Raw genomic sequence first — 72,089 nt, 5'->3', positions numbered from 1 at the left:
TTTGTCTGCAACCTCTGCCAAAATATCTTGGTTGTACAGCAGTGGATAGAGTGGGCAGCTGTGGGGGCAAGTGGACTGCAGGATTTCCAGAAAGGAAGGTCTATACTGTGATCCCAAAGACCTAGATGACAAGACAAAGAACACGGAGGTGTGGAGAGTTGGGCTGGTAGGTCTTCTCTTCCTTGGGTGTTCCCTATTTGGGGCTTGGCAGCAGGTGGACAGTGAGTCATCTCTCAGGACCACCTGTTTCAAGGACCCACAGAGGAGAAACAGGAGCAGGCAAGCAGCAACAAACAAACAAACAAAAACAAAACAGGGCACCAAATATAGAGAAGGGGAGTCCCTGTGAAGAGTCTGAGGGATCTGAAGACCCAGAGTAACAGCTATGTCAGTGTCCATGGTGGACTTGATCTGGACCCTGAGATTTCTGTGGGTCAGCAGCAGATCTTGTTCAGGCTTTCTTGGTGTGACGAGATGTTGACATTACTCAGTGGGATGGAGAATGCAGGGCCAAGGGACAGCTGTAGGTTCCTGTGACCACACTGTGCCTGGTCCTGCTGTGAGCATTATGCATGTGTGCTTGGATAGCCCCAGATCTGCCCAGCCAGACATACTCCCAAGGCCTGTGGTGAAATCTTATTTATTCTCATTCTTGGTATTGGAAGTATGTTTAATTTGGAAAACGACCACACTGAAATCTGACTTCATATTGTCCTCTCAAAGCAGCGGGTGAAGCAAAATGATTTCCTTCCTTTTGTCCGTCATTGACATATCTACACTAGAGTTCATAATGTCATTCCAAAGGCATTTGCTGAGAATCTTGGAGGTAAAGGATCTTTCTGAACCCTCATAGAAATAAATATTTTTTTTTTTAATTTTTTTTTAAAAATGTTTTTTATTTATTTTTGGGACAGAGAGAGAGACAGAGCATGAACGGGGGAGGGGCAGAGAGAGAGGGAGACACAGAATCTGAAACAGGCTCCAGGCTCTGAGCTGTCAGCCCAGAGCCTGACGCGGGGCTCGAACTCACGGACCGCGAGATCGTGACCTGGCTGAAGTCGGACGCTTAACCGACTGCGCCACCCAGGCGCCCCGAAATAAATATTTTTAAAGAGTAGATACATATTGGGGCGCCTGTGTGGCTTAGTCGGTTTAGTGTCCGATTCTGCTCAGGTCATGATCTCGTGGTTCTTGAGTTTGAGCCCTGCATCGGGCTCTATGCTAATAGCTTAGAGCCTGGAGCCTGCTTCAGGTTCTGTCTCCCTCTCTCTCTCCCTCCCCCATTCATGCCCTCTCTCTCTCTCAGCAATAAATAAACATTAAAAAAAAAAAAGTAGGTACATCTTAACGTTTTCTGTTCTTGAAAGTTCATAATCTATGGGCCAGATGGAGATTTTTCTATATCCAGAATACGTGATCTTTTCAGAACATCTAAATTTTATTATATGAGTACATACAAGAGTGCATAAATATATTTCATCCATGTAAGAGAATAAGCTCTTTTTATGCACTTTATAAGCATTTTTTTAAAAACAAGATTATTTTGCTAATGAAACATATTATAGGAAGTATTAAAAGAATGTAACACTTGGAATTAATTGGAGTACTGTATGATCATCTAACATGATATTTCTATAAACGTAGAGATGTTGAAACCTGCAATCTAATTAATTTCTGAATCCTTGACATATCTCACTTCATCCAAATAATTTACTTTATTTTTTAATGTTCATTTATTTTTGAGGGAGGGAGAGAGAGAGAGAGGGAGTGGGAACGGAGGAAGGGCAGAGAGAGAGGAAGACACAGAATCTGAAGCAGGTTCCAGGTTCTGAGCTGCCAGCACAGAGCCCGATGCGAGGCTTGAAGCCACGAACCATCACCCGAACTGGATGCTTAACTGACTGAGCCACCCAGGTTCCCCATCTAAATGTTTTAAGAGAGTTTTGTTTTTCTTTTTCCCTTTTTAGAACCCTACATTATTGGTACTCTATACAGGATACATCCTTGCTAAAATTTTGTTGGATATGTTTCTTTAAAAGAAAGTAGGCTGAACCATTTATTTGAATATCCCTGGAATTACCCTAACAGAATTGGGAGGCTTATTTAAAACAGACCCAAGACGACCGAAGGGAGCACAGATTTTTAATTTGTGGTTTTAAGTATTCACAGTTCCTGGGTGCCTATTGCTTCCTCTCTCTGGACTGTTCCACATTCAGTACAGTGCAGTTCATTGCTTTGATCTGTTTTCTTTTACACTCCACTAAACGTGCAGCTATGTGAGCTGAGGTATTAAAAGCCCCCCGCAGGTGGCCAGCTCTCTGGTGGTGGGTCTGAAGAGAAGGAGATACTATTACTGGCCTAAGACTCCCTAGAGGTGGGAACAGCCCCGCTCCAGCTTTCTGAACCTTTTTATTTTCCCCTTCGGTGCTCAGAATCTGTCGGAGATTCTGTCTCAGCTGTAGGCAGCACAGACTCCAGCCGATTTTACCCCATTTATTAAAATGACATTGGGTGGCTGGGAGGGTTCCTGGCGGAGTTGGAGAACTAGCTAGGCATGGAGCTGCAGTAGCAGAGCGCAATACCTGCCATCACGCCACACAGTGCGCTGGGCGGGGAGGGGTGGGGGTGGGGGGAGGGGATGCCATCGCCCCTGCCCCTGCCAGGTGCTGAACTCTGTCGCAGACGCGATAGCACTTCTGCTCCAGGTGCATGCGACCACTGCTGCCATGGAAACACCATCTTACCGCCGCTGGGCCACCTCCAGAGAGGGTCTCGGGGTGGCTGCTTCTCTGTATCACTAGCACCTGATTCACACTCTGGAGTGGGTGCTTCTGATTGGTGGATGCTGATCCTGCGCCCCTAACTACCTGCAAGGGATGCTGGAAGAGATGCCTGGAAAGGCAGTATCCGGCGTGTCCGTTTTTATAGTAGCAAGCGGGCTCTGCCTCCCCTGAAAAACTCCTAAGAAAGTCCTCAAATACAGAGGGGACATTCAAATGGTAGGCAGCCAGAAGAAGTGACAACTGTCCGTGATAGGAACTAAATTAAAATACACTACCCCCCCCCCCCGCCCCATCCCCCGCCCCAGGGAAGATAAAAACCTTGCTATACACAGATTCTTAAAAAACAATCCAAGACAAAACCTGCCAAAAGTGACCATGATAGCAAGGAGAGAGTGGTTTGTCCTTACCTTTGAAAATCTTCACTACAGTGAAAATTATTTCAAATGTAATTGTTTAAAGTTCACTGGGAACTTTCAGTTTCATCTAAATATTTTCTTTAAGGGAGTTTTGTTTTTCTCTTTTTAGAACTCTACATTTTTGGTATGCTATGATATTGGATTGGAGTGGGTTACAAATATTTTCCATTCATGGAGACCTCTGATTTGTATGTAGGAGTTATGTTTCTAGAAACTTCCAAACCAGAGAGCTTCAGTCCTTAAAACCCCTGTGGGAATAATTGGGTTCTCTGTAACTCAATTTAGCCAACATCTCCTCGGATTTTGTAACAAATCAGAATTAGAGCCAAATGGGCCACTTCTACTTAGAAAACAAAACAAAACAAAAGCTGTCATATCTCATTTGATTTGTACTGTGTCACTTTGGCGCTGAAGGTTTCCAGTTCATTTACAGTCACTCTTACATAGAGGTACAGTCTCAGAGTACAGGGCATGTGGCATAATGGTGAGAAAAGGAGAGAGTGATGTGGTGGGAAGAGTGAGAAGCCAGGCAATGGAGTTTCCTGAATCGTGTTGGACAAGCCATTTTATTTTCCAGAGAGCACCCTCTCCGCCCAGACCCTGCTGACCTTGGTCCAATTATTTCAGACAGTTCAAAATAGTCAACATTGCTACAACAAATGAATCGGGAATTGTTCTAATATGATTTCCACCTTCCCATTGGCAATAGCAAGTCTTGATCAAGGGCAAATAGAGAGTAGGTCAATGAGGTAAAAGAAAATTATGCATGTACTTAACTTACATCATTGTTTAATTAGCCAATTAGTTAATTCACTCTGTAACCATTTACTAAGACCTTATTACATACTAAGTGCTGTACTAACTGATTTACATTTATTACTTCATTTAATAGTCCCTGTGACAACCCTGTTTTATAAAGTAGATCTAATTCCTTCCCCTATTTGAGAGATAAGAAAATTGAGGCTCAAAGAGCTTAAAAGGCTTTTGAATTTGGTCAGAATTTTATAGAATAAGGCAGAACCGCACATCTTCCAGTCATGCATTCTTTTGAACTTTTGAACTTTTTAGGTCATCATCACTGCATTCCTAGAATGAGATCTTCTTTCATGGTGAGTGTATCTCTGTCTCATACACTGCACAAACTGGGAGGCGAGGGAAAGTTCTCATGGGCAGATTGAGAAAAGTGGTCTCATTCACGTAAGGAATTTGTGTCCCATGTCAGGCATAGCTAAACACTGCCCTGGGAAAGCATGACATCGCCACACAAATTGGAAGCAGGGTAGGGGCACCTTGGTGGCTCAGTGGGCTAAGCATCGACTCTGGACTCAGGTCATGATCCCAGGGCTGGGGGGTTGAGCCCTGCATTGGGCTCTGTGCTGAGCATGGAGCCTGCTTAAGAGTCTCTCTCTCTCTCTAATAAAAAAATAAATGAGTAAATAAATAAAATTGGAGGCAGGGGAAGATATTGCTTGGAAGGACCCCTTGGTGGTGGGAGCATTAGTGGCGGGGGAGAGGGTTGTACAAACAAAGCACACAACTGCCTCCACTCCCACTTCCTTCAGTGCTGTAACTAGAGGCAGGCCTTTGGTCAGAACATCGATAGGTTAAAGCCTGTGTGTGGGCCTGCATATGTGGCTCAAACCCTAGAGTCAATTGTTGATGGTCTATAATCTTTTTCTATTGCTGCCATAACAAATTAACACATATTTAGCAACTTAATACTCATCTATTATTTTACAATCCTATGGGTCAGGGGTCCAGGCACACATGGCTCAGCTGGTTGTGTTCTAGATTTCATGAGGCCAAAATCAAGGTGTGGGCAGGCTGGTATTTCTTTCTGGAGGCTCTGGGGATGAATCTGCTTATAAGCTCATTTAGGTTGTTGACAAAATTCATTCCATGTGACTATAGGAATGAAGTTTTATTTGCTTGCTGGCTGTTGGCCAGGTATCATTCTTTGCCTCTAGAGGCTACCCACATTCCTTGGCTCATGGCCTCCTTTCATCCATTTTCAAAGCTGATTGCATCAGGTTGAGTCCTTCTCATGCTTTTAATCTCTCTGATTTTCACCTTCTGCCTCATTCTCTTCTACTTTCAGATGGAGAAAGTTCTCTGCCTTTAAGGGCTTATGTGGCTAGATAGTACAGGCTAATCTCCCTATTTAAGGTCTGTACTTTAATTCTATCTGCAAAGTCCCTTCTGCCATGTAACACAACAAATTCAGAGGATCCAAGGACTGGAGTGTGAATATCTCTGCAGGCCATCATTCTGCCTTACCACAAGGATTGCTGGTAGTCCTAAAACACTGAGCTCATCCTGTATCTGATATGAGTGAGCTTCACCCCAAATCAGCATCTTAGCACCATTCTGGGGGGCCCAGTGTTGCATGAACCCATGAAAGAAATACTCCACCAGCAGGAACAATCCATTTGTCAGGCTACCCTCTTGGAATGAGGCCTGGCCATGGGGCCAAGAGCTCTTTGTGTCATGTGGTCCACTTCCCACATGGGTAGGGGGATTGGGATAGAGAGTTAGTATGTTGGCGAACATCCCCAAAGGGGATGCAACAGAAACGAGGGCCAACAAAGTTCCCTGTTTGGGCTCCTGCCTGGATGGTACTTGATTCTGGTTGTTCCCAGACATTGGAAGGGAACTCAAAGGAGGCATTGGAAGGGAACTCAAAGGAGGAACTCAAAGAAGGCATCCCAAAATATAGGGATCCTTTGAGACGGGTCAGGTTCGAAGGGCAAGGCAGCACTGCTTCCAGCAACTAACCTGACCAAAGCTTAGCTTTGGTCTTAGCCTTCATGTAATATCTCAGTAGAGTGTAGTTCAATGCCCTGTCGGGGTTTTCCCTGATTAGGCAGTGGCGTGTGACAACACAGAGGTTTTCATTTCAGCCAGCCTTGGTTCAAATTCCAGATATACTCCATATTGGCTGGATGACCTTGGACAAGATACTTAATCCCATGAGTCATAGTCTTTTCACCTGTATAGTAACATGAAGGCAATTATAGTGAACATTGGCACACAAAGGAATGATAGATATCATAGCTGCTTTACACTCCTATCTGCTTATTTCCACCACTAACATTGTGATGATCAAGGGAGATGGCATTTGTAAAAACACTTGGAATACAATAAGCATTCCATAACTTTCAACAAATATTAACTGAGCCTAGTGGTAGGCTGACAAATGTTTAACAACTGGCTCTCTGGGGGAGGAGAGGAGGAGGACTTGAAACATTTGTCAATTTCCATGGTGCACATACTCCCACGATGGCTAATTTTGCACTACCAACATGGTGTCACTCATCAGGGAGTTGTGAAGTGATGCTAATAGTTGAGTCGCCTGGGAACGTGGGAGCCAGCTCTAGCACCCACCGGTTGGGCTCTTATTGTGTGCCAGGCACAGTGTTCATGCTGGAGACAGTCAGTGATGGAAATGATGGAGCTCATAGTTTTCTTCTTTGTTCTCTTCCCCTTTCCCAACCAAAAGTACAGTCCTCCAAAATACTTTGTAAATAAGTAGTTCTAGGTAGAGAAGCATGAACCCAGTAACCTCTCAAGGTGTCTCTCAGTTCTTGGCTGAACCAGTAGAGGAAGTGTTATTTCTGGCTTCTTTGCAAGCCATCAGTCTTGTTTCCATAGAGCTGAGTGGGGTATGATTAAGGCCAGAAATGCTGCTCCTCTCATTGGTTTGGGGTTTGGGGTTTGGTGGAGACGTTTCATTTCCTGGAGGCCCACTCAGCAACACTAGGAGGGGAAGGTGCTGGCTCATCCATTCATTGTTGTGGGGACTGAATGCCCCTGTGAGAACTGGAGTCATTTCCCAGTTGTATGGTGTCATACCCGCTAGCCATGCCCATGCTTCATTCTCCTGGGGCACTTCAAGGATGCCAGGAATTCCATTATGATTAGCATCTGGTAGTCTTAATAGGAAAGCAATGTAACTGTTTCAAAGTGGGAAAGATATTTTCTGAAGGTTGTAGAAGGAAGCAGTTTGAAAAATGTCTATGTGGAGTACTTGGAAATGTGTAAACTGGTAAAACGAGAGACCAAGGAGAAGTAGGTTGTCTCTACCTCACCATCTTGAGTCACTGAACTCATATACTGTAAGTTGCATTATACAATTTCTCAGAAGCCAATCTCTTTTCTCAGGTTAAGTTTCCATGTAAGGTGATGATATTAGGGGGGGCAAAAGCACAATGCAAGCACTGTCGTTACTAGTGTTTTAAAAGGGGCCATTAAAAATAAGGTTAACATCTGCCCTGCTTAATACTACAACCAACTGAAAGGTAATATAAAAGCTGAGATCATGATGGTTTTCTTTGGTGTGTGTATCAACTTACAACAAAGTGTACTTGGGATATTTGAGATTTTATTTATTCATTGTTTTTAGCAGGCCTGGAAAATTAAAATATGTATTCATGCCAAATACCCAAGTTTTAGAGTAAAGAACAAACCGTCAGAATTTCAGAATGGCTCTACAATATAAATAAAAAGAACAAAGTAAGACTCAAATATGGTACAAAGGAGAAAAACAACTGCAGTTTATTTTTGGAGCAGCATGGGTATGGGTGGGGATGCTTTCATTTCACTAACGCATAGGTGCCAGGTGGTTCATTTTTAAGTTTTTCCATTCTAGACAACTCTAATTCATTACTCACGTGTCGAGGAATTAGCATTGTTAGTTTGCAGAAGAACTTTTACATTTATTATAGAATAAAATATCTTCTTCCAGGTTGCAGCGTTTGGGTTCAATATAGCAAATGTGTGATAAGAACTGGATCAATATTTTGCTCTATTTAAAAATATTTCACCCACTTTCTTTTTTTGAAGTATTATACAATATGAGGGCAAACATTTATTGAGTGCTTTCTGTATAGATATTATTACTTTTTGTTTCTGTTATGAAACTTTAAGGATAACAAGGCATTCTAGAAGTTGGCCTGTGCTGACAAGATCTGGGAACAGGAAAACATGGAGTTATGAGGTCAATGAATAGTGTAAATTCAACTGAGAAACATTAAGTTAAAATGCCAAAATGTGATTTTATGAGGATATGGTTATAGCCTTGAATGCTAGAGTAGGGTGCTTGTATTTTAAAATCATCAGTGAATTTATTTTGCCTGAAAAATTAAAGGTAATGATGGTGTGATATGATCAGAAGTATATTTTGTAGATATATATGGAAATATATAAAGGGGGTATTGGGACAAAGGGAGGATAAAAACATGATTTAGAACTGGGATCATCAGAAAAAGTACAGGAAGCCCAGTTAAATTTAAATTTCAGAGGAGCAATGAATATTTTTTAAGTATAGGTATGTCCCGGGCAATGTTTGGGAAATACTAAAAAAGTATATGTACTTTACCTGAACTTCATACTTAATTGGGTACCCTATATTTTTTGTTTGCTAAATCTGGCAACCCTATTTAGGAGGCTATTATAATAGTCCAAGTAAGAAGTAACAAACGCTAATTTGGGCAGTGCAAAAAGAAGCTGATAGAAGGGTATGGATGTGAAAGAACTGGAAAGGAAAGATTGATGTGGCTTGCAATACTATAATGTGGTAAGATGAGCCAGGATCCAAAAGACTAATTTTCTTATAGAATATTCAGATATTTTAAGGAAAGAGAATTGGCCAACTTGACATAAAATAGTGATTCTGCAAATTGATAGCCTTTATTAGTACAGTGACACAAACATTAAAAGACATTATTGCAACTTTAAATTAAGTTGAATTAAAAATTTAATAAAAGTTATAGTCTTTGAAGAATAATTAACATTTTCGTAGATGTGTCACACAGTTTAAATATTTTATTAATAGCATTGGGGATATAAGTCTGCTTTTTCATAACCCAGATAAATGAAAGCTCATGGATCTTATTCTCCCAAGGCATTTAAAGTTGTACCCTAAATCAAACAACAGCTGTGTTTCATTTCTGCTGAGCCTTTGAAATGAATCTGTTATCAAGCTGGGCAAAATAACTTGTGTCTCATATCCACCAGTAGGATTAAAGGGTGTTTTACAAAACCCTACATCAAAACTATTAAACAATATTCTCATGTTATTTTAGCACAGTAAACTGGGCCATTATATATTTTAAGCCTTCAATTTCTAGATATACCTATTATTAAACATAAATAGGCATATATCCTATTTCAAGATGGTAGAATAAATCAGAAATTATAAAGATGTCCCTTGAGACCCTTTACACTCTTGTAAAGTCCATTGACATTTTTAAATAAATATTTATTGGGTACCTTTTGTGGACTTAGTTTCTACCAATTATGAGGAAGATAGATCCTCTTTGTCTTAAAGAAAAAATAAATTATGGAGTAACTAACTTGGAACAGAAGATTCAGAAAAAAAGCCTTGTTTCTCTTTTTTCTGTTACCCCTACCCCTGTCTGCTGTGGTGCTGCAGTAGCCACCTGTATCTGCCAGGGTCCAGTTAGGGGACAGAAACCACACTATTTTTTTTTTTAATATATGAAATTTATTGTCAAATTGGTTTCCATACAACACCCAGTGCTCATCCCAAAAGATGCCCTCTTCATTACCCATCACCCACCCTCCCCTCCCTCCCACCCCCCATCAGCCCTCAGTTTGTTCTGTTTTTAAGAGTCTCTTATGGGGCACCTGGGTGGCGCAGTCGGTTAAGCGTCCGACTTCAGCCAGGTCACGATCTCGCGGTCCGTGAGTTCGAGCCCCACGTCAGGCTCTGGGCTGATGGCTCGGAGCCTGGAGCCTGTTTCCGATTCTGTGTCTCCCTCTCTCTCTGCCCCTCCCCCGTTCATGCTCTGTCTCTCTCTGTCCCAAAAATAAATTTAAAAAAAAAAAAAAAAAAAAGAGTCTCTTATGCTTTGGCTCTCTCCCACTCGAACCTCTCTCTCTCTCTCTCTCTCTCTCTCTCTCTCTCTCTCTTTTTTTTCTTCCTTCCCCTCCCCCATGGGTTCCTGTTAAGTTTCTCAGGATCCATATAAGAGTGAAAACATATGGTATCTGTGTTTCTCTGTAGGGCTTATTTCACTTAGCATAACACTCTCCAGTTCCATCCATGTTGTTACAAAGGGCCATATTTCATTCTTTCTTATTGCCACGTAGTACTCCATTGTGTATATAAACCACAGTTTCTTTATCCATTCATCAGTGGATGGACATTTAGGCTCTTTCCATCATTTGGCTATTGTTGAGAGTGCTGTTATAAACATTGGGGGTACAAGTGCCCCTATGCATCAGTACTCCTGTATCCCTTGGGTCAATTACTAGCAGTGCTATTGCTGGGCCATAGGGTAGATCTATTTTTAATTTTCTGAGGAATCTCCACACTGCTTTCCAGAGCGGCTGCACCAGTTTGCATTCCCACCAACAGTGCAAGAGGGTTCCCGTTTCTCCACATCCTCTCCAGCATCTATAGTCTCCTGATTTGTTCATTTTGGCCACTCTGAAAAAACCACCCTATTTGAGCAGAGAGAGGAGTTTACCAGGCCTAGTGATGTGAACTAGGTAAATGAGAAGCAAAAAGAGAACTCCAATGTGCCAAGGAGATAGCAACTGCAACTACCACCCAGGGCAGGGTGAACAAGATGAAGAGGTTAGAATCACTAAAGCTTAGGTACTTACAGAAGGACCCTTATTTGTCTGGGACCCAGACCTCTGAGGAGGGGTCTCCAGTTGGTTAGTGCTGGTATCTCTGAGGAGTAGGGGTGAGAGCAGTGGATCTGGCTCTGCAAGTGTTGGAAAAAAGTTCAAAGTGGATCCAGCTGATGCTAAGGGAAGAAACTGCAGCTGCAAAAGCAAAGTGAATCTTGGGTGATGTTCACACAAACATGGAGCAGACAGGAAAAACCAAGTCCCTTCTTCCTGCTTCAGCCTTGCAATCTCCTTTAACACCTTCTATTGACAGAGCCTAGCACAGATCCCATTGTTGAATGTAGAAATGTTTGCAGACTCGCAGCCTCAGCATCACGTTGGGTAGTATAGAAGAGTCGATGTGAGATGAGAGACCATAACTTAATGGCCAGAACGCCTCTTAAATGCTTCTCTCGAATCACCTCTTGCTTTTTCCAATGGGAGCTCTGTCCTGCACTGGAGTGTGATCTTTCCAAAGCTCTTCAAACTTTCTTACCATCTCAAAATAAAGGCAAAGATTTCTACTATGACCCGTAAACTCTGCATCAGTTGACTCCTAGACCTCTTTGTTGCCTTGTTGGTCTCCCTTCCAGTCCTAGAATGTGCCATGTTCTTTCCCCCTCCTGGGCTTTTGTCCATACTACTCCCTGCACCTGGAATGTTCCTCCCTTCCTCTTTGTGGAGTTTAGTCCTGTTCAATGTTGAGATCTCAGCTCAGGAATAATTACTCTCTTTAGGAGAGACTCCTTTGCTCCCTAAACTAGATGATGCTTCTCTGTTAAATGCTTCCAGGGCTTCCTTGCTTTTTCATGATTTTAAATGGCATTGTTGTATTTAACTAATGTTTGTTTCCTTACTATATTGTGAGCAACACAAGTTAGGGATAATGTCTGTTTTGCTGACCACTATTTTCTCAGTGTCTACAAGGTGTCTGGCATATAGTAGGTATTCGACAAATATTTATCGCATGACTGAGTGGCTGAATGAAATTCTTTTGTGAAGATGAAGGATTTATGTTCACACTTGAGGATGCCATTGTCATAGTTACTGTCATTTTATTATAAAGAAAAACTGTTGGTAAGGAGCACTCTGAAAACATGTTGGTTTTTCAGGGTCCAGGTTCAAGGCAGTGAGTCCCAAATAGTGGAAGACTTTTCTTTTGCAGCTCATTCCAAGGTCCAGTTTCCCAGGGCTTTTTTATTTCCTAGATTGGCCTATTTCTAAATGAGGTCACCTTTATCCACGGGATTGATTACAGACAACAGAACATAATAGGACAGTATTGTTATAGATAATGCACAGTGGTATATGTATGTGGGTAAGTGTGTGTTTGTGTATTTATTATTCCTTTCTGAATCCCAAAATTAAAGGGCAGATTGCTTGCTTGCTTGTTTACTTAGTTAATTTAAATCTTTCTCAGAGTTTAGGTCACTCAGGCTTTAGAAACACACAAGTTGGATTGTAATCTTAGAGTTCTGATTGCATGCCACCAGGCCCAGGGTAGTTTACTTTAACATGAAATGAAACTGGGTCTGTATACCCTTCATTTTCAAGGTCCCAGCAACAGATTTTCTGCATGCCTCTCTTCATACAAAACACTGCTCCATGAGAATAAGGGCAAGTGTGCAGACCCAGCATCATCCAAGTTCATTCTTAGAAAAGAAACATTTCTTCAAAGGAAACATGGTCTGCTTACCCTACAGACAACCTTTCACATTCTCAGAAGAGCAGTGTGTGACATTATCTGGTGTGACATTATCTCAGATATGTGTATTTATGATTAGGGTCTTTGCTCTATAAATGAAAAGCCTACTTGAACAATTTTATGGTCTGTATCAAAGATTTGAGTCTCCACCTCGCAAGACAGAAAAGTGCTTACAACCCTGAAATGGTGGTTCCAGTTTGTTTACCCTTCCCATCAATGCCTCAAAGATGTGAAGACTAAGTTACGGTCAGGGCTTAGGTTTAAAGAATCATGAGTAACACATCCCCCCACAGTCTCTGCAGAAAGAAAGTTTCTTACAAGCACATTTATCCATTCAGTCATCCACTCATTCAACACCCATTTACTGAGTGTTTACTATGTATGAGGCATTGTTTTGGGCACAGAAACTATTGAGTTGATAAGGAGAGAAGATCATAAATAAATAAGATAATGTCAGGTAATGATGAGAACCATGCTGAAAATAGAGTGATTTGTGGCCCTTCATTAAGATAGGTACCGTTGATATTATTAATGACACCAATACTTAAGAGGAAATCTGAATGATAAGAAGGAACCAATCTTACCAAGATATGGGGGAAGAGTCCTTCAGGCAGAGGGGACAGAATGTGCTAAAACCCTCATGTGGGAATGAATATGGCTCAGCATGCATACAGCGTAGGGAGTGGGAGTCCTGGGAAGAAGAACCCAACCCAGAGATTATGGCAGAAAGGTGACTTCCCTCTTCTACACTCTGTATCACTTTGCCTTTACCCTGTGCTGGAGTTATTGCATTTTCTGTTATGTCCAGTCATGATTTCTGCCTAGGTTCAGCTGGATCATCCAGTTGTTTTACTACTATACACTGTCAGTTAAACTTCAAATATATTTTCAGAAAATGATAATACAGTTCTAAGCTCAATCTTGAAATATTTTGTAAGGTAGCTACTACATTATACACTTGGGATATTGGAAAATAAGATTAAAACTAGCTATGGGACCACGTATTCTGCTCAATACCCACCCCCCCTTGCCCAACTTTAATAGAATTACTTCATTTATAAACGTTATAAAAACCTAAATAACAATGAGATATAACTACATGTCTTTTACAATGATTAAAAAAAAGTGCAAATGATACCAAGTGGTGGTGAAGAGGCAAAGCAACCGGAACTTTTGTACATTGCTGGTGGGAAAGCCAACTGGTTCAGCCAGTTTGACAGCACCTTATGAAGAGAACATACACTTTCCATATGACCCAGCAAATCCTACACCTGGGCATTTACCACAGAGAAATGAAAACTTATGTTCACACAAAAATCTGTACTTAAATGTTCATAGCAGCTCTATTCATAGCCACTTAAAAATAGAAACAACCTAAATATCCTTCAGTGGGTAAATGGGTAAATTATGATACATCCATCCAATGGAATACCACTTAGCAATAAAAAGGAACAAATGTTCATACACACAACCTGGATGAATCTAAAAAGCATTATGTTGGGGTGCCTGGGTGGCTCAGTCAGTTGAGCGTCCGGCTTCAGCTCGGGTCATGATCTCATGGTTTGTGAGTTCGAGCCCCGCGTCGGGCTCTGTGCTGACAGCTCAGAGCCTGGAGCCAGTTTCCAATTCTGTGTCTCCCTCTCTCTCTCTGCTCTTCCCCTGCTCATGCTCGCTCTCTCTCAAAAATAAACATTAAAAAAAAAATTAAAAAGCATTATGTTAAGTGAAAGAGGCCAGTCTTAAAAAGTTACATAGTGTATGATGCCATTTATTTGGCATTCTCCAAAAGACAGAACTATAGTCCTAGAGCAAGTGGGTGCCAGTGATCAGGGCTGAAGAAAGGCATGAAAATAAAGGATAGCATGAGAGAGTTTTTTGGGGTGGTGGAATTGTTCTGTACTCTGATGATAGTGGTGGTCTATATATGTGTAAAAACTCATAGAATTGAATACGAAGTAGAAAAAGAGTAGATTTTATTGTGTGTTAATTTAGAAAATCAGATTAAAATAAAAACCTAAGCAACAATCATTAAGTATGTTGGTGTGTCTGAGAAAGAAAGCACAAATCTTTTAATTGATAGGCAACAGAGAAAAATCTTAAAATCTTGGTTGTAATCATTTCTGCATATAGTAAGTTGTTAATCTTTCCAAGCTGAAAGGTCATCACATTGATGTGAATTCAGAAAGTACTATTTACCCTGCAGCCAAAAAATTCTTATCTATTAATGAAATATAATCAGATTCACATAAATTAAAAAATTACAACAGAGTCAAACTTGGACCAGTTCAATTGACTAGCACATGCTATATGGTGTTAAGTAAAGGTACTTCAAGGAATAAAAAACAAGTAAGATTTATCTTGGCTCCCAAGTAGCTTGTGATCTCATAGGGAGATGACAAAAAGACAAATAACAGCAATACAAGGCAGTTTAGGAACTCAATGAAATAAGGATGCTAAGAGAAGCACAAAGTACAAAGTATCCCTGGATGTTGAAAGAAGAGGTCGTATCAGATTGGGGATCAGAAGTCCAACTGAACTGTTGATTTACTGATCTTATTTTCTGTAGTCCACCCTTGGGAGAAAGAGGTAAACAATAAGTTCATGTCAGAGATTTTATTAAAAAAATAAAAAAGAATTATTCATACGGTACCTTTGAGTCATTATGGAGTAAACCCTATCTCCAGGGAAGATTATTTTTTATGGAATATCTAGTGGGTCTAAAACACTTAGGGAAATTTTGGGAAATTAAGGCTCAGACAACTTTCAAAAGTAGTTTTCTGAACATTTTGATCCTGGTATCAGGAAATAGAGAAGAGGTTTGGGCTAATGCTGAGGATTGATCTTCACCAGAGGAAGGGAAAGGGAAAGTGGGTCACTGACCCAAAGATGGGAGAGAATGGTCTCAAGAGGCACTAGGCTCTCATACCAACTTCAGCTCCATTTTGGGACATGGACTGCAGGTTGCTAATTCTCTACTAGATTTTACAGCCCATAAGAATAAATTCACATGGTTATTAAGCCTTCATCAAAGCTGCTCAATGACTTCCCAGATTACCCTAGAACCGAAGAGCCTGGGTTGGGGTGATTCTCAGAGGTCATCTAAGAATCTACACCAATGTCCCTTTAATTCAGATATTGTTTTATATCCTGATGAATGATCATCCTGCCTTTGCTTAATGTACCCAGTGCTATTGTCTGTTTTTTGAGGAGGCAGCTCATCTCATTGTTGGATAGCTCTGGTTATTAATACAAAGAACGCTTTCTAAGTTGAATTCTTCCACCCTATCTTTTACCCGTTGGGCCTCATTACACCCTCAGAGCCTTCATGGATGTCTTATATGCTATGGGGAATTACTTCATTTTTTGAGCCTTACTTCTACAAAACCAGGGCAGTAATAACTACTCTGGTTATTCTGGTTACTCTGTGAGGAGTAATGAGATAATATACATTATTCATCTGGCATGGTAGCTGGTATAGTAGACATTCAATATATTTTAGTTTCTTCTCCCTCTATGGACATAATCGACTTTCAAATAGTCATTATTAGGTGTCCATGTTTTCTCTCTATAATAAAATATTTCCTTGTTTATTCATTTACCCATTCATTCATTCATTCATTCATGTATTCATTTTACAAATATTTGTTGAACAGCTACTTTATGAAAGCCCCAATGTAGGCACTGAAGTTACAGTGGGGAGCAGAACAGACAGTGCTCCTCCTTATCCTCGTCTCATGGGCGTCTTAAGAGAGGCAAATAAGTGATATTAATTGAGTGCTGTAAGTTCTGTACCAGGTGTGTCATGGAGAAGGAAGGAAGAACTTTTCCAGGTTGGAGAGTGTATTAATTTTTTAAGGTTTTAACAAATTACCACATAAACTTTGCAGCTTAAAACAACAGAAACGGATTCTTTCATAGTTCTGGAGGCTAGAAATCCAGCTGGGCTGCTCTCCTTCTAGGGATCATAAGGGAGAATCGGTTCTTTGTATCTTCCAGCTTCTGGCAACTGCCCTGGCATTCCTGGGTTTGTGGCTACATCACTCCAACACCTTCCTTCATCGTCATGTGGCTGGGTCCTCTGTGTTATCTCCCTTTGTCTCTCTTATAAGGACACTTGTATGCCCACATGGACAATCTAAGGTAATATTCTTATCATCATAAGATCCTTAATTACATCTGCAAAGACCCTTTTTCCAAATAAGGAAATTCCAGGGATTAGGACATAATATCTTTGGGTGGCCATTATTCAACCTACTATGGAGGAGTAAGGATGAAGGAAGCCTTCTTAGAATAAAGCAATGTCTAAACCAAGACATAAAAGATAAGTAGAAGTTCTTCAGATGGAGAGATGCCAAGAGTCGTCCAAAAGGTTCCACAAAGAAGAAACTGTGTGGTAAAGGCCTAGAAGTGACAGGGGATGGTGATTCTGAGAATGTGAGTGGAGTGTGGTTATAACTGGAGAACACAGTAGGTGTGCATGCATATTTGGAGGAAGGCTGGAGAGAGGAGGGGTAATAGGGGAGTCTGGAGACATAAAAACACTCGGTAGAGGGGCCTTGATGGCCGTGCTTAAGTTTTTGGATTTTGTTAATGTAATGGAGATCCTAGAAGGGGTTTAAGAAGTCTTCTCACATGATCATATTTGTACCAGCCTCTGGAGGACAGGTGAGTGGCATGAACAGATTCTGCCACAGACATTGCTGCCCCTTCTATCATGATTCCAGATGCACCACAATCCTTGTTCAGAAATCAGACCTCATTTACCACTGTTGTTGTGGTTCCTACTCATCCTTGAAAGAGGTGAAGTGACAGGGTCACAGAATACTAAGACAGTCCACTATTATTTGGTTTCCAAAAAGCCATGGGATTCTAAGCTTAACTGTAGAAGAGAAGCTTACTCAAAGATTCCATAAATGACACTTCTCTATGTCTATGTCAGCCCCTTGCCAGCATCATACCAACGACAGGGGTGAGAAGCAGGGGTGGAGAGAAGGCTATTCAATGAGACAAACAAAATAGGAACTTCCCAATATGTTTTCTGCCCTTTTTAATCGGAAGTATGGTCTAAGTGAACACACACACACACACACACACACACACACACATACACACACTCACTCACTCACTCAAAGGCATATGTAAAATTGGAGTTAGGTTAAAGTTTTATTAGAGGACTTTGGGAAGGATCCTTCTGTCACAAGTCTGTCTCAAATGCTTGGTTGTTCTCAAAACCAGTAGAGGTGTTAAGCCTGGGTGTTTCTGTTGGATTATATACATTGGCCCGTCTTATGGCTAAGAATCCATAAGTACCAAATTCTTTACTTTGGATCTCTTGGACCTAGAAGCAGACCTTTATATATTCCTCTCAAAATAGGGCAGGGTTTCCATAGGGTGGGGGTTACAAATATTGAGAAAAAGTGAAAATATGCTTGTAATATGCTGTAGTTTGGCAAAATGGTGATTCTCATACTGGGATCTCTCCACTCCATTGCAGACAAATCACCTTGGATCATTTTTAAGTGTGCAGATTCTCATGACTCACTTCAGTCAAATGAATTCAGATTTCTAGGGGCAGGGCTCAGAAGTGTGAATTTTTAACAAGGTCTTTAGGAAAGTATAATGCTCATAAAAGTTTGAGAACACCTCTATGAAAGCTCAAGGAAAAGGAGAAACAAAGGAATAAGCAATAGTCCTGATGAAGAAGGAGGGAGGAAAGGCCACCTGTCCATGAGCTCAGACAGAAAAGGAATCCATTATGTAAATTTTAGTATAAATGTGGGGGGATAAGCTTAGGAATCCCCTGGGCCTACACCAATGGGTTAACAAGGCACAAAGAAACACAAAGTCCTAAAATGCTCACACCTGAGTTTGGGTAACCAGATTGGCACTCCAAGAATAGGGAGGCACCAAGGTGCCAAGAATAGGGAAGTGCAAAGGCACCCCAAAATAGGGAGGGGGTGCTGAACCCCCAAAAATATATATAGAGAGGCAAAGGCCTGAAATAGAATAGGCGCAAAGGTGCCCAATACATAGGAATAACAAGATTAGATATTTAGGGTGAAAGCACCCCAAGTTTAGTACTACAGCAGAAAGCTGCTTTCATAGGAGAATAGGGCCAGGGCAGGTAAATTGGTGAACTGGACTTTGGACCACTGCACTGTAGGCAAAGCAGCCCAGAGCAGAGATAGTTAACAAAAGAAAAGGTGTCTTGTTAACCCTGAGGTTATTCCCCCTGTCTGTCTCATCCCCTAGGCTGGCAAAGATAAACAGGCACGGTGCCTCCTGTCTGCTGTTAACAGCCATCTACCCATCTGCCCAGCGCCTGGAATTTGTTTTATATTGACCCAAACCCCAAACACTGTATATCTTCAAAATCCCCTTTTCCCCCTCACATCCACAAGTTAATGTCCCTAGTTTGTCTCTTTGTACATGTCCATCACGTTTGCAAGCCTTCTGATCTGAATAAATACAGGGCAAGGACCCTTATTCGGGGCTCTTGTCTTTTCCCCCAGACATTAGCCATCTCCCTTTTTAATCCTGTGTCCGCTCTTTTGCTAGACAAAAGAGAACGTTAGACTTAGAGTCTACGACATAAATGACCATCATAAAATACATCAAATAATGCTGTAGATGAATATATGTTGACACAAAAATATGTCAAATGCAAAATAGTATGCATGGGTTAATTCCATTTAATATGTATAAATGCATAGAAAAATATCTCAAATCCAATCACCTTAAGAATATTGAGTTAACAGTGGTGAGCAAGACTAATAGAGTCCTTTGTCCACAGTCTAGTATGTATACATCTATCATAGTGTTAGCATACTACTTATTGGGATATAGGAATTTCTAGTTTATATGTGGTTATCATGCATTGTTTTTATAATAAAAATGAATATACATTGCCTTGATTTTATAAATCATGTTCTAGGCTGGTACATAAATTTTTAACAGAGTGTTTTTCTGCCCTCATCTTCTTTCAGTTTTTTCTTCTTCTTTTTTTCAATCATGATCTACTCTTTCTTTTCTATATCTGACTTATCAGCCATATTCCAGCAGCTTTATGTGAAGAAAAATCAAGTTCATTTCATTTATCGCCCACATACTATGTATGTGCATATAAATATCTGGTTGCATAAGTATTATTTAGACATCTTTCCTATAGTCTCTTCTCCTCTACGGTGCTTTTTTTTTTTTTTTTTTTCCTAGCTCAGACTACCTGCTACACAAATGAGTAATAATTCTTGATAAAGAGGGTAGGAGTCAGGGGCGACACATCTCAGTGTATTTCAGGTAGGTCTGTAGAGTGTGAGCACTCCCTCCAGTTTTATGTTCAACTTGAACTAGACCCTCTCCTAGGACTAAACAAGGCTGGACAGGAACTAACAGTAACCAAGTGACTTTAGCAGGGAAACACCTTCAACTCAACTGTCCTGGCTGGGAGGGGCCATAGAGAAAAGGGGAGAAAGAGGAATTATGTCAGGCAGACCTTCTTCCTTCCCCTTCCCACCTGACATGACTTGGTTTAAAGATTCTCTTTTGTTTCATAGACATAGTATCAAAAATCCTGAATTTTACAAGCTATAGAAAGACTGAATAGGTGCATTTCTTTTCAATTAAACTTTATTGGAGCCTGAAACCTGAGGAAGCCTATTAGACAAAAATTCAGTTACTCCAGATGATACAAATCAAGAAATGAAAAACACATTTTCTTTCCTTTTTCCTTCTTTCTGGCTTAGCAAAACCACTGAAATTCTAGGTTACCATGTTGTAATATGTTTTCAACATATTTTCAGCTCACAAATAAATGCCTTTGATTGCTTTTCTTCCAGTAGACCCAGTTCCTCCTGCATTTCTAATGCTAAGTCAAGCATATAATAAGTTTTAGGTTTCTTCTGGACCCGTGTGAGGGCTTAAAACTGTGGGAGAATGTAGGTGGAAAGGGGGTGGTGTTTCTTCTTGGAGCCTCCCTCCCATACTCCATGCTCACTGTTCTGGGAATGAGAGAGAACATTACTGAGATGTTTTCTGTGTGACCAGGTTGTGTGCATGTATGTGTTCACGGGAGTTACAACTTCACTTCAGGGTTGCTTTCACCTGTAAAAAAGGTTGTGATGCAGGCATCTTAAGAATATCGTTCTATTATTGTTGAATTCATTTCTCAGTCCAAACTATTGAAAGTCCCTTTCCGTGGACATCTGGAACCCATTTGGGATCTTCTCTTTATGCATATTGGAGGCTCAGCAAGTGCTGTCAACTCTAATGCACTTTGGAAACTGCAAATTCATGAGAGCAGCTGTGATCCTTAATAACATTCCTTCCAGCTTCCTAGTGAAAGTAGAGCTGTGTCCAGACCAAGATGGAAAGTTCTGATTTGGCATCCACATGCTTTTTCAATTTGACATTCCAGATCTAGATTTTTAAGAAGTCTAGGTGCACGACTGTTAGAATACTTGTGATTTTTGATACCTGTATGGAACCTCTAAATCATGTGAACTCAGACTAATTACTCTTTTGGAAAGGTTTGATTGTTGCCATTGAAAAGCCACCATAATGGAAGTCAGCCTGATAGGGTAGATGGACACCTGAATGTGCTGATTGATCGAAGAAAAGAAATGCAAAGAGGACATAAAAGGAGAAAAAAAAAAAGAATATAAAGATATGTTACTTTACTCCCCTCTCCTCTCAGAGATAATCTTGAAGCATTTTATGTGTTCATTACATACACACTCATCATTCAAAATGCTGATGACATTAAGACAAAAGTGATATGATCTCTGCCTTTAAGGAATAGAATATGGGGAGAAGACCTGAAAATTATGAAAGCCAGTGGAGCATTGTGGATGCTGATAGAAGTATCTATAAGGTACAGCAGTGGCAAAAGCAATGGTAAATCTATTGGGGTAGAAATAAGGGAGGAGGGAAAATGTATTCATGGGAAAAGTAGGCACTTGCCAGGCTAATGAAAAGGTAGGGCAGCCCAGGCAGAAGGGGGTTACATAAGGAAAATCAAAGTTTCAAAGATTCCGGTAGGTTCAGTGGATTCTTCAGACCAAAGAGCAGGGTGCAAAAGGACAGAAGATTCAAGAGCAGGCAGCAACTTCAGAGAAGTTGGATCTCCATCCTCCTGGCCATTCTGGGCAAAATTATTGAACATTTCCCAGACACCAGCACCCCAGTTTGCTGTTGCTCTTTAATCAGTGAATGCTCAGTTTTATGACCAAAAACTAACTAAAAAAACAGACTAAAATAATGCAAAAATGTTCACATTTATGAAATTAGCAGATATAGCAAAAAAAAAGCTAGAAGTGCCAGAAAAGCTGCAGCATTTGTATCTTTATGATGGGAATACAAAGCAATACATTTGGTTAGTACTTTATATACGTATATCAAACGCCATAAAGTTTGTTGACTCAAGATCCCGTTCCTGGCAATTAATCTTAAAGAATATAACTAACCTGTAATTTTAAGACAAAATCTAGGATTTAGTTTTTTTGCTTAAGTTTAGGAACATGAATGACTGTTACATCACCCTTGAAGTGGAGATCATAAAAATTATGCCTTGCTATTTGTGGGAAGTTTCAAGGAAGCCTACACGTGAGTGCAAGCAGTTTGAATCAGAACTACCTGCGTGGAAATAAGTAACCCAGACCAAGGAAATAACATTAAAAGTAGTCTTTCTCTGGTAAAACACTTAAGATTCAGCAGAAGCAAATGAGAAACTGCTTGATGGGGACGTCTTTGCACCTGAAAACCCTGGGATGCCAACAGTAAAAAATTTCAGTGACGATGAGCTCATGTAAAACAAACAAACAAAAAATCACACAATTCTAGGCTTCAAGACCTTCAACTACAAGGAGCATAATTGATGAAGGTTGTTACATTCTGTACTCTGAATCTATCACTCTTCCTAAAGCCATGCTTCCCAAGGGCAACTCCCAGCCAATGACTGAGTGTGGCAGAGACACTGGGGCAGGCCACTTCTTGAAAGACACAGGACCTTTGATAGCTCTCTTTAGAGTGCAGATTTCCCAGAGGTTTTTCTGAACCCCCACCCCCCTTCAGACTATGGAACCATTGGGAGAGCTTCCATTCAGCCTTCCTTCCCTCTCTTCTTTACTCATGGTTAAGGTTGCGTAATAGTCTGATGGTTCTCCCAGCATTCTCCAGCTCCTAAGTTGTATTAATGGCCTGCAGGAAGATATAGGCAGACTGAGGACTGTTAGGAAGCAGTATTGCTAAGTGTGAGAGTCAGAGAATTTCTGTGGTAGCTCTCAAAGAGGCCTTTATCCCTTGCAGTAGAGGAACAGATATAGCTAAGAGGCAGACTGAGACCTAATCATTAGAGTCTCAGAGCCAGAGACATTTGAATGCCAAGGCAGGTCTATTCAGGGATCTGGTGCAGAAATGTACAATACTGAAATGTGGGATAGAGATATCTGGATGATGCCTCAAGGATGTTGACTCTGCAACTTTCCCAAACCTCTGGGCTTGCAGAGGTGGCCCACCTTCCCTAATAAGGGCTAGTAGTTCTATGGTGCTGGAATATGCTGTAGAAACATCACCTCCATTACAGATGCCACCTTCAGGACCATCCTCATCTCCTCTCCTTTGGGTTAAGCCATTAACTAGGATTAAGCCCCAGTGTACTATGGCTGAGGTTATGCTGGGCCTGGTAAGTAAAGAGACTCAATAGCCAAAGAACTGCAATAATTAGTCACCATATATTTGCAGGAGTCAGGAGAATTCTCCTGGGATTGGATTTTGAGGAGCCTTTATAAAGGGGCTGGAATATAAGGTGGGATAAGATAGAATTAATTGACTTAAGAGCACTTTCTTGAGGCAGGGGATTTAATACCCTACTGAAGTTGTTAAGGGATGTGGCAAACTCATTGCTGGGGTGCCTCTTAGAAGACTGGATAATGCAGTGCCCCAAACTCATGAAGTAGAAATACCTGAGTTGCCCTGGCACATGGAAAGGAAGGAATAAAAAAAAAAAACCAGGAGGTCGGCATGTTGGAATGGATATATTCTATGAGACCAGAAGAACCATCAGAGGATGCTGTTCCATCAGAGAGACCAGAGAATAGCCAAGGCTATGATATGCTGGGAGAGGGGCATCAACATCTCAGTGGTGGCCTCCTCTGTATACCAGAGATTATGGTAAAAGAGGGAGTCACAGTGCTGGGCTTATTGACATACTTAGGGGTGATGGAGCCCTGGTAAGCTATGCAACTGCAAGAAAAACAAAGGCAACAGCGGAGGATCAGGAAACTGAGGAAAATTACCGCCATAAAAAGTCACAATCCCTTGCTCAATTCCTCAAATGATCTAATTTTCAGATCTGGAACCTGCTGATTGAAGAGGTGACCAGGTGCTTAGGAAGATGGACCCATTAGCACCATGGCAAGAATATACTAGGACAATTCCTTCAGTTCTTTCCTTGAGAGACTAGGACCACTTACTCAAATGGGGGAAGGGGAATAACCAGACATATTGAGAATTAATGGGCACAGAGTCTGAGATGACATCAATATTTGGAGTCCCAAAGTGTCATCATGGCATCCTTTGTTAGAGTGAGAGCCTATGGAAGCCAAGGGATAAATAGAATCCTGGAGGATTGCAAAACTGGAGTTGATATACTTGGAAATTGGAGAAACCCTCCATAGGGGATTTATGGTCTGTGGAATGAGTTATCTTTGGAAGGCCATGTAGAAATCTTAAAATTTCCCAACCTTCTTCTTCCCCATCCAAGATAGTAGACCCCCAAAACATTATATCTTGGGGTGAAGGAATGGTGGAGATTAGTGCCATCATGAAAGATATAAAGAATGCAGATCTAAATGTCTCCATTTAATTCACCAGTCTAGCCCCTTCAGAAACTGGTTGGATTCCAATAGTTCTATAGACTACTATGGCAGTAGCAGCCCCAAGTACAGCTGCAGTACCAGATAAGGAGTCATTCCTAGAGCAGACTGTAAGGGCTGAGGCTCAAGGTAGGCAGCCATTGTTTTGATAAACACATTCTTTTTCATTCTAATTAGAAAAGGGGGTTGGAAACAGTTTGCATTCTCATGGGGTGGAAAATAATATTCACTTGCAATTTAGCCTCAGTTCTATGTTTTTCTCACCCTCTGATATGGTATAGTCTGAAGAGGCCTTGACTACCTGGGCATCCCACAAAACATCACACTGATTTATTTCATAGATGACATCATGATATCATGATGACATCATGACAGGTTGAACAAGAGGTGACTAGTATGCAGGGCTTTGGTAAACCATGTATGCTCTAGTGGGTATGAAGATTCAGGGTCAGGCACTTCAGTGAAGATTTTAGGGGTCCAGTACTCAGGGCATGCTGGAATAGCTCCTTGAAAGCAAATGACAAATTGCTGTATCTTGTATTTTCTATCACACGAACACAAAAGAAAATGAAAAAAAGAAAGAAAGAAAGAAACAGCATTTGGTAGGACTCTGAGTTCTAGAGGCAACTCACCCCACATCTAGGGATATTGCTCTTACCCCTGTATCAGGGATATGGAAAGCTGCTAGCTTTGAGTGCAGTTCAGTGCAGAGAAGTATACTATATCACATCTAGAATGTGGTGCAATCGGCCCTGCCACTTGTGTCATATCGCTCAGGAGACCCTGTGGTGGAGAAGGGATCACTGGTGGAAAAAGATGCAGTATGGAGTTTATTCCACACTCTAGCAGGAGAACCATAATGCAGACCTCTGGGATTCTGAAGTAAGGCCATGGCATTTGCACCATTACCTTTTGAAAAATAGAGAAATAGTTCTTGGCTTGTTACTGGACCCAAATAGACATAGGACAGTTTACCGTGGGACTCTAAGTGACTGTGCATCTGGAATGGCCAACAATGAGCAGGGTTCTACTAGAGCCACCAGATTATAAAGTCACATGGCCCCAAATCAGTCTATTACAAGATGGAAATGGTATATCTGGGATTGAGCCTAAGAAGAGCTGGAGGCCATGAGTAAGCTGCATGATCAGATGGCTCAGATCCCATGTCATCCACCACGTTCATACCAGTGCCTCTCTCCCAGCTTGTACCTATTGCCAAATGAGTTGCTTATGGGTGGCTCTGCCTGTACTTGCGTGCAAGCTGAATGTTGACAGTGGCTGCTTTATAGCTTCATTTAGTATGGCCCTGGAAGACAGTGGGGGGAAAGAATCTTTCCAGTGGACCGATCTGTGAGCTTTCCTTTATCTTGTGGAAAGTAAAGTGGCCTAAAGTGAGAATATGGATCCTGGGAGGTGGCCGATGGCCTGGACATCTGATAAAGGACTTAGAAAAAAAGGATTGGGAGATTGGAGAAAAGGAAGTCTGGGGTAGAGTCTTGAGGCTAAACATTTGGAAGCGGGCACAAAGCACAAAACTTTTGTTTCATACATTAATGCCCATCAGAAAGCATTCACCATGGAAGAAGAGGCACTGAACAACTAAGAGGATACAATTATTTGGGCAGTTGACATTAGCCAGCCTTCATCATTGGTGGAAGAAATGGAGGCAACATATTCGTCCAGTAGTATGGACTTCTTACCAGTGCAGATAGCTAATGCTATCTATGAATGTCCAAATTATTAGCAACACCATGCCTCCCATATGGCACTATTCCTTTAGAAGACCAACTGGCTACTTGGGGGCAACTTGACCACATTGAAACTGTTCCATCCCAGACAGGCCAGTGGTTCATTCTCACAGGAACAGATGCCTGTTCTTAGGAAGACTTGCTTTATCTGCCTGTAAAGCTTCCTATCAACACTACTATCCAGGGACTTCTAGCATGCCTGATCTACATGCAGAGTATTCATTCTGAATATCACGTGACCAGGGGATCCACTTCACATCGAAGGAGGTGTTGGAATGTACTCAGGTCCATTGGTTGTATCACATATTGTACCCAGACGCTGTCAGCCTCATAGAATGCAGTAATGTCCTTTGAAAGCAACAGAAGTGCCAGCTTGGAAAAAACACTCTGGGAGGATGGAGTGACTTCCTTTAGTATGCAATGCATTTACTAAATCAGAGACTCCTATTTTGTGCTGTGTATCCAGTAGAAAGGGAACATGAGTCAAAGAATGAAGGGGTGGAAGAGGAAGTGAGCCCATTTACCACCACTCCCATTGACCCATTAGAAGATTTTGTGCTTTCGGTCTCTGCTACTGATGAGGAACACTTTCTTGCTAGAAGACACAGAAAGACTCCCCAAGAACTACAGATTATGGCTGCCATGAGGATGCCTCGGAGTCCTCTGTCCCAGGATCAGCAGGCAAAAAGCAGTTTCACCACACTGGTAGAGGTAATTGACAACGATCACAGGAGGAGATAAGGCTGCTTCTACACAATGGGACAGGGAGGATTACATGTGGCACACAGATGATCTACTTGGATGTTTCCTGGTACTCTTGACCTATTTTAACTATGAACAAACATGTGTAGCTACCCAGAACTGTGAAGGATATGATTTTCAAGGGGTCAGATAATCAGAAATGAAGGTTTGGGTCACATCAGGAGGTAACTCACCCAGGTCTACTGAAGTGATAGCTAAGAATGTGGGGAAGGAATTTAGAATGAAGACTGGGGGAGGGAGAGGAGGAAGACTCGTTATGGGCTTGAGGTCAATTGCAATGATGAGGGTTGTTGTTCATCCACTAACTTCCCTCTTTTGAGTTTTCCCTCAGGAAGAAAGGCTCATAGGAAAAGTGGAAGAGAAGCTGCCTGAACCTAAGTGGAAAAGTGGATCCATGTGGCACAAGGGGTGGATTATGAAAATAAACCTCACAAATCCCCTACTGTAAGGAGGGTTATGGACCAGAGACCCAAGCTGGGGCACTCTGACATCCATAGCCCTGTTTATACTGAGGCATTGCCTCCCATGGGCTGCTCCTAGCCAATAACTCTGAGTGGCAAAAATTCTAAAGCAAGCCTGTTCCAGATGGTTCACCTTGGCTCAAGGACCACTGACACTCTTGCCAAACCTCTCCTAGACTGTATAGGGGTCTAGCATGCTTCCACCCAACCTTCCCTCCCACTCTCCTTCCCTTAGGGGCCAGCTTTGCATAAATATCTGATGGTTCTTCCAGCTTTCCCCATCTCCCTCCCCATTTTCTTTCAAAGATACTTCTCCTAATAAGACCTTTGCATGCTTAATCCCATTTCAGTAAAAAAATGTCAATAGTTCTGAAGTTGAGAAACTTTGGCTTACAGAGATAATAACAGCAGGAGCTGAGTATCAATATTAGCTCAACTACTTTGTGATTCCCTGGAGATAGAGCTCCTGAGGATTGCGCCAGATGGCAGATGCTGCACCAAGAAAAATGATATTTCTGAGAAGCAGTTGGACTAAGATTAACAGTATTCTGCTTCCAAGGGGTTTGGTCAGAACTGACTTTCTCTGAGAAACCATGGTCTTAACAACCCTTGTCCACTCTGGCTTCCCTCCTTCCTTCCTCCCTTTCTTCTTTTGTTGTTTCATTCCTTAATCCCCATACCCCTTCTCTCTTCTCTTTCCTTTTCTCTCCTTCTCTCTTTTCTGGCCCCAGTGACTTTTTGTCTCTTGCCTTAATATTGTATAGTTAGTGAATGACAATGATTACTCAATAGTTCCATCATGAAAACACAATTCTCATGCAAGCAGTTTACAATGACTTTTAGTTTGAAATTTCTCATGGTTTGGTTTCGGATAAAAGGTGAATGTTCTTGGAAAGTTTGAACTTAATCAGAAAAGTTATTTTAGAATTATGATCTTAGGGTAATTGCTGGGCTTTTAGATCTGGAAATATTTTCTTACCAGTTATTGTCCACTGATTGCTAGGAGATTTGGGTTAATAAATTTATCACTTAATAATTTTTTCCTCCTCTTCAGTTCTTACGCATTTGCACATATTCAGTTTCACTTCTACGGTTAGCACTGCACCCCCAAATTAAAGCCGATTTTAGTCCAACGTCAGGTTCTAACTGGGTCAGGTTTGCTAAGAATCAAGCCCACTTTTGTCAATTCTTTTCATAAAATTGGTCTGGGTTTCAAGAACATAATGAAACCAGAATGTGGGGGAGTTTAGAATATAGTCTGGTCTCAATTCGTCTGCTCTTTGAAAACCACGGTCTGGTTTCAACCCAACTAAACTTGGATAGTTTAATTTAAAAAAAGTAGTGACTAGAAAATCCCATCAATCCATGGAGCACAATAGCACTCTTCTAAGGACACTAAACCCAGAAGAAAAGGAAGCATGGAAGTTTTCTTGTTAGGTTTGCCAATAAAGTGATAGATATTCTAAAATAATGTTTCAGAATTTATGAGTGATAGCCTCTTCAGAAAGTGATCTTAGGTATCCAATCAGCTCTATTTATGTCTCATATCTCTATATTGATCAGTTTTCTTCATCTGTGTCCCCAAATGTCTTGCCTCACCTGCAGGCCCTGTTTTTCCTAACTGAAGTTTTAAGGGTTTTAAAATTCTCAGTCCTTCACTGAATGAGGCTTGCATTAGTCACTATCCAAGACTTAGATCCAATGAAGTTCTGACCACGGGACTGTCACTTTGGAAAATGGCCACTGGGCTCCTGCCATACTCAGGTAAGCCTTAGATTTCCTCTAAGTCCCTTTGTCTGCATCTCAGAGGACTGAGTTTCTGCTTTGAGACTTCTGAGTGTCTTGCTCTGTCTTGCCCTTCCCCTGGGGCCAGAAACCCTGACCTGATCTCCATGTTTGTATCTTGGGGTCTGGGGCTCATCAGTATGTGGACAGGCTTTCTGAATAAAGAAGTATCAGGCTACTATCTGCCTGGAGTCCTACTTTTTGTGCTTTACTCGCTGTGTACAATCTCTTTTCTGTGGGCTCCAGTGCTGTTACTTAAATTGTGCCCTGCGAAGGTTTGGCATAACTCACCATCTAGTCCCCCAGGGGCCTGAAGTTCAGCTGCAGTTCTGCCGTAGTGATGGCTAATGAGAGAATCAGCCTTCCTCCCCATGTTACACTTGCTTTGTGTGGCCATGGAGTAGGGTCGTGACTCCCACTCGAATCTAAGATGTTCATCCCTGTTCTAGTGCTGCCACCATTACAGAAAATGTTCTTGGTATTTGAAGGCCTGTATATAGCACAATCCTTCCAACATCTTCAAAGGTAACACTTATTTATATGAATAATAATTTGATATTCCCTCCCACCGACAACAATTTCCTCATTATCTGAGGGATGTTGGTGGTTAAAACACCAAGATATGACCATACAGTAATAAGACACTGCGTTTTTTCCCCCTCCATAAAAATGAGAATAATTCCAAAAGTGGCATCCCAGGGATTTTCTGAACAATGACAGTATCACTGGAAAAATATAACCTTCCAAGACGACATATTTGAAGGGCTGCAGTCATTTGAATTTGCAATTTTAGATAAAGCGATTGAACCTTTTATCACTGAAAGTTTTTGTTTGGTTTTGCTTTTTAACTATAATGAGTTGTGGGAAGCCAGTCAGCCTTACATTTCCTTGGAATTCTCTTTGTGAAATAGTGGAGCATCGCCTTGAATGTAGGGCTCCAAGAAGAACTTCTCTTTCTCTTGCTTCCTTCTGCCAGGGAAGAGGCTGGCATGGTTAGGAGCCTTCAACTGGACTCCCATAGCACATCAAAAGATACTTTTAAGTAGGAATTCTGACATAGAGGAATTGGCCAGATAATTTTAAAAATGCTTAGAGTTAGTTCTTGAATTTTCTGTCTTTGTATGCTAAGTATCGTGTCTAATTTATATTACTGAATATCTGATTCTGACAGATTTTCCCCACGACACCTGAAGTCCATGTTCAACTGAGAGTGATGTTTGAATGACCTGCATGGTATGTCTTGAATGATTTCTGTCAAGTTGGAAACCAAGGACATACACTTAGAGAATGCAAAGTCTGCAGATGATATGAAGCCAGGCCTAACCATCTGCCTGTGAGGATCACTTTCTCTTTTTCACAAACAGTCAAAGGGCAAGAGATGGACCTTAAAGTTCTGATTCCCATATTCAAGATCTCAGTATATTAGGGCCTGGATAACTTAGACTACTTCCTCTTCTAAAATTTACCGCACTAATGTCTTTCTCCTATACTGGTCACATAATCCATTTATTTGCATGTCCAATTAACCATATCCAACACATTACTTATATTTGGGAAAAAGAGTGTGTTTCTGAACATATACGATGTTTTTCACCATGTTCTAGGAAAATTAACACAAGAAGTGCTTTCAGAGTATTGTGATGCCAATGCGGTCACAAAAGTAGAGAAGTTGATGCTACAATACGTTGTGCTGGTGAAATTCCTTCTTTGGTTGATATTTCAGAAACCAGAGTTCTTGTATAAACTCATCTTATATTTCAAATCTCTGCATGAATCTTCTTTCATTTTTTTTTCCCCCAAAATAGGAATGTTCAAGTTCTGATGAACGGGTATATACTTAGTGTTCTATAAACAATAAAGACTTTAATTTATATGGCTTGTAATATCTTATTTTTCTAGTCACAAATAATACATATACATTCAGAAAGATGGAAAATAGAGGTAAGAGAATAAAAATTCTATAATCACTGGTAGCATGTTGCTGTATATAATTCTGCATGTATTTTCACTTTATTTTTACAAAATGAATCATATTCTAAATACAGTTTTCTAACCTGCTTTTTCCATTTACATATCATGAAGGGAAAATATGCTTTTAATTAAAAATTATTTAGGGCTGAAAGTTAGAGTTTCTTTCTAATTGAGCCTCCTCATTTTCACAGATGAGAAAATTAAACTAGCGAGATTATATAATTAAACTGATTTCCATTTAGGTAGCATTAGAACCACATCTATAATTCAAAACTCTTAAATCCCATGTCACCATTTTATGCATTTTACTCCTTATTTGCTACAACCAACCCTGAAACAATAAATCAGAGTTAGAGAGTGTGAGAAAATCATATCTTCCCCTGATATGTTTTAGCTGGGCTAAATGTTTGCTGGAAAACACAGTGGTAAAGGTCAATTGTCTCAGAATTTATTGAAAATATCTTATAGAAAACAATTTGTAGATTTTACTAATTAGTTTTCAATCTTTAAAGCTTCAAATTGAAATCCGGGTACCAGAACAACAGGGCTTGAGGCAGTCAATCTAGGTGACATCCCAAACTGCTAGAAGTCTATAAAAAATTATTGTCTAACCAGTGTCATAGCAATGTGGCTAAATCTAAGTAAGAGTTTCCTGACTTTTAAGTTGGTGACTTAAAAAAAACAAAACAAAACATTTATGCTGCAGTAATTTGAGTTAAAGACTTTTAAAACTGGTTCTATGAGTCTTATCAATCACAATCATTTTATTTGCTAACTTTAGTACTAGAATGACATTATCTGCACATTCTTTGTATAAAAACATCTAGCAGAGCATCTTTTTAGGGGCTTTGTGATTTCAAGAGGTTTTTGGAATTTTATGAAAGTTCCACCCACAATCAAAACCAATGTTCTCTTATGGTTGATTAATTCTGTCAGATGGGTCGGAATTGATATTTCTTTGAATATATGCAAATTATCCTTCATTTAAAGTTTCTGCTTTGTCTTTTTTTTCTCTGCTCCATTTGCTTCTCATTTCTCTTATTCTTTCTTCTCATTTTCCTCTTTACTTCCATTCTCTTAAATTAAAAAATCTTGTGGATTTCCCTTCCAGTTTATTTTTTTGATATAGGAGATGTTGAAGTCCTTGAATATATTCAGATTTACAAAGGCCATTGACTTACATAGACAGTTTATGATGCTAATTAAAAGAAGGCCTGCATATCTAGACAGAGTCAGAGGATTTGCAAGTAATTTGTTTTCTCAAATACAAACAGTGGTTCCAAGTGATAAGAAAAAAAATTGCATTTGCTCGATATATTTATCATCACAAACTTGGTTCCTGAATTTGTCTTATAAATCAGGATAATAAATTCCAGTAGCAAAGATTTAATTTTGAAAAATCATAACTTCCTTTAACTTTCTTGTATCATCATGCATTAAAAATTTCTAACAACCTCATATGTTCTTCAGTACACATTGTCTATCTTATCCAAAAGGTAAAATGCAGGGGATACAGTTGACTGATGTTTCTTGACCTGCTTATGTTTTGGGAGGACAGGAAACAAATGTTTGTGGTATATTCTACTTGTCAGTATTTTTTAACCAGATAACACAAATGACCAGAACTGCAAAGTTTTCATGTAGGGTAAGAACTGTATGTGATCAGAATGAACTCAAATAATGTTGAGAAATGACAAAAACGATAAGCAATGGATTCCTCAGGATTTTAAAGTCAGTGTCATTTCTGTAACAGGATTCTCTTAGATGGGCATGGAAGCTGGGCTCTATGTATGTGCCAGACAAAGACTGCAGACCCTGGGTTTTCATTTCAGTGCATTACTCTTACTGCCTTCAGCAGGCTCTGATGTGCTCATGTAAGTGCAATTATTCAGTTTCCTGCTCATGGATGAAGCTCTGGGACAGAGATTTTCCTCTTAGAGCATAATCCATGGTATGGGGCCTGCTAAGGAAAGCTGCTAAATGCAACCAGCTGCTCTCAAATTATATTCTCCTAAAACATGCTTGAATCATATAGTTCACTGAGCCAAAATTTCCTACATGGCCTCTCTCCATCTCATTTAGTTATTCCACAACTGAGTAACCTGTTAGAAAACTGTGCCCAGGGAAAGGCAAAGCCAAATGATCCATATCTCAGATTCTTGCTGGTTATGATTCAGTGTGATGTGTGGTCAGAATTGTAGATGATGAGGAAAAACAAGAATATTTCTCCCTTGCCTCAGCCAGTTAATGATGCATTTACCAGTTCATTCTTTTTACACTTGGAGTGTAGTCAACTTGGCTATAGATTTTGTCCAGATTACATTCAGAGAAGAGCAAAACGTATGGTCAACACATATCGTAAGACCAGTGGTATGCTTTCTAAGATGGTTAATGCCAATTGAATCCATCATCATAACCGTATTGTATATGTATGTATGTGTGGTAAAGGACACATAAAATTACCATTTTAAACATTTAAAAGTATATAATTCAGTGGTATTTAATACATTCATTATGTTGTGCAACCATCACCATTATCTAATTCAAGAATGTTTTCATCACACCCAAAAGAAATCCTGTACCATCAAATAGCCACTTTCCATTCCCCCCTCCCCACAATACCTGGCAGTCAATGGTCTGCTTTCTGTCTCTAAGGACTTGCCTATTCTTGGTATTTCATATAAATGGACCATACAATATGTGGCCTTTTGTGTCTGGCTTCTTTCACACAGCATGATGTTTTCAAGGTTTATCCGTAGTCAGGCATGCATCAGTACTTCATTTATCTTTATGGCTGTATAATATTCTATTGAGTGGATGTAGCACATTTTCTTTATCCATTTGTCAGTTGATGGTCACTTGGGTTGTTTCCATCTTTTGCCTGTTGTTTTTGGTATTGCTGTAAGACCGTAATTTTTAATTTTTACTCAAAATCTGACTTGCTGATTTGTGTTTGTCGGTACCAAAAACCTATGAGGAAGTTTGTTGGGGCTGGGCTTCAAGTTGTAAACTTGCAGGAAATTAAAACCAGAAGACATGTTAGTTTAAGGGGTCTTGGGAAGATGGTGGATGATAGTGAAGGCATAGTGAGAAGAGACTTTAAGTTAAGGACTTTGGGGCCTCATTTCGGTTCTGCCACCAATAGGCTATGCATGTAATTTGGGGTAGATCACTTCACCTCCCCGGGTCTTTCTTTTGTCCTCTGTAAAATGGGAGAGCAAAACTAACGTTTCTTCTAGGATTCAATGCCTGCAATAGGCTGTGCAAATACACTGTGCTCCTTATTATCTAATACACATTTCTCCACCATCATAGCTGCTAATGCTCACACTGCAAAGGAGCAAAGACACTCCTTTTCTATGCTTAAGGTGTGAACGTAAAAGTTTCCTATGAACTGGAGGTGTGAAGGAGGTCATGGCCTGAAATCATTCAAATGCTACAATGGCAGTAGGGCTAGAAATAACACAGCTCAAAACGTGAAAACAGTGATTGCCTCTGTAACCAAGAAACTGAAATAAGTTCTTGAAGCTCAGATTATACAGGCCACAACTATCATTAGAGAAATGGATTCCATCAAATGTTTGGTACTTCCAATGTTACTCTTTAGAGAGAGCTTGTAACTCTTTGAGGTTGGGTGGTTATTCAGCATTAAAGACAATTTTCAGTCACACTCTGAGCTTGCACTAGGACAAGAAAACATTAGTGACTTGTGACATTTCTGCTTTTGTAAAATGGAAATAATCCTGGGCTATCTCAACTTGTTCCAAATGGGAATCAGGTGTACTCTGGGTTTATCATTCAGGTGGGGTGAGCTGGGGTGCATCATAGGTCAAATACAAGACTATTTACCCTTGCCTTGTTCTTTTTTCTTTTTATTTCTTCTTGATGATAAAGAAATAAGATCTACATGCACAGGGATAAACCCTAAATGTGTGATATTGGGCAAGTCAATTAACTTTCAACATCAGTTCTCTGATCCGTAAAATAAAGAGGTTACCTGTTTTGAAAATGTCTATTCCTGGCTTTTAATAAAGTCCCTCACCCAAATTATTCATGGTTGGCTATGTTGCAACAGGGGTGAAGGATTAAGACTAAAACCCAATCCAAATTTAATCTTATTTTTAGGTGTGAGAAGTTAAGGAGATTGAGGGAAAAATCAGAGATGATAATGGCTAAATCAGAAATATAATAAGAGACCATTATATATACATGGAGATAAGATATTCAAAAAGGTTTAATCATATAAAGTAAGGAGCTTAGGCAATTGGAACGTAGATTCTTCCTACAAACGACTTTGTCATTTATTCATTCAAAAATATTTGTTTTCATTTCTACGTAAGTGAAGCTCTGACAGATAGGATTAGCCTTCAACTGAAGTGGTTTCAGCATTTCATTTTGTCATTAAGATCAGCAAATAAAACTTAGCTTCCCTGACAACCCTTTTCACTTTACCCTCAGCAAGGTGACAATGTAGACTGAAAGGACAGCAGTAATCTATTCTATTTTCCCCACAAAGGGGCTGTCAGAAGGTCCACAGCTCAGAAGCATCCATTTTTACCTGACTTTATGATGTAGATTACAGCTCCCTAGGGACTGAAAATTAATCTACCACATTTATTTAAGTGAGTTCTTGCCCAGCCCATATTTTCACCCTTTAATGGTAATGAAGCTAAAATTTCTTTCCAGTCACTTTGCATATCGTTTCCTTTCTCTTAGCTCTCTTTCGAAGTGAGATGATTGATAGGTCCTTCTTTAGCAATCACTTGAGTAGATGATTTTCTTTTTCCTTTGAAGTCAATTTTGAAAGGAGTTGTACTGTGATGAGCTAATTAGCACAAAAACAGAGTATATAACCTTAATTAGGCATGATAATAGGCTCAACGTAATGGGATGTCCTGAAACTGCAGGCTATGCAAATATTAGACTTTTCATTCCTCCCATTACATCTGAAACCATCAAGCAAAGGATGTTTTGCAGTATGTACCGCAGTCAATGCCAGGTGCACATCTTTCAGCAAAAGGTTGGTTTTGGGGTAAGCTAGTTGGGGAAAGGATAATAGGAGGAGGGTTAGGGAAAAAAAAAGCTTAATAAAACTGAAAAGTCCAATTAATCTCAGAATGAGCTTTATAAATTCAGAGGAGTTTTATAATTAAGTAAAATAATGCAGTTACCCTACCCAAACTATATCTCATCTGGAATTCTGAAGACACCCACTGTAGGCATCACTTGAAATTATGCAAATCTTGAGAGATCTTTCAAATCCAGTAACCACTAAGAGTACTACAAAACCAGTCTGGGGTTTACTCAAGCTAGTAGGATACAGGAAGATAGTGAGGAAATGAAATCACAGTGAATCCCCAAGCCCTAATTTTAGCCAATTATTTTCATTTCCTCTACCACCAACCTTTTTTGTTGCTGTTGTTGGGGTGGTAAAAGTAAATAACAAAACCGACTCTCCCCTTTCTACCCTGAAATGAAAATATCCAAGGATGTAGTACCCCCAGACATTTGAGTATTCAACCACTGAATAACTGAGAGCTTACAATATCCTTAGGTTATGTCTAATGTGAGTTACAATAAGCTATTTGGTTTCCGATACTGATGGGAACACCGATAGCAGAAATTTAGTAAGTGTGTGAGTATTAGAATAGTCAGTCCCTGGCTTAAGTCTGATGTACCACTCATTCATTAGAGATGATAATGAAAGGGTTTATATAACAGCTGAAGTTTGAAACCCATAGTTTTCTCCGTATTTAACATATAAGCTAACATTTACTGAGCATGTACTATAGGCAGAGTTTTCAACATTTTATTGGCATAGTCTCACTGAATCATCACAATAACCCTATAAGATAGCTACCATAATTAGCTATATTTATCTTACAGATGAGGAAGCTCAGGATCAAAGAAGTTCAAAAACTGTACCTAAGATCACACATCATGCAGTAGAGTTAGGATTTGAACTCCAGTCATACTCTTCACCACTGTGCTAGGCTTGTTAGTATCTGTCAGTCCCCTGATTGAATCCTTACTTACTAGCCCTTTTCCCAGAGCTGGAAATGAGATGCCAGAAACATAAAATGGGTTGAGACCTAAATCGAAATGCAGAAATTCTCTATCACCTATTATGTACAAAGGAGGCCCTAGTTAGATGCTAGGGTGAATGTGTGAGTGCCATGGAAATAGAATTTGATATAGGTGAGATAGAAGAATTGCACAGAATTGACTGTAATAAATATGTTATTATTGTACATGAGATAATAGGGAAAAAGTAAGTGCTGGATGGGAATGAGACCAGAATTTAAATCCAGTTTTTGCTGCTTATCAGCTGTGGGACTAAATCAACCAGGGACTCTACAGCAAACAGGCGGTTCAAATGAGAGATTCAGCAAAAGGACTACTTTAAGAGGTATTAGGAGGGTCAGGAATAGAAGATGTTAATGCACACAGATGCTAGCAACCCTGGAAGGTGGTCCACTCCCAATACTGAAAGGACTGGGGGAAGAAATAGTGAGAATTGGCTCATAGAAGGGGCAGGCGGTACTCAACAAAAGCTGTAGCTGTGCAGAGCTACTGTTACTGCCAGAGATAAGGCCCTGAATCTGGGAGAGAGAAGAAATATCCTGATCTCTGCCCTCCTTCCTTTGGATCTTCTTCAGGTGCTTCCCATCCGCTGGTCCCTCCCAGAAGCCAATCTGCCAGGGAACCCAGTTGTCCCTGTGGGTCTGCCTCCCAGGTGGAAAATGGATGTAAGGAAGGGGGGTGAATAACAACCTTGGGCAAGTCACTTCCTTTCTCTAAATTTCAGTCTGCTTATCTGTGGTATAGTGCCTTCCATAGTAATAGTGGTTCTACAATTTTTGCGTTCAGCCTTTTATTTTGAAAAACTTCAATCTTGCAAAGAATTTTTAAGAATAGTATCATGAACACACAGATATACTCTTCACTTAGCTTCACCAGTTGTTAATATTTTGTCTCTGTTGTTTTATTCTTTTTCTCTCTGGGCTAACACAAACATACACCCGTATTTTTGTTGAGCCATTTGAGGGTTATTTACTGACATCCTGAGACTTTATCCCTGAATGCTTAAGCAAACATCATATAAAAACAGAATGTTTCCCTACAAAACCCCAGTTAAATGATCACACTCAGCAAATTTAACATTAATACAATCCTATTGTCAAATATAGTCTAAATTCAAATTTCCCCAAGTGTCTCTATAAGGTGCTATGTAGTTATTATTTTTATTTTATTTTATTTTTTTTTTAATTTTTTTTTTCAACATTTTTTATTTTTATTTTTGGGACAGAGAGAGACAGAGCATGAACGGGGGAGGGGCAGAGAGAGAGAGACACACAGAATCGGAAACAGGCTCCAGGCTCCGAGCCATCAGCCCAGAGCCTGACGCGGGGCTCGAACTCACGGACCGCGAGATCGTGACCTGGCTGAAGTCGGACGCTTAACCGACTGCGCCACCCAGGCGCCCCAGTTATTATTTTTAAATCAAGGATCACACATTGGATTTTATCATCATGTCTCCTTAGTCTCCTTTAATCTAGAACAATTTTCAAGGTTTTTTCTTCTTAAAATCTTTCACGATATTGACATTTTTGAAGAAGCAAAGGCCCATTTTGAAGGCCAGTTGTTTTGCAGAATGATCCCAATATGGATTTGCCTAATTGTTTTCTCACGATTAGATTCAATTTAACCCATTTTGGCAATACTACTACAGATGTGTCGTGTTCTTCTCAGTGCGTTATATCTGGAGTCACATGATGTCAAAATGTCTCATCATGGGTGATCTTTAGTTTGATCACTTGGTTAAAGCAGTATCTGCTAGATTTATCCATTATCTTTTCCCCTTTCTAATTATCAAATAATCTATGGGATGACACATGGGAAAAGAATATATCTTTTTCACCAACATTCTTTTTATCTAGTGTTTTTCAAAACAATCGAATTCTCTTGCTATTGCAGAAATAGTTCATGAAAGTATGATTAGGGAACCTGGTAAGCTTCTTTGAAAGTTCCTATTACAACCTTCATGTCTTCTTATATTAAACTGTTTTCACTCCTTTATCTATTCATTTAACAAATGTTTATAGAGCGTTCACCTGAAAACTTGCCTGTGAAATTTTCATCAGTGGCTTCATGGTTGCCTAAACTAATGTCTTAACTCAGATCATTCTCCTGTGCTCCAGACCATATTAGCAATCGTTTTGGAGTCTTTCCCCCTTGCATTCTGTAGATAAACTCAATGTACCCAAATGGAACTCATCATCTTCATTTCCTGATCTGCTTATGTTCCTTCCCTATTCCCGGAAATTGTACCTCTGTTTTCTCAACGAGCTTTCTTGAATATCCAGATACCATAGTTCTTTTATACATGCTATATGCATTATCTCATTTAATCCTTACAAGAGCCTTGAGTTGTAGTCACTATTTTCTGGAAGACTTTGGGCTCTGAGCCCCAGATCAACAGCTAGCAAGTCTTCATACTAGGATTCAAATCTAGTTCTCTTGGACATTAAAACCTTTAGTGCAGTGGTGAACAGCATTTCCCACTTCAGATCCTGGCTCTACCACTGACAATGGGGGATTGGATAAATTCAAGTCTTAGTGCCTTGGTTTTACCTTTTATAAATTGAGAAAACCTATGATCCCTGCCTTGTTTTGAGACTTGGATGAGATAAAATTGACAAACATTTGAACTGTCACAGTACGACAGTACCTCTTAAGCCATAAATTTGGTGTTCTCTATGCATTCACTGCCTTTGGAATAGTCCTCTTAGGAACCTGTCACCACTGCTGTCACTGCCTTACTTTACACCAGGAATTGGCAAACCACGGTCTGCAGGCCAAATCCAGCCTCCACCTGTTTTTGTAAATAATGTTCTTTTTTTTTTTTTTTAAATTAGGGTATAATTGATATTGTGAATAATGTTTTATTGGAACATAGCCATGCCCTTTCATTTATGTATTTTCTGTGGCTATTTTCACCCTATAACAGTGGAGTTGAGTAGTGGCAACAGGGACCATATGACTTGCAAAGCCTAATATATTTACTGTCAGTCTTTTTACAGAAGAAGTTTGTCAATTCCTGGTTGCCTGGGGTATAGCAATAGCCTCCTTCTTGGTTTTCCTGGTTACATCTTACTTCTTCTTGAACTTATCCTCCCCATCCTTTCTCCCGTGCAAGCAGGAATTTCCCTAAAATGTGAACTCAGCCATGCCAATTTGCTCCTTTTTGGTGCATTCACCCTCAGTGCTAAGAGCATCAGCTTCCACCTACTGTGGATTCCCATACTTGTCTTGTCCTCTGGCCATAATGAGTGCTTTATGCCCTTTCCAATCTTGGCACATATTGTTCTTTTTGTTTCAATACCCAGCCCTTGCTCTTGTCCTCAATAATAAGCTCAGGTTTTACTTTCTCTGAGAAGCCCTTTCTGACTTCCACAGGCTGAACCAACGGCTTCTGCTCCTCTATGGCTGTGCAAGATACTTCAATTCCAGCATTTCTCTATTCTGTCATGATCACGGGTGTAACTATCTCCCACTCCTTCTGCTGTGTCTCCTCTCAAGGGCAGGAACATACAATTTTCACTTTTGTATCTTCAGTGACCTATCTGGGATCTGGCCCCTAGTAAAAGCCCATTAGGTTGCTCTTGCCTGTTGGCATCTCAGCTGGGTTGGAAGGCTTATATAAGGTGGTAGGAGAGTACAGAAAAAGGCCTCAGGAGAGGCTGTCATGTTGGTTAACTCCTGGACGATGAGAAGGAGGATTAGATATTGGGAGAAAATAGGCATTGGAACCGCATAAAGTTGATGAGACCCAAAAGAGGTGTTTTGGAGAAAGGACAAACGGAAGAAGGGGTCATGTGTGGGAATGCTGGAAGACAGGCTCACAAGAGAGGCATTAGGTCCATATTCTATAGAGCCTCCTCTGTTGTGCTGAGCTATATGGACAATGGGAAACCGTGAAGGGCTGGAATAGGCAAACATCTATTCATGCTATAAATGTCTGTTTGCATGTCAATCTCCTAGAAGTCCCTTAAGTCATTAACTGTGTTTTGTCTGGTCCCCATTCAATCTAAGTGCACATACCATGTAACTGGCATAGGTTTTCAATAAATGTCTCTTTTGTTATTGAAGTATATGAAAACTCATCAGTTTTACGGTAGGTGGCCCCAATGTTTAGTATTCTCTTATAGAATGAACACTTGTACTGTTTACAGCTTTCATACATTTAGGAACTTCAGTCATATTTAACCTTAGTTCTTGGATTTTATACTTGAAAAATTCTCTTCAGAAAAAAAATGTCCATCTTCTTAAGGAAGAATCTCTTGGATTATTTTGGCTGATGTTTGCTGGAATGTCTCCAACTCTATTTTGTCTTTATGAAGGCTTTCGAGAGTACCCGAATTCTTTCCTAATTTGCAAACCAGAAGCAAAATCATTCATTTCTTGTGATTTTGGTATTTTCTCTCAACAAAATGCTCAATGGAGCTTGGAGAAATAAACTCTTATTTGTAAGCTTGCCAGAGATGGTGAATACAGAGCTTTTATTAATAATGTCTACAGACTACTGCTGTCATTGGGTCAAGGGCTCAGAACCAGCAGCTTCATAGTTTTGGAGATGTGAACGAAGTGAATTGGGTGGTAAAAGATGCCTAGATAATTGGACATAATTGGGACTTAGGGAGACTCCTGCACTCCAGGAAATTCTCCAAGTCTCCACTTATCCTCAAAGTGAGCAAGAAGCTTCAGTTTCAAATTGAGTGCATTTTCCATCCATGGATTGGCTTGTTTTGTTCAGTTTTACTTTGAGTGTTTGAGGTTATCTTTTCGACGTAACAGCTAAACCCACGACTTCCTTTCTCGTAAAACCAAAACAAAAAGGCTTTCTATTCAGGTGCCTCTTGTGTGTGCACATGTATAGTACATACCTGGGATCAAAGCCAACTATATAAAGTCCTTGATTCTGTGTGGGTTCAAACACATTTCAAAGCTTCAGGATCCTGAAAGGTTTCACTCTGCTTCCTGAAGACCTGAACACTGCTCCCATAAAGCCATGGCTTGCTTTGGATTCCGGAGGCATGGGGCTCAGCTGGATCTGGCTTCTAGGACCTGGCCCTGCACTGCTCTGTTTTCTCTTCTCTTTATCCCCGTCTTCTCCAAAGGTGAGTGAAGCTTTTGGAGCATGAAGGTGGAGGAGGTGTTTCTCCCACCTGGGTTTCATTTCTTTCAGCAGTCAAGGGCAGTGATTTATAACAAAGCCAGAAGCTAAAGGTAAAACTCCAAACTCCTGGCTTGGATAACTCTGTATTCCAAGACAGCAAAGGGGACAGCTGGCAGCAGCAAATGAGCAGAGATACAGCTCATAGCAGAGTCCCAGGCACTGACTAGGAGCTTAATAGATACATCTGAGTTGGTTTGGGAGACAAGCAATTTCATACACTTCTATATGATTGGAAGAAATTACTGTAAAGTTAAGTGAGTTAAGAGGAAAGATCTCCACAGGCCTTAATATATTTGAGCTTGGAATCAGGGTGAGCTCAAGATTTTCCTTTTTCAAAAACATTGATTTAAGCAAAACATATCAAGTTTCTTTCCTACCCAATTTGAGATTTTAAGATCCTCGAATTCACTTCTATAAATGAATCGGCTTATTTAAAATTTAAGCCTTCTTTACTCAATTCAAAGTCTTAAGGTCTTCAGTCAATTCTATAAACTAGTTAGCTAATTATTTAAAAAATGAAAGCAGTTTGAAACCATAACACACACACACACACACACACACACACACACACACACACAAAGAGAAAGAAAGAAAGAAAAGGAAGAAGAAAGAACACCATCAGTCTGTTTAGCCTAAGATACTTAATTGCCACCTGACCTATCTGTGGATTTCAGATGCAGATTCCCCAGTTTTCAGATGAAATAAAGCTCTTTACAGGTTGATTCCAGGTTTGCTACATATAAAATGATGAGCATTCTCACTGAATTTCAACCTTCTCTCTCTCTAGACCATATCAGTTAAGAAACCATGTGGTTTGTACGATATATCTTGGATGCTCAAAGGTATTCCATAATTAAATTATTACCAATAATATTATAAGATATATTTATATACATTTTCTTATTCTACATGTTTTGAACATGTAAAGATTAAATACTCTTAGAAGTAATTACCTTTACTTTGTAGAAAATTTATCTCTACCTGTTACTGAGATTCTCCCACTGAAAAATCGAGTGTGACCAGATTTACTGGTGATAATTGGAAATTGGCCTGGGGGTTGGGGGGAGGGCAGGAAACTTGGTCTTTAGGCTTAGCATCAATACAACAAAGATTATTGGGTGCTCATATGGGCAGATTATAATGGCCGCTCCTAGGAGTTATAAGCCAAGGGCGGAAGCTGCAAATTAGTGCGCAAAAAACCTTTAATACAGGATAGAACTTGATTAAATACTGTGACGGATTTATAACAGTGCAAAAGATGCTCAGAGGATGCTCAGGGGATGCTCTGATAGACTGAGATGAGGGTTGGGAGAGAAGACTGTTATCTAGCCAGCCAGGGCTGCTGGATTAATTCTGGCAAGGGCTGCTACCATGTTGTTCTCTCTTGTGAGGACAGACGTTGTCCAGTTCAGGTACTTGGGAGAAAGGACTAGTGATAGAGCGATTTCTATAGAGTCATTTATACATAGGGAGAGGTGTCCTGGAAACTCAGACTGGAGTGATAGGTTGGGATTAGATCATAGAGGACACAAATGCCACTTATTTCATTTGTTTTTGCAGTCAATGGTATGCAAGGCATCAAAGTGTTTGAGCAGAATTAATTAGTGGCATGGTTCATCCAAGTGTTGAGTGTCACTTGTATGATCGACTGGAGAGGGGCTGAGTTAGTTGCAGGAAGGTAGTTTGACAGGAAGCTAAAGTTTTTTTTAGATGATGCAAGCCTTTTTGAATGGAGAGCTGGCTTCCTTTATCCTGTAGAAGCCAGAGGGAGAAAGAACAAAGGAGCACGAGAGTGTTCAAGTGGAGGAGAGAGTGGCGGAAGAGGTGGTGGTGGCGGCAGGGGAAGCCCACAGAAGTTAATAGCAGGGTTGCCTCAACCTAGAGAGGAAACGACCCGGTGCCCTCTGCTCTGTGGCTTCCTTCATCTAGCAGCGTCCCTCCTTCTGATAATAATGCTAGGAAAGGTGACGTCCGGTGCAGTGACCTGGGGCTCAGCCTCTCTGGCCAGGTAAATATAGGCAGAGGTTTGTGACGTATGCATTGAGAGGTAAGGTGAAATTCTGTACCTCAACCTCCAAAATTTCCCCTGCTGCCCATTAAAGTTCCTGTAGTTCTGTGATAACCATAGAATATCAGAGGTGGAAGGCACTCTGTTCTCATCTGACCTAATCCTCTCTTAGTACATGTGAAGGAAAATGAAGGCTACAGGGGAGGCATGACTCACCCCAAATCAAGTATATTTCATGGTAGGGCCTGGCCTTCAGTTGGTCACATCAATGTTCTTCCTGCTACAACCAACTGCCTTCAAGAAACTCTGTTCTGTAAGGAAACACCTTCATGGAGATGGGCTGGAAGTCAGCTGAGTGATGGAGGGGATGGGTGGGGAGAGAAGGGAAGGGATGAAGAGTATTGGCTGAAGGGAGGGAAGGACTGGAAGGTGAAGCTGGAGAGTGTCCATCAAAGATCCACTTCCCTCAGCCAGAGATTTTGCCTGAGCCTGGTCGCGGGTGAGCGGGAGTTCACTGAGTTCCCTCTAATTTTCCCTTGTTAGGGATGCATGTGGCCCAGCCTGCAGTGGTGCTGGCCAGCAGCCGAGGTGTCGCCAGCTTCGTGTGTGAATATGGGTCTTCAGGCAATGCCGCCGAAGTCCGAGTGACTGTGCTGAGGCAGACTGGCAGCCAGATGACTGAAGTCTGTGCTGCGACATACACAGTGGAGAATGAGTTGGCCTTCCTAGATGATTCCACCTGCACTGGCATCTCCAGCGGAAACAAAGTGAACCTCACCATCCAAGGGTTGAGGGCCATGGACACGGGACTCTACATCTGCAAGGTGGAGCTCATGTACCCACCACCCTACTATGCAGGCATGGGCAATGGAACCCAGATTTATGTCATCGGTGAGCAAAACCTTATCACTAAGCTTACACCTTTTGCATTGCTGTCTTCTTTGCATGAAAACAGTTTTGTTCCTCAACTTCAGGTGGTTCATTTTTAGGATTATGGAAATTCTCTTTAAGAGTTCTTTGGCATACTGCATGGGAGTCTGGTTAATGGGTGGTGACCCAAACAGCGTTCTGACTAAAACTAAAATGGGTTGGGGATAGTGTTTTTTTCTACTGGAGGTTGGGGCACTTACTCTGGAGTGATAAGCATTGTAAAATTTGACTTTGGGCCTTTGATAGGACATTCCTGTAGAAGTGGCCCCCAGCAGTCAGACTTACTTAGGGGTGGACACCAAGGTCTGGAAGCTCTTTTTTTTCACTAATGGGTGGGGGGTGGGGTGGGGAGTAGGGCCCTTAAGTTTAAAGAGAGTCTCAAGGAAGCTGTGCTTTGTCTTCTGTTGCAGATCCTGAACCTTGCCCAGATTCTGACTTCCTCCTCTGGATTCTCGCAGCAGTCAGTTCAGGATTGTTTTTTTATAGCTTCCTTATCACAGCTGTTTCTTTGAGCAAAATGGTGAGTGCAATGCTGACAACACAACACTTCTGGTGGGGATGCCTCCAGTGATAGCAACTGACCGAATGATGCTGTTGAGTTCAGTTTTCTGGAGATGAAGCAATAAATGCAGAACAGTGGTAAAGGAAGGGCAGTGGTAAAGAACACGCTAGAACCCTTGGCATTGGCCTTTGAGGTTTCAGGATGACTAACATTTCAGATGAGTGTGTTTGACATTGAATGTTTGTGTGCTTCTGAACAGGGTTTCAGTTTGAGTAACCATTTGAACAACACGGGGCAGCTGTTTTGCACTTTATCTTCAAGACAATTGTACTTCATAACCCTGAAATGTAAGATTAAGTTGGACAAAATGCTGCTATAGAAGACCACTGGATGGATTTTAGTCTCCCCCTTCATGTCACTCCACTTCACCTGGAAGCCATCTCTTGGTGCCACCCTGCTTGTGCCTTCCTTGTCCAAGCTGTAGCTGTCCACCCAATACCTGTCCAGGGCTCCCTGTTATCCAGTCTGCTCAAATGGAGAGTCTTGCTCTCCCCTCTAGACCAGTGAATGAGAATACAAGGTTTTATTTATTGCAGTGTTGGTGGAAGAGATGGAAATATGGATTCAGGCCTCCTATCGGGATTTCTTTTTGGTGGTTCCTTTCATCTACCTCTGTCTATGGCTTGCTTTTGTCAACACAAACCTCTTCCCTGCTTCTCTTTCTCTCCCTGGCTTCCTGTCTTCCCCTCCCTCTCCTTCTCTCCCTCCCCTTACCCCTCACTGGACTCCAAGATCCTCTACTCAACCTGTTCAATTGCTGTAGATTCTTCTTACCTCATTTTCTAGAAACTGCCACATGGACACAGAATCTCAATTTACGGAGGTGATAAAAAATGGGCACTAATGTGGGCAAAAAGTTATAAAGAGTATATGAGGAGTGGATAGGAGAAATACAGCTCTTGAACAGAGTAACTGAAGTTTATTATCTTATCAAGCTCCTCCCCTCACAGATAAGATGTGGTCGATCACCATAGGCATTTTGGGTGTCCTTTTTAAAGCTTTCTCAAAGTCTCTTACTCCTCTCTTGCAGTCAGGGAAAATGATTGCCATTTTACGTCAATAGCACAGAGTTATTTACCTAAAGTGAGTTGTAATAGCTGAATCAAGAAAATCTTCTGGGGCTTAGAATTCTGTATGTGGTGAACATTCATTTTTCAACAGGGTAGGGACCCAGTATTTGATGAGTCCTATTATGTCTAGAAATGGCTTCTGTATTTCTCAATAATAATTACTGTTTCCTTTTTTGCATTTGGCAGCTAAAGAAAAGAAGCCCTCTTACTACAGGGGTCTATGTGAAAATGCCCCCAACAGAGCCAGAATGTGAAAAGCAATTTCAGCCTTATTTTATTCCCATCAATTGACACACCGTTATGAAGAAGGAAGAACATTGTCCAATTTCTAAGAGCTGAGGCAATTCTAACTTTTTGCTATCCAGCTATGTTGCTTATTTGTGTATTTTGGGGGGGGATTCATCTCTCTTTAATATAAAGCTGGATGCAAAATCCAGATGAAGTGTACTACAATTTGAAGCAAAGGTGCAGGAAAACAGAGCCAGGATGTTTCTGTCACATCAGATCCAATTTTAGTAAAAGCATCACTCGGGAGCAATATAGGGATGCAGTCTTATGTTGTAGGTGAAGGATATGGGTTAGGGGGTGGTGCTATCCAAAGAATACAAAGGAAGAGAGTTAGGGAGAGGATGATATTGTACACACTTTGTATTTACACATGAGAAGTTTATAGCTGAAGTGATGTTTTCAAGTTAAAGTTTTGTGCTGTTATTTTTCTTAAATGTGGAATTACATGAAGACTTTAAAAATACTCACGTGGCTATATTTTAGCCAGTGATTCCAAAGGTTGTATTGTACCAATATGTATTTTTTTTTTATTTGATAGTATTGTGCATGGGGGCCACATGTGCTTTTGTGTATTTGCTGATGGTTTTAATATAAACACTATATGGCAGTGTCTTCCCACCATGGGTTCAGGGGAAGTTTTATGGAGGGGCTCAGGACACTAATACACCAGGTAGAATACAAAGTCACTTGGTAACTGGCTTGGAAACTGGATGAGGTCATAACTGATTCTTATAGACACGTTGAGCTGAATTGGTGTTGACATGTGCTTTGGGCTTTTATGTTAGCTCCTTTCAAAGGTTTGCAAGGGAGTCCAGACTGGTGTATCTGATGTAACTCAATAGAACACCAACCTCAAGAAAATGGCTCACTCCAGGGGTCTTGTAGGTATGAACTTCAAGGAAGCTCTAGTTTCACAAGGGCCCCAATTCCTAACACACGGTTCATGCCATGGACAGAAAAAAGCAGCAGGTGGCAGAACGGGGTGATGAAAGTTTCTAAAAACTAACACTGTTGGTGTTTTTTAACTCATTATTTTCCATGAAAATGCAACAACATGTATAATATTTTTAATTAAATAAAAATCTGTGGTGGTCATTTTCCAGAGTTGTCTTTATCTTCCTTATATTTGAATATTGTGTTTCAGGGTTTTTTTTATGTTTTTATTTTTGAGAGAGAGAGAGAGAGCGCGCGCGCGCAAGCATGAGCATGGGAGGAGCAGAGAGAGAGGGAGATATAGAATCTGAAGCAGGCTCCAGGCTCTGAGCCGTCATCACAGAGCTCGACGTGGGGCTGGAACTCACGAACTGTGAGATCATGACCAGAGCCGAAGTCAGACGCCCAACAAACTGAGCCACCCAGATGCCCTGTTTGAGTTTGTTTTTAATTGATCCATTCAGCTGTCAGTGAAGTCTCCATTATTAGGAATATTTGGAACAAATTGATAAAAAGGCAAATAATGCTTCATGAGTAGCTGTCCATCAGCCATTATCTGCAAGCCATTTTTGGAAGGAACTCCTCCTCTGTCCTTTTGGTTTCTTTACAACTATTTGAGATACAAAGGGGTTAGTGCAGATACAGCAGCGTTTATAAGTCACACAGCATTCTCTTTAGCATAAGTTCTCCATCTCCCCTTTCTTGCCTACGCACGACTTCCTCAGCATGGTTCCTACGGTTGCCATGGCAACTCCTCTGTTGTCTATTGTGTTCCTTGCAGCCATTTTGATCTGCTTCCAAAGTAAATGGAGCTTTTTCTTGTGGCTCCCAAATGGACTATTTCACACATGTGGGGAAAACATACCTGTGGTCCTGTGTTTTGCTATCAGCTGGCAGACAGGGGCCTGACCCACTGAGCACTCTGTGATTCTTGGTTAACCAATGTGTGGCCTCAGTCTGCTTGGTTTCCTCTCAAGGTTTCTTATTCTTGACCTCTATATCCTGTTATTGTCTTGTGAAATGATTGTCAGTGTGGCCAGGGACCACCTGTAACTGAATCAACTGGGTCACTTAGTAAAAATGTTAATTCAAGTGCTTAACCTCAGATGCATTGAATCAGAAGCTTTGGGTGATAGGACCAGGAGTGTGTTCTCCCAGCAAGCTCCCCAGTGCTTCTTATACTCATCAAATTTTGACAATCACTGTGCAGGCAGCCCCCTCACCCTCTTGCTACCCATAGCGCGCTCTATCTCTCTCTCTTTTTTCAGCAGGTGCTAAAAAACAAATGGGACAGCACATATGAGAATTTCACAAAGATTTTAAAAATAAAAATGAATTTGTCTTTCAAAATATGTAGTCACAATTACCTAGAAAGAGCTCCTACTAGGTCAAAGACTGTACTTCTTGCCCTCTTAGGCTTTGATTGGAAGCCATGGAGAAACACACAATTTAGAAGCCCCAGTGGAGAGAATGATACTATTTCTACTTCTTTAAATGTCTTTAGAGAGAAGATTCTTTTCCATCTTTGATGGCAAATTTAAATGACAAAGGGCCTTAGATGAAGGACCTCTCAGGTATCTTTCAGACATTAGACCATGGACTACTTTATATAAGCTTAATACCTGAAATTCTGCCATTAGCTATTGAGTTAAGCATCGCCCTCTCTATTCAGTATTAGCTTAAAAAAAATCTTCCTTAACTCAAAAAAGTTTCCTTTGAGGCAGAGGAAAAGGGCAAGAAAGACTGGGACCTGGGCTTCCACTGGAAGGGGAGATAGAAAATATAGAGGTTTTTGGGCATCAAATGAAAGCCTCTTCTGATCCCCATTTTTTTTTTTTCTGAGGATAGATCCTTTACCTGCAATAATCAGAGAGATTCATTGCCCCCAAATCAGAGGACCAACTTTTTCATGGCATGTCAAACATCATCATTATTTCCAACTCTGGCATCAGGGTCCTGGGGAAGCCCAAAGACGCCACTCATCTCAATAGGGCTTGGTTCACTATGGAGAGGAAGGCTGGGTACCATAACACTTTTTCCTTGAACCACTGCTCCCAGGTAGGAATGTGGATGACAAAGGGAACATCCAGCACTGCCTGGATCAGCCCCTCCTCCAGCATTTCCCGGGACATACCTCTCCCTCCCTTCTTCCAACATGACACTCTCCTTTCTGCCACTTCTTATTTCCCTATTTCTCACCCCCAAATATCTTTAGCCCTCATTTTCACATCCAAAAAGATTCATTTCAAATTCTTCATCCAGCATCAGATTTGCTGACACGTCAAGCCCACGTTGATCTCTCCCCTTCTGTTTCACAGCTATACTTGGTTTCATCTCTAATAATTTCAAGTGTGCATGTCTTTTCTCCCTAGCTTCAGTGGCAACGTCTCCAAAATAGGAAACAACACAGCTTCAGGCACCCAGAAGACGCTCAAGTCGACATATTGAAAAGCTGGGAAGCTAGGACATCTGGGACTATGAGAGGACAACTGCCTTCCATGTTTTCTTGGTCTCAGCCTAATCTCTTTCCCATTTGACCAGAAGAATTGTGTGTGGGTCAGTCTATCACTTGGCTTCAACCTTGAAGACTCTGGAGTGTGAGCTCCAGCTGGCTGCCCTGCTTCAAAAATTTCACTTTTATCTCAATCCAGCCTTCCAATAATTTCTTCTTTTTTTTTTCTTTTGAGAGGGGAAAGGAGATGAGTCTTGTTGTTACTGCCTTTCTTTTTTAAACTGTAGGTTGTTGCTAGAACAGACTATATTTTTATACTGTGTCTGAGTCTTCTTCCACCCTCACAGTTGATACACAACTTACTTGGGACAGAACTTGCAAAATGTTGATGTCACTGTGCTGTTAATTGGAGCAAAGCCAGCTAAAAAGCTTAAGAAGTTATACATTTAAGTTGTTGTTTTGGCAGGTCTCAAAGCAAAAGAGAAAATGGCTTTCTCTGGAAAGTTATTCCCATTGCCTCACTTCTCTTTTGCACCTGCTGCCCTGGGGTCCTTGTTTTATTTATTCTTTATTTTGTCTTATCTTAGGCCAACTTTTTCTGTTCACACCAGAAGGATGACACATTCTATTAATGGAGAGAGAGGAAAGGTTTTTTCCTTTTTCCTTGATGTGACTTTGGCTGCAGGCTGGGATAGGAGTTTATAGGTAGATTTGCCAGATTCAGCCAACCCCCCACCAAACAAAAAGCCACAAACCCCAAAAACAGGATGCTTTATGTTTGATCTGACAACCCTATCAGCAGGAAAGTTAATACCTCTAATGTGGTGTGAATAAAACGTGCTGGAGACCTTCTGCAGAAGTTTCTGGGCAGGAACAACCTGAGAATGACTGCTTTTTCAATTCTAACACTCTGCCTCTCCTGTTCCCATTCCTGGGCATGTGTGAGACTGCTACTTAGTGTTGTTGGGGGCAACAAAGAGGGGGCAGCTATTAGTTTTCCAAATGTTTTTCTTAGAAGAATTCAACCCACTCTGGTCTATATGGTCAGAAGTCCAACATTCAGACCCTTCTTGGAAATCTTTGCTTTCCTGGGTACACTCTATTATAGGTATTCTTGTATTTATTGCGTTTGGTAATTATTTGGAGGATTTAGAAAAAAATGAGGATTGAGGCGCCTCAGACCCAGAGCTTCTCATTTATAAGATTGGAGACAAGACCTAGGGATTTTAGTTATCCAGCAAGTCTTGGCATCATACTTTCAGCAGTCCTGGTCTAACTCAGGATCCTACCATAACAGATGATTAAGATTGGAGAAGGGACTTGGGGAATTATCTTTACGTTTCAGAAGAAAATGAGGCTCAGAGACATTAGCAACCTTGTTCTCCAAGTCCCCAGGGGAAGACAGGGTTTGAACCAGGCTGAGAATCAGGTCTCTAGATTTTCACATCAAGGCTGTGCATTGGGTGACACTATGAACCTTTCTGCCCAGGGGCTGTGTTTTTCAGGCTGCCTTGGAGTGTCACTATCACCATTCCAGCCTGCCCCCAGAAAACCTGCTTTTCCTCCCACCTCCACCCCAGCAGCTCTGGTAAGCCTCTTTGTGATCGTTACTGCTGTTTCCCATCTTGGCTGTATCTTTTCTAGCTCTCCCTTAACTTTCCAGGGCAGTAGCAACAGAGTCTCAGGTGATGCAGCCTGTCCTCAGCAAAGCTACAGAAGAATGCAGCAGAGGCAAACAGAAAGCACACCACTGCCAAGATTCTGCCAGCAAAGCCAACAGTATGCTGAGAAAGCTTCCAAATTCTGCGGGAAGTCATGTAACAGCCCAGTGAAAGGATACGTGCTCTTTTTATCACACGCAATCAGGTCGCCATAGCAACCAACAGTGTTTTAAAAACACGATATTAGTCCTACAAAAGAATCTTATCTAGTCGAACAACAAGAGGAGGCTCTCTCCGGGAGGAATTGTAGGAAACATATTTCAGGAGGCAATTTCGCATTTTAGAAAGCAACACAAATGATTTCTCATGAACAGCACTTTTCTGAGGATGTTTCCTTCCTCTTAGTGCTTCACCTTGACGATATTTTAGCCTGTGCTGCAGTCATCCCACTGTTAGCTTTTTTTTTTTTTTTTTCAACTTGTTGAAAATAAATCTTGCTTTCCTTCTTTGTAGTTAACTTGCAACTCAGACAAGGTCTCGAGTTTCCTATGAACATCTTTTTCTGTCCCTGGCACATCGAAGTGACCTCTAACCAAGACTGGACATTGAAGACAGGAAACTTGGGTTTGTGAAGAAAGAGCAGCATTCTCTAGTATTGCTCTCCTGTAGAGGAAGCTGCCATGGTGGCTATACTTCACGAGGTCCTTATTCTGAATGAAGAGGGAAAAGAAACCAACTTGTGAAGCCATTAACACCACGTGGGTATACACTGGCCTAAGTAATTCTCATGACATCTCTGCAGAGGAGGGACTGCCAGCATTCTCATTTTCCAGATGAGAAAACTGAGGTGCACAAAGGTTTTATTACTTCATGCTGTTTTTACCAAAGGCACATAACTAGTAAGCAGCAGAGTCAGGATTAGAAACGATGGTGAACTCCAAAGCCCACTTTCTTTTCCAACAACCGTTATCTTAATTCTGCGGGTTACCTGTGAAAGGAAGACGGCAACACGGAACGTAAATGGGGATTGGAGTGCTAGGGAAGTATAAAGCGTGTATCATGGGGTCTACAAATGGGTGTCAGAATAAGTAAGTATTCTGGACAAATGTTTGAAAAGATTTTTTGAAGGTGCTCAATTATAAGATTAGCTCTAGCAGCTAAGTTGTAACCAGAGAGAGGAAAACAGGAAATCGAAGACATTTAACGGTGGACTGCTGGTTCGAATCCACAGTTGTAGCAGTAGCTGATTTCCCGTTCACTGGCACTGAAGTTAAGTATGACAACATTGCTGGCTGATCGCAGGTGTTACAGCTTCTCACTCGGAGATGACGGAAAACGGAAACCATCTTTTACAACCAGTGGGGAGGGTTGATCTTCATGTAACTGTGGTGTGCTCCCTGAAAATGGGATCATTCCGCCTGTTGAAAACAGGCTGATAACAGAAGGCAATGACCAGTGGAAGTCAGTAGGACCCACCCTGCATGTATCTCTATGACCCGTGGAATGGGGCTGGTTTGTGAAAGAATAATAATCAGTCCGGAGCAGAAGGGAAGGTTGGGGGTGAGAGTAAAGAGAAGCAAGAGCCTCTGAGTTGAAGGTGAGGGGTGCTGGAAAATAGCAGCAAGTCCCTTTGAGGTTGAAAAAAAAAAAAAAAAAAAAAAAAAGAGAACAAAGGCAGAAGACAGGGGCCTGAGGATCCCCTCCAGAGGGCAAAGTGGACCAGTATTCTGGGATCAAAATTAGAGAGCATGGCCCAAGGCCACAGGCCACATGGAAGAGTGAGAGAAACCCATGTCAGAACAAGGGCACTATCCAGGCAAGGTCGTGACAGAGGTAGGTGCGTAATTTCTACCAGAAGTTGATGTGTGGGAGCACCTGGGCCCAGAAACAGAAAAAGGCTTTCCCTGCCAAGAATGGGCATTAAAGGCAATGGTTCCACTTTGGATGGACGGTGGTGGAGGCAGAGGTGTGTGGTGTGGGAGTAAGTACTGCACAGGGGTAAAAGCTCGTTGTGAGAGAGCAGCAAGGACTATCACAAAGGAACTGCTAAGTACTTTGAGCCTGCACAAAGCTATGTAGCACGGATTGTAGTTGTGCCAATTTGAGCGTTTATAGTGTTTGTAATCTGTGCTTGAGAAGATGGTTCAAGGAAGGCGTGAGAAATGTTTTCAAGATGTGAAGGGCTATCATATGTAGATAGAATTAAATTTGCTTTGTGGGCTTCCTAGAGCACTCAGCCCCAGTGTTCCACAGGGGCACATGTAGAATAGGGGATCAGCATGATTTTTCTTCCTATATGTAGACATGGGTTCAGCCCAGGGAGAGTACATTTTATTGGGTCATATTGCAGATTGGCTCAAGGCAGGCCCGCTGAGTCCTCATCAACATCAGCTGGTGGGGAAGGGGAATGCCAGGAGACTGGGTGGGGCGGAGCATTGAGGAAATAGACCCGGTTGAGGAACTAGCCCCTGCTGGGCAGGCAGCTCTCCTATGGGCTGCATCTGAGACCTGAGATGGGTTGAGGCTTCATTCAAGCAGGCGTCACTGTCCATAGACGCTAACTTGGTAGGTGAGCACCACGGCACGAAGTGATATGGTAGGAAATACCCAAAGCCAGATGGTCATTGCTCTTCTGGAGGGTCAGTTGCTTCACATTAAGACGCCTCCAGCTATTTGGGGGTACAGAGATTAGGATACCATGCTCGGGGTGGGGGCTAGGAAGGGTGTCAGGAAGAATTGGCATGCTGGGCAATTAAATGGAGGCCAGAGTCCAGTTGAACTTCATTAGTCAAGGAGGACCCTATTTTCCTGGAGATCTTGCCTAGAGGTATGGCCATAGACTAGCTCTGGGATTAACCTGTAGGCCATTGATCCCAGGTACCATCTCAGAATCCTTTTCAGTACAGTTCTCTGGGAAATTATCTTCATGACAGATGGCATTCAAGATGTTATTGATAACCCCAGGGATTGTAGCCTCCTCTTCTGCCTTTTCCAAGACACAGCTCCAGTGTTCCTTCCTCTAAGAGCCTTCCTAAACCCTCACACTGGTTACCCTCACCATACTAGTCCTTCCCCCATTTAGCTTTCACCCCTCTGCAGTATCGTTTGGGTCTTCTCTAGATTGAGCTCACTCGTGGGCAATGGGAGAGTCCCTCTTACATTTGTCTACCTAGACTTTAGATAGGCACTGGCTTAGGTAGGAGGGGAATAAGGCTGCCTTTTTGAGCATAGAGAGACATACGAAGAATTCCCTGGCTACCCTGGAAGCAGAGTCCCCAGTTCCCCCCTTAAGAAATGCATCTTCTTTGGTGCACTATATACACTGGGATCAAAGTAGTGTGGATGAATTTGACTTTTGACAACCACCCTAGCACCTTTATTCAGTCGCAGCTGAGCTATCTCTTACTTGGCTGTCTAACATACAAATTTGTGCAAATTAGATGTATTTATGCCTAGTGAAACTGAATTATTTTATAATCATACTCTCTGGAAAAAAAAGAGTCAATGGAAATTTTTAATAAAAAAGAATGCGGTAGAAGCACAATTTAAGTCATGAATTGGAAAACATGTGGCAAAATCTTTATCCACTAGACTACCACCATCTGTGGAAATTCATAGGTATTAAATTAGATACACACTGGTTTTTCTGTTTGCAGAACCTAACAGAAACCTAATTGAAAACCACACAGCAACATCGTAAAACCAAATGTGATGTCTATTCCCTTCAAGGTCAGAATGCACGCGCAATGTAAAGAAAATAATTTGCTTTGTCCTTGAACAAAAGACTGCTCTGTTAGAAAAATGCAGTATTTAATAAAAATCCAGAGATGGTTAAGAAAGGAAATATAATCACCCACCGTGAGTCTAACTTAAATTCAAAAGTGGTGATAACAGAGACAAAGGTGTAATGGACAAGGTTAGCCTTACTTTGCTTATATTCTATTATTTGAATGTTTTCCTGTGCATAGATTTATAGTTCTGTGTTCAGTTCCTTAAAAATACTGGTCACTGGTTTTCCCACAGAACCGTGAAGACGAATGCAGAAAAATTACTTCATTTGAGAAGAGAGCGTGTGTTTCCTGGCCTGAGGGCAGGAGGCTGGCCAAGGTGACCCTCTGGGGTCCCGTGGGGTGAAGTACCACATCTGTACTTTGGAACCCTGTTCCTAAGGAAATATCTCTGGAGCCCTGAAAAGCAAATTGTCAAGGGCAAGGGGACCAGCAGTCCTTGTTTAGAGAGCTGGGAGACCCGGGATCTGTTGTTGGCTGTGTCCCAGCAGGTTAGCATTTCTGGGGCATGTGCTGTTTGATAGTCACCAGGTCACTCTGCTGATTGCTCCAGCCCCAGCTGAACCCTCATCCCTGGAACTTATTCTTGTGCTGTTTTGTATCTATATAATTTTTGATGTAATTGTTGTTTGACTCTCAAAATTAAGTTTTCATACATTAATATTACTTTCTCTCCAAATACATAATGAATTCCCTCAGGGACTTCTTTCACTTTCTAGAGGCCGTGTGCAGGAGAGGTTAAAGCATGAGCTCTGCTGTCAGGCAATTGGGGATAGTTCTGTTCAATACCATATATCTCTGTTCCCTCATCTATAGAATGAGGTTGCAGATGAAAAACGTTGGTATATATAAAGGGCTTAGAATGGACTTGGCATACGCTAAACACTATGTTATGTACTAATATACATAGCAAGTGTGTTGCTACAGAATACTTTTATTATCTCTTCGTGACCCCCCAAAATACTTGGTAGAGTGCCTGGCACAGGAAAGTTCTGTTTTTCCAGTTTGTTTTCTTTTATCTTTCATTTCCCCTTCAGCAAATATTAGGCAAATGGAGCCTTGGCAATAAGACATATACTGGTTCAAATGGAGATGCTCTTTTTAATGTAGATGTTGGGTGATCGAATTCACTATATCCACTGGTTATTCTTCTCCAAATCTATTCTCTATGCTTCCTGCCCTGCTATGTGGGGAGAAGCTGACCTGAATGGACCACATCACCTGTCTTCCTCTGTTTTTCCCTTTTCCTTAAGCCCTAGGGAAAGTAAAGAATTTTTGCTGTTGCTGGGATCTCAGTATCTGCTGTTTTCCCTTAACCCTGTCCACAACTCTGTAAATAGTCCCTTTATTCCAGTTTCTTTAGGTGAACTATCAGAGGTGAATTCTGTTTAGTGCTGAGATCCTAACTAATACATCACATATCCTTGGAAATGTCTCCTTGCATCCAGATCTCTATTTCCTCCCTTATAGCATAAGGGGGTTGGGTGGACTTGCTATGTCCAAGGTCCCTTCGGTCTGAAAGCCTACAGAACTATCATTAGAATCCAGAGTAATCTTGATAAACTGCAGAGGTTTTCAGATACAAACAAGATGAATTTCAATTAAGAACAAGTGTAGAGAAGCACGCTTGGGGGAAAAATAAATGGTGGAAATGCCAGGTGATTAATGCCTGGCTGTGTGAGAGTACATGAGCAAAAAGACTCAGGGATGAGTAAGTAGTACATGATGTGGCTCAAACTGAGTAAATCTGGGGGATATTCACAGAGCGTGATCTGTAGGAAGTGCAAGGCAATCCGTGAGAGTAGCTTGTCACTGCACAAATCAGACCTGGGTGCTGTGATTTGATTTGGCTCAATAACTTAAAAGATAGGAACTTAAGAGAGACGCAAAGTTAGATTGGAAATGGAAACTGGCTCATACAAAGATCAACTGCTTTTTTTCTTTCTTCTTTCCTCCCTTTGTTAAGAGCCTAAGGGTAGAATTAAGGAACAGTCCTCATTCACATGGAAGGACATCTCAAGTCCCTGTGTCCTGGACGTGAACTATGTTGAGCAAGTTGCATCTTGGCTAATTATGAGTATAATCCCAGACATAAATTACAATTGTCAGGGATTTGCAGGTCATTTGTGGGTTTCTCAGTGCTGGTGTCAGGGTCTTGAAATATTTTCTTTCCACTCTGCCCGTTTTTTCAACCGTAACAGGTTGGACATTGAACAGTGACTGGCAAAGAGTAGGTTTTCAATGAATATCTCCAGTGGAATGAGTACCTGATTGAATATGAAAAAGGGGCCAAGCATTGAAGAAACTTAAGATCAATATAAAGAGAAACCCTCAAAAGGTTGGAGGGCATTTGCTTGCTAGGTAAGAAGCTGTCATCTACTTCCCAGGGAGTGATATAAGAATAAACTGTGTTCTGGAATTCTGCATATTTTAAGAACAAACCTCAAGCACAAAATTCCATTAACCCATTCCTCAAGTGGCTGGAAGCGGACCTGTGTCGAGGTACATGGGAGTAGGCAGAAGCCCACAGGCCTCCTTGGTGGATGACTTGGGGAGGAGGAGTATGTCATCCATAGAGGGACAACTTAGCGCCATGTCTGGGTGTTTCCCAAATGTTGTTTCAAAGCAGAATATTCAGTTATTTTAGAGGAGAACCCTTTAAGTAGGTCTGTTCTGCATTTTGATGTTACACTCTTTCAGTTCCTTTTGGGTGGTAAAGGCCTGAGTATAGTGCTTATTTCTAAAGCATGTTCTTTTAAAATGGTCATCTTGGATGGGTATTGAGGAGGGCACCCGTTGGGATGAGCACTGGGTGTTGTATGGAAACCAATTTGACAGTAAATTTCATATATTAAAATAAATAAATAAATAAATAAAATAAATAAATTAAAAAAAATAAAAATTGTCATCTTGGTTTCACGATGGGTTCACAAGGAGAAATTGAAAAGGTAACAGGGTCTAGGGAGGAAATACTGCTAGACAATAAAGATGACTAGCCCTGAGTCCCAGAGACAGTACTATTTGGTTGCCGTTTCATGCAAGTCATTTAACTTCTCTGAGTGTGAATTTTCTCAATACCTTCCATTTGAGGAATACATTTCTGTTTTAAAAGCATTTTCATGTACATTGCTGAAATGTAGCAGTGAGAGGAAATGGCAGTTCTTTGGACCATCATTACTGCCCTAAGTAGGTGGTGCCAGGCTGCTTGACTTATTTAGATGAGAAAGTCAAGGCTTAGAGATGTTAATTAGCTTAGTTTAGCGACAGAGTCATATTAGGCCCAGAACTTCTTACAGAATGTTTTTACTGTTCAGTCTCTTTTCAGCTTTATTTTATTATGGCACTACTTCTGGATATATTAGTAAAAGAACATAAATGTTAATATAATTATTGTCCTGTACGATTAAAAACAAGCAAGTAAAACGTATTCAACACAGGCTGTTTTCCTAGCACCTTCTTACTAGAATGTTAATTTTTATTATTGAACGAAAGGAAAGTCATGTGATTTTTAAAATAATGCCCTTCTCTCCTCCTCCTTCCCTGCCCCTAAACCTCAGAGCTCTGCTTTTTGGAAAGAACTCAATACATAAGCTCCACAACCCATTAGACTCTCAACAAATTAGACCACACACTTGGAACAGTAAGAATGGGTTTGGTGAGGTGTGCTCATCAAGAGAGGAAAGAAGCACAATTCATTTCTGAATTGGTTATCAAATTCTTCTTGTAAGTGACACCATTGAAACTGCCAATTGGCTTTGCAACCTGCTGAGTTTATATTTCTACATCTGTGAAAGCTCAGCAAATGAGCCCTTCTCAGCAAAGCAAGAGGGTTTCGCCAGCAAGAAATTTGATGAGGTGTTGTACCGTGTGGCCAACCATTTCTCAAGAGACCTCTTTCTGTTTCACCCTATTGAATTCCTTTATGATTGACAGGCAGCTTTACTCATTACTCAGATTTTCCTTCATGTTATCTCCTTAGCAAATCTGGTCACCGGTAGATTTTTAAAAATACAGTCACATTACTATTATGGAATCATTCAACACTAGTGCTTGAAGAGACTCAAATCATTTAGCTAAAGTCCCTTCTCTCATTCTGTTTTCCCATGTTGAACTCTTATCAGGTGAACCCAACAATCCTCTGTTTATGTTGAAAGACCCCATCAGGAAGTGCTCTTCGAATTCTTTCCATAGTACCATTCCAAATCTTAGCCCTCCAGCACCACAAAATGATGCCTTAACTTAAATGAGAAGGTGTACTAAAAACTATGATAACAAAAATATTCATTTCCTCTGAACAGGAGGATTTTGCTTATCATTTTCAGCATAATGGAGATGAACAGAAGTATGATTCTGACTTCTATAAAAGGTGAGGCATCGTGTGAAGGTCTATCAATGTTTGAGGAATAAAGAATAGGAGCTCATCCCCTTTGCCCCAGCCTTGGGGTAATGATCTTCTACTCTTTTGGTAACTACATCTTTCCTAAAGATGTTCTGAGGAGTATGATGTGTTTAATATTTGTGTAAGGGGCAAAGAGCATTCAGAAAAAAATGTTATATGCTTACTTTTTTTTTTGTCTGGGTGTTTTCCTTCCTTCCAGACATTATAAGTCTGTTTCAAAGACATACTTCTAATAACAGAACAGCTACAGCTAAATGAATAAACACATTGTCCATCTAAGAGAACACCATTCAGACTGCTGAAAACAGAGCCAAGTTAAACAATAGGTGCACAGAACCAGTAGAGTGGCATTTTGCCACTTAATGAATTACAAGAAACAGATGTGAGCTGTTTTTTTTTTTTCTTTTCTTACAGGGATGCATAGCCTGAACTTGGCCCATTTGTTAAGAATTAATGAAAGGACTTCAGATTCGTGATTCAGAGAAAAGCCATGAATTCATTTGTGTATACACATGCATTTGATGATCCCATCATATGATTTTATGGCTTTTCTCATTCAGAGACCCATGTATAATTGGAGATACCTAATGCTTTTGCTAGGCTGGGGGTGGGAAAATGAGGAATTTGTTTAGTACCTCTTGTTGTCACCATATTATGCCATAATATCATTCTCCACACATGGAATTTACTAGTCATTTTTTTTCTTACAACGTAGTATAGTGGGAGTCTGCCCTAAAAATAATTTCTAACTGGGAATTACGGCATCCTTGCTATAGAAATCTACTGCAGTCATAACCCTTGGTTGTCTGTTTGGCCTCAAGTCCTAGTAGAAGGGAAGAGGGCAAAGACAGAAGAGAGGAGACGACCATGGGGTCAGTTCTGTTGAGATTTAGCTATACTTTCAGGCTCCCTGGAACAGCTTTTGTCAGCAAAGCTATACCCGAAAAATCTTCTTTAGCCACCTCCTCACTGATAATCATCTAGTTGAAGACCCCCAAGCTGTCTATGTCCACCTGCAGAGTCAGCATTTTCTCCCATTGCTGGTAGGTTGGCAGAGAGGACTTTCACAGACTGAGAATGGAGGGATGGCTTCTGGGTCAATGGGGTATCCTTAGATTCAATTGTTATAGCTATGAGTTTCCTGTTGGTGGATGAAGAAACGGTGAGCGAGGTGGGTGATTACAAAGGCTGCCCTGTCCAAGAAACTTCAGGGAAAATGATAGTGAACTCATAAAACTAAGAGAACACCCTGACCAAGAACACGTAATTAACCTACAGGTTCTAGAATAATCATGATTATAGCCATTGAAAATGACATTTCTACAATATTGGCAAGTGGTATTTTTGTGTTTGCATATGTTTAAGAAAAACCATGAGAGTCTTCCGGGATAATAATTTACAAATATTTAGTGCTGGCTATGCACCAAAACTGTTCTGAAACTTCAACATTGAATTAATTTATTTTCATAAGATGAGGTAGGAACTGTTATTACTTTCACTTGGAAAATCAGAATTGGGGAGGTGGCATCACGTAGACAGCTAAGATCTGAGTGATTGTGTGGGCATTTAGGGAAAGGGGAGTATTTCAAAGACAGGACAACTAATTTCAAATGACCTAACTAAGCTTGTGGAAGAGAATCTAGGCTAGGTAGGCTGAGGGCATTCCTATCCTTGCCCCATAACCTATTTTCAGATTTCTGACTTGTTAGAAAATCTTGGGTCCATAACTTCTCCTTTTCAAGTTGGGGTTTGAAACTTAGAGACAGGAGGTTCTTGTTAGACATTTAGTTTCTGAACACCCTTTGGATTCTACTAGGAGTGGAGTGAATAGTCAAAGTTCATCTCACTCATTCTTTTTGCTCTGGGTTTAATGTATACCACTAAAATCATCTGTGCAGGGAGCTAAACGTAGCTAGGACTTAAAACTTCAGTAAGGAAGGCATTCACATCAGTGTTGATGTTGAAATAAGACCCAGTATCACAACCTTGCCATTTGATTGTTAAAATCATATCTCTCCCCTGTTTTCTTGCATTATACTTCAGATTCCAAGTCCCATTAAAAACATGTTTTTTTAAAACAAAGAAAGCAACAAAACAGGATTCATGGGTGGTGAGTTGGTACTTTTAAGTAGTGACTGTTAGAGATTTGAAACGTGAAACCATTTCACTTTCATACAAGAAGAGATGTAGAAGCTGTTGTTTGGAAGTATGTCTTAGCCAGGGGGGGAGAATCTTCTGCAGCAAGACAGAATCCAATATGGCTGCCATTCAGAAGATGTCTGATGCCTTTGCTAGATTTTATCTAGCAACTTCCAGTAGGGAGGTGGTTATTATTCAGCTATTTATTTCTCAAAATACATAACTCCCCTTCCACATTATCAGAAGGGAGAGGTTGAAGAATACTTTTGGCAATGTGAACTATAATGTTAAAAATAATGAAGACCTAAGGCTCTTGAAAGGCTATTTTCAATTTCAGTTAGCACCTGGCCATGCTTGGTTATAGCACAGCTGCCAAGGGTGAACTTCTCACTTCAAAACACAGCATCTCAGATTTCACAGTGGTCCTAGAGCTTCAAAGCTGTTAATGCCTTTAGTTCCTGTAAGACCCCATATAGCAACTATTGCTTCCCAGGTCAGTTCCCTGGTGAAAATGATTGAATTCTTGCAGGCTAGATCTTTGGAGTAATCTGAGGAAATGGATCTGGAAAAAGCTATTATTCAGGGCCTAATCTTAGGTCACATTTTACTAATTTGAATAGTGTCCTTTCTGTATTCAAACTAGCACAAGAAAATAAAGGAAAGGAGATGTATTAGTGCTTCATTATGTATGCTGGTTATTTAGATAACCAGATAGCCAGCAAGAAATATTCATAGAGGCTCCTGTATGACATGAACTGCTCCAGGTGCTTTAAAGGATGCCTAGTTTGCAAGAAATAATTAATAATAATTGGACTCCCCAATATTTTGGTTAATTCCTACTGGAGGTACTCCTACAAGGCAATGTAATGTAACATTCTATGGATGTAGAGCCAAGATAATGTATATTTCAGTTCATTTTATTCATTTTAGTAACTCAATTTCAGATTTTGATTTTTGACTGCAAGCTTCATTCTGCTAGGCTAGTGGAAAGAACTATTAACCTCAGCCCTTTCTGGGGTTTCCCCATCTCTCCCCAGGATTGTGTCATACTTTTGTATCTTGCAGTGTTAAGACATGGGGTTAAGCTGTCGTCAGATCCTCCCACACCTCTCCAATTCCATTATTTCTGTCTTCTTGAACCTTTAGGGATAGTGGCTCTAAGCCACTCTCAGGCTCAGCTCGGGGGCAGGGGTGCCTTGGATGAGGCTGTCTCCAGTCCCTTTGGCATGTGTGCATCCTATAGCCATCCCTTCCTTCTCTGAGGTCTTGCTGTTTTCCAGGTACTGGCAAAAGAGAGTGAAATATAGGTACTCTCTGCTTTCTGCTCTACCTCTTTCTCCCCCAGATCCCTGGGGGAGTCTCTTTGGGAGGGAGGAAAATCCTCTGTTCAGGCTCCTTTGATAGCTTCTCTTTCCCTGGGGACTTTCGTTGGAAAAAGGGAGAGACACTAATGGGAATAGTTCTGCCTTTTTCTCTGACACATTCTAATTGTTTAGGATTGGATGGCTCCAATAGAATAGAGAGAAATGATTAAATGGCCTGTGGGGCAACTGGAAGGTAGGATACTTTTTGAGGGGAAATGGACAAATAGAAAGAGGGGAGGTAACATTTCTCTGAAGTCATTTTTCCTCCTACTTTGTGAAGATAGCACTAATACTCTGAGTCAGTGGTTCATAGAAAGATTGTTGGAGATCATATAGTTGTATCATTTAATTCTCTAAAGGATGGAAAACTCATAAAATTTGCCCCCAATTGTCTAGTCCATATTTAGTTCCATGGCAAGAATGGAACTAAACTCAAGCCATTGGGTCCTTTGTGTTCTCTAGAACATTCTTCTATATTACAAAGCTATTCAACAATTAGGTTATTCTAAGGATAAGAACAAACTGAAAAAGCACATTTTCATCAATGCCAATGCAACACTATTTTAGTGGGTTTCAAGACAAAACCCTTTGCCAATATAACCATTCCTGGCAGTTTATTTCCAGGAACTGAAGATGTCATCTAAGGACTTGGCGTGCACACAGTGAATCACCATTATATTCTCAGGCTCGGAAGTCCAGGCCAGCTGCATGGCCAGATGGCTCACCGGTCCCAGTGGGCCTATCCTTCTGGCCTGAGAACTAGAAGCAGAACAGAGAGAGAGAGAGAGAGAGAGAGAGATGGAGAGAAAGAGAAATTATAGTCAGTGGCTGCTGCAACTCCAGCTGTTGATGTGATTCCAGACATGAGCACAATGATGATCTGGTTGCCAAAAGAATAACACGTGTTCTGGTCAGAAAGACAACTGCCAAGGATCTGATGATTTGCTTCAATAAATGTCTTGTGTCATGAGTACCCAGAAGATGAGTGAAACTCAGTTGGATTTTTTTCTTCAGTGTTATTCTAAGGGATATATTTTGTGATTTTGTGAGTTTGCTACTCAAAGTATAGTTCACGGACCAGCAGCATTGGTGTCACTTGGCATTAGAAATGTAGAATGTTGGGCTCCACTCCAAACCCAGTGACTCAGATTCTACATTTTCAACAAGATCCCCTGGAGATTTGCATGCACCTTAAGGTTAAGAGCACTGAAGGCAGACAGAGTCAAGTTGTAGGACTGGGTCAATAGGATTGGGCTGCAAATCTGGCTGTGGACAGCACTGAGGGATGTAAAGAAGACCAGATTGAAAGATGAGACCTGGTTCTAGACCCTATTCTGCCACTTTCCCTTAGTGTGATCCTGGGGAAATCACTCCCTTTCTGTAGGCATTGATTTCCTTTTCTTTAAAATGGAAGCATAACATCTGATTTGTTTACCTGAGGATTGTGGTAAGGATGAAATGAGATACTACACCAAGAAAATGATCTGTAAAGTAGGATGCACTTTTCAAGTGCAAGAGGATGAAAATTGTTGTACTTGCTCAGATACAGCTAAAATAGAATTTGGGCTCTTTTGACTTTTGAAATGAGTCATAGGACATTTAAGTCAATTATGATGAAAACATATGTGACCAGCAAGAGCAGCCCATGAATCAAGGAAACATCTCCTCTGAGCCACTTTCCTCAGATGAACATAGAGTTCTGACTCATAAAAATGGATACAGTAAGGCACTGTTTATGAAGTTAGCAGTAGTTCTTGGACCCAAGGTGTTCACTACAACCACTTGGGAGATCTTGTAAAAAACTATTGTTGCTTGGGTTCCAACTCAGACCAATTGAATCAGAAACACCAGGGCTGGGATGCAGGCATTATGTTTTAAAAGCTTCCCAGGTGATTCTGATGTGTAGCCAGGGTTCAGAACCATAGATAAAGTGTTCATTAGAACAAGTTGCTCTGTGAAATTGAACATTTCTTGTCATGGCTAACTGTGGAATAAAACTAGGACAGGGAAATAGTTCTGTATTTCTTCCTGTTTCCAGACTTCTTGTAAAGGAATTCATTTTAAAATGTGAACTTGGAGAACTGAGGAAGAAGCTAATCTCATTTTACAGCACCAGAAACTGAATATAAGACGTTCTTTGGGTTGTCTGTTATGATGTGATGTGGTCAAGTTGGGCATCACAGTTCCGGGTTACTAGGCTTTATCACTGATAAAGACGGATGCTGAGAACTAAGGAATGGGCACTTAGACCAGAGGAAGCCCAGCAAAAAAGAAAATGTGGTTAGGAAAAGACTGAGGACTGTGAACTAGGAAGGAAGACCCACTTAAAGATTACCCAGCATTATATGGGATGGCCACCATAAGTTACTTTGGAGCCACGTAAACCTTCTGAGGCCTTGTGTCTCTGCTCTGGGTCACTGAGGACATAGACTCTCAATACATCATTCGTGTTTCTTCACTCCAGGGACCACCTCTTTTCTGAGTAGAGCTTAGCTTAGCCGAGGATGTGACTGGCCTTTCTGACACCATTCCCAAGGAATGTGGTCAGAAAGACCATCTTTTTAGTATAAGCCAGTTCCTTAAGATGGAAGTGGTTTGCTAAGAGGATGAACCAGAGTACAATGGTTAGATACTAACACCTAAATTTCATTGTCTTCTGAAGCATGAGACCTGGTGACATTGGCTTTATGAAGCGCCATTACCTGTCTCATGTGTACAGAGAGATTTACTTCAGTCTCCTTTTCCTGAACAGCCTTTGCCTACCCCTCCAAATGCCTACTGAGGCCGTGACCTACTTGGCCATCCTTTGTCAATTACCATTAGCTTGTCTTTCTGGTGAGGACCTCATCCCTTCACCCATCATCTGAACCTTGCTGGCCAAGAATCACATACTTCATCTTGTCCCTTTAACAGCTGGTGCTGGCTCACGGCACCAAACATACTAGACTTAGACCATCCAAAACAGAGGCAGGACATACATCCTTTCCTGCTAAGGGTTATTGATTTAGCCTCTCTCACAAATCTTTTCTTATGGGAATATCTGTCACTGGATATCATGAAAACCAATGGGATTTGGGAGAGACATTTCTTTCAAAGTTGTCCTTAATGGAGCAAAAGAGAGCTATAGCTTAATTCTTCTCTGTACCTTTTACTTAGAAAAAAGAAAAAAAATTAATAGATTAGCAGCTATTTTGAGGATTGTTTAAAATGTAGAATATCATTAGCATTAGATTGCTTACATATGTTCATAGCAACTGCTAATAATACTTACAATACTTTCCTAGTGTCTGGCACTTTCCTACTCTCCAGGAGATTTAAAAAATTATAGGAAAAAAATGAAACAAATGTCTTTTTAAGTTTCCTGTATTTTGCATCCTCTCCTCTCCCCTTTCCCAATTTTGAAGAAACGTATGATGGTACCTGGAAGGGACAAAGCCTCTAAACTCAGACAGCCTTATCTCCCAGCCAGGCTTGTAAGTTAAAGACATTTTGATTTAATTATGAGTCTCATTTGCTTTTCTTATATAAAAGACAGAGAAGATAATTATGCCTACCAACCAATGTTATTGTGAGGTTTCAATGTAGTAATATCTTTGGCCTCATCAGTAGTTCTAAGAGTTTTAAGCAATCACAATACAAGTGATTCTTTTCTCATATATAATTTGAGCAATCATGTCTCCAAATATCAGAGCATTTAATTCTTATTTAAAAACCCTACAAAACCTTTATTCCCTGAGGTTAAAATAGATATACTATATATATATATATATATATATATATATATATATATATATATATATCAGTAATATTGTCTGGAAAGCCATTAGCCAAAATTCCTAACCCCACCCCCACCCTGCCTTACTATTTCCCTTGCTTAGGGCCTGCAGTTTGCTCCTGCTGGTCCCCAAGCTGTGTGACAGTTACAGTGGTGGAGAGACTGCTCCAGAAGGGTGAACCTAGAGAGGCTAACTCTGCTAAGCTGAGAATAATTCAGTTCCTGGACAACGGCCTAGACAGTAAACAAATACTGGGCATTTCTACTTCTGTCTCTTTCATTTAATTTATAGCCCAGTTCTAAATATGTTGCTTCTAGTCTTTTACCCCTTGCCACAATTCTGAAGGAGGTCAGGAAAACAACATGCCATTTCTGGGGCCTCAAGAATCAAATACCCTTTCTCCCTTATCCGGATCTGTCAGAAGGTAGAGAGATGAATTCTTAGGTGTGGGGTGGGGGATCACATGCACCCTTTGGGGAGGTTTCCAGGTACATTATTTGGTAGGAAGGTTTTCAGCCTGGAAGGGTGTAACCAGATTTGATCTCCAAAGTGTGGTAATTAACCAACCTCTCTTTAATTTTTTAAAAACAGGATATTGTTGCTCAGGTGTGTTACATTTGTGGTCTTATTGGGCGTTCTCCCTAGTATCGGTACTGGCACAAGCCATAGAAATAATGGCTAAACCTCCTTCCTGCCTCTGGTTGGACTCTAGGCTATGTAAGCCAGTTGATGGCCTAAAAATTCAGTAAAGATGCAGTCCAGGCAGTGGAACTGCAAAATGTACTTTTCCTAAAAATAATCCCTGTTCATCACCCAAAAGTTTCAGAGGAAATTGTACTTAAGGTCGTGAAATAGAACCTTCATTTTCAGGGGGCCACTCTTGATTTCTTTAAATAGTGAGTTCCTCATCGGTCTTTCACTTCCCATTAGAAAGTGCTGACATTGCTTCTACTCTTTTGCAAACTTATTACTCTGTGTGACTTATGTAGGGCTCCTTATTTTTTTCTTCCTATTATTTTGATTTTTGAACATTTACAAGGTATTAGGTGTCAACCCCCATTACCACCAACTAGAGGCCTTTAGTCTTTTCATAGTGGGACTCCGAGATCTTTATAGCCATTAACAGAGAGCTCTGTGGTTTGCCAAAATTCCAATCAGTAAGTAAAAGCTCCTCTTCCATTGTATTTTCTATTATGGCTTTTTCCCCTCCTCATTCCACTACACTTGTGAGCACAGGACTTTGGGGGAATGAAAATGGCTCCTTTTCATCAAAACTTGGCGGCTCTTGCTTTCAAGAAAGACCACCAAGATATAATGCTATTCTCATAAAACTCTCTGCCTTTCTAAAATCCTCCTTATGATTTAAGAGTAAATTTCTCTAAGCCATATCTTACCTTTTTATTCTTTTTCTCCACTTCATTCTTAAATGTCAGGATTTACATTTCAAATTCTGCTGTAAATGAGGTTATTATTTTACCTCTAGTTTATCCACCTTCTTACCCAGCTCCAGATGAATGGGCTCAGAAAGGAGGCCTTGGTACGTCCTCTTCCCCTGGCACCACAATCCTCCATAGCTTCTGGGCCAGGGGCAGTTGTCAAATATAGATGTGTTGGGAGCTATATGGGCACCTTTGCCTCCCTTTTACCCATACCCAGAAATCTCAGAAAGTCAGTGATGACAGATTGTGATGGTTTATTTTATGTTACTTTGATTGGGCCATAGCGTGCCCAGATAATTTGCTCAAACATCCAGGTGTGAATGTGAGGTTGTTTCTAGATTCGATTAACATTTAAATTGGTAAACTGAGAAAGGAAGATTGCCCTCCCTGAGGTGAGACCTTTTCAATCAGTTTAAGACCTGAATAGAAGAAAAAGACTGACCCTCCTGCCAGTAAGAAGGAACTTTTCCTGCCTGATTGCCTCCAAACTGGAATGTTGGGTTTTTTTCCAGCCTTCAGATTTGAACTGAAACATTGACTCTTCCTTAGTTTCAAGCCTGCAAGCATTCGGACTGGAACTGTACATTGACTTTTTTGGGTCTTCAGGTTCCTGACTACTTGTCAGCCTCCATAATGGGATAAGCCAATTCATTATAATCTCAATATTTCTCTTTCAACCTCTCTTTTTCTCAATCTCGCTCTCAATCTTCCTCCCTCCAACAATTTCTCATCCTATTGGTTGTATTTCTCTGTAGAACACTGACCAATACACAGATGTAGTGATTTTATGTCTGGGTATAACGAAATCTCTTGCTGTTCAAAAGAGAAAATCTTGATTTCTAGGTTTTCATAATAAGTACTGTTAGGAGACTTTATCTCCTAGTATATAGACCTTGGATCATATATTTTTGTGTGTAGACTTGGATTTGAGACCTGGTTTCTAATCGCATCTCTGCCACCAAGTAGTTGTGTGATTAGGGACAAACTAGTTCTCTCTGGGTTCCATTTTCTCATCTACTGTAGGAAGGAATTAAAGCATATTATCCCTACTGTCTGTTTCGCCTCTAAAATCCTATGGTTTTCAAAACTAAAGTAATTAATACTCATTCAGATCATCTTCATAAATTGAAATCTGAGAGAGGGTTGAAGAGAATAAAGAGAAAGACAGGACATCTAGGGAGCCGGGAAAACATCTTCCATCTTACCTCTTCAATTATTCTCTTTGTTGCTCCTCTCATCTGCTCTGAAGTCATTACCACCTAGATCCATTAGAATTTAGGCTTTGGGCTATAGGTAATTGAAAATAATGATTTGGATTGGTTTAAACAGTGACAAAAGTTATCATCCTACATGGCAGTAAGTTCAGAGGCAGGATGGACTCTAGGCACAGTGCAGTTAGGATCTGATTTCACTTCCCTTGGCCCCCGGTTCTCCCTTCTCTGTGTTGATTCATATGGCAAGATAGCTGCAATCGTTTCTTGGTGGTGGTAGAGATGAGACTTCTCTCAAGAACCCTCGACAGATTTTCCCTTGTATCTCATTGGTTAGAATTGGCCGTGCTGTCTTCGAAAGCAGCTACTGAAGGGGAATGAAATTATTTGACAGGCTAGACAAGGGATTGGCAAACTATAGCTTATGAGTTAAATCCAGCCTGTGGCCTGTTTTTATATGACCCATGGTCTAAAAGGGGTTTGTACATTTTATTTTTTTTTATTTTTTATTTTTTTATATGCTAACTAATTTGGATGTAAATTAAAAAAAGGGAGTTTGTACATTTTAAAAGGGTTACAAAAAACAAAAACAAAGAAGAATGTGTGAGAGGGATTTATGTAGCTGAAAACCCTAAATTATTTACTATCTGGCCATTTAAAGTGCATGTTTGCTAACCCCTAGCTTAGATGAATCAAGATCTACCTCTAGAGCTGCAAATGGGGTCAATTGTCCCCTGAGTTGCATGAGTAGGAGGTTGGATATCTGAACAAAATCGAGTCCTGTTAGAAGAAGGGAGAAATGGATGTCGGTTGTGTGGGCAGTCAACTGGGTCCACAATATTCCCTCTTCTCAGTTCCACTTCTCTCAGATGTGGGAGGTAGGTATACACTGTCAAACTGAAGCACTGGCAACGATCTGTCAAATACAAACTCAGGAGATGCAATTTCTGAGAATTAAGTTCCCAAGTAGGAAGAAGTATTTTCTCTCCTACATGTTCTGCTTTCTCTGTATAAACACATTTTCAGGTAATGGTCAGCTCTTGTTTTTCTTGGTGGAGATCTGAACAGAGTATTTTCAGGACCTAGACACGGGGTGCCTGGGTGGCTCAGCTGGTTAATTTTTTTTTTTCAACGTTTTTTATTTATTTTTGGGACAGAGAGAGACAGAGCATGAACGGAGGAGGGGGAGAGAGAGAGGGAGACACAGAATCTGAAACAGGCTCCAGGCTCTGAGCTGTCAGCACTGAGCCCGACGCGGGGCTCGAACTCACGGACCGCGAGATCGTGACCTGGCTGAAGTCGGACGCTTAACCGACTGCGCCACCCAGGCGCCCCTCAGCTGGTTAAGCGTCTGGCTCTTGATCTTGGCTCAGATCGTGATCTTGCGGTTTGTGGGATTGAGCCCTCCATCAGCCTCTGTGCTGTCAGAGCAGAGCCTGTTTGCGATTCTTTCTCTCCTCTTCTCTGTGCCCCTTCCCCCTCAGAATAAAAAAAAAAAAAAAAGAACCTAGACCCAGATACATTCTCTCACACACACTCACTCACACATGTACACACACTGAAACATGCACATACGAAGAGATACCCGTCCTGAGTCACTCACTCAGCACTAAATGAACATTAAGAAATTAAACTTGTGCACGTGATTTGTACAGGGAAAGGCTAATTGCAGTTCCTGGTTAAGTTTT

At 40.9% G+C, this 72,089-nt stretch overlaps 1 protein-coding gene across 6 annotated transcripts; it reads left to right on the top strand.

Moving 5' to 3' along the window:
• Positions 1–26,568: 26,568 nt before the first annotated feature.
• CTLA4 (cytotoxic T-lymphocyte associated protein 4) lies at positions 26,569–48,341 on the top strand. Of its 6 annotated transcripts, XM_058708008.1 has the most exons (8): positions 26,772–26,874; positions 30,343–30,404; positions 32,896–33,016; positions 42,189–42,322; positions 43,169–43,223; positions 44,933–45,280; positions 45,730–45,839; positions 47,138–48,341. In XM_058708008.1, the coding sequence occupies exons 2-8, from the start codon at positions 30,393–30,395 to the stop codon at positions 47,240–47,242; spliced, it is 885 nt and encodes a 294-aa protein (XP_058563991.1). In that variant the 5' UTR covers positions 26,772–26,874; positions 30,343–30,392; the 3' UTR covers positions 47,243–48,341. The 6 variants fall into 6 exon arrangements, with proteins under 6 accessions (XP_058563975.1, XP_058563983.1, XP_058563991.1 ...); XM_058707992.1 differs by lacking the exon at positions 30,343–30,404 and having other exon boundaries at positions 26,569–26,874; XM_058708016.1 differs by lacking the exon at positions 43,169–43,223 and having other exon boundaries at positions 26,827–26,874; positions 30,343–30,504.
• The last annotated feature ends 23,748 nt before the right edge of the window (positions 48,342–72,089 follow it).

The sequence above is a fragment of the Neofelis nebulosa genome, chromosome 2 (assembly GCF_028018385.1).
Source record: "Neofelis nebulosa isolate mNeoNeb1 chromosome 2, mNeoNeb1.pri, whole genome shotgun sequence".
NCBI classification, from domain to species: Eukaryota; Metazoa; Chordata; class Mammalia; order Carnivora; family Felidae; genus Neofelis; species Neofelis nebulosa.
Note: the sequence above shows the minus strand (reverse complement) of the source record. Positions and strands in the feature narration are given on the sequence as shown.

What these genes read in the sequence shown, in the direction of transcription:
- CTLA4 (XM_058707992.1), top strand. Translation starts at nt 26,584, where the DNA reads ATGCATTTACTAAATCAGAGACTCCTATTTTGTGCTGTGTATCCAGTA. An exon ending in TATCCCCGTCTTCTCCAAAG is followed by an intron (nt 42,323 to 43,168) that starts GTGAGTGAAGCT and finishes CTCTCTCTCTAG; the next exon opens with ACCATATCAGTTAAGAAACC. An exon ending in AACCCAGATTTATGTCATCG is followed by an intron (nt 45,281 to 45,729) that starts GTGAGCAAAACC and finishes CTTCTGTTGCAG; the next exon opens with ATCCTGAACCTTGCCCAGAT.